At 48.3% G+C, this 70,338-nt stretch overlaps 2 protein-coding genes, 1 long non-coding RNA gene and 3 pseudogenes across 5 annotated transcripts; 5 read left to right on the top strand and 1 right to left on the bottom strand.

Moving 5' to 3' along the window:
• Positions 1–9,619: 9,619 nt before the first annotated feature.
• Positions 9,620–10,917, top strand: LOC136049762 (nematocyst expressed protein 3-like). The gene is given in 4 exon segments (XM_065738258.1): positions 9,620–9,667; positions 9,670–10,008; positions 10,010–10,277; positions 10,280–10,917. Coding segments are annotated over 4 exon segments (1,293 nt in total).
• A 2,855-nt stretch (positions 10,918–13,772) lies between these two features.
• LOC136049753 (uncharacterized) lies at positions 13,773–17,112 on the top strand. Of its 2 annotated transcripts, XR_010622332.1 has the most exons (4): positions 13,773–14,039; positions 16,172–16,234; positions 16,471–16,557; positions 16,863–17,112. It is a non-coding gene; the product is annotated as an uncharacterized LOC136049753 (long non-coding RNA). The 2 variants fall into 2 exon arrangements; XR_010622331.1 differs by lacking the exon at positions 13,773–14,039 and having other exon boundaries at positions 15,864–16,234.
• An 8,026-nt stretch (positions 17,113–25,138) lies between these two features.
• On the top strand, positions 25,139–26,077 carry LOC136049761 (olfactory receptor 14C36-like; annotated as a pseudogene).
• A 15,097-nt stretch (positions 26,078–41,174) lies between these two features.
• LOC136049760 (acrosin-like) lies at positions 41,175–48,475 on the bottom strand (annotated as a pseudogene).
• Positions 48,476–48,917: 442 nt separating this feature from the next.
• On the top strand, positions 48,918–56,978 carry LOC136049527 (ATP-dependent RNA helicase DDX25-like). Of its 2 annotated transcripts, XM_065737830.1 has the most exons (9): positions 48,918–48,936; positions 51,504–51,639; positions 52,358–52,460; positions 52,708–52,822; positions 53,381–53,558; positions 53,869–54,106; positions 54,686–54,848; positions 55,688–55,876; positions 56,917–56,978. In XM_065737830.1, the coding sequence occupies exons 3-9, from the start codon at positions 52,422–52,424 to the stop codon at positions 56,976–56,978; spliced, it is 984 nt and encodes a 327-aa protein (XP_065593902.1). In that variant the 5' UTR covers positions 48,918–48,936; positions 51,504–51,639; positions 52,358–52,421. The 2 variants fall into 2 exon arrangements, with proteins under 2 accessions (XP_065593902.1, XP_065593900.1); XM_065737828.1 differs by lacking the exons at positions 48,918–48,936; positions 51,504–51,639 and adding an exon at positions 51,743–51,804.
• A 5,131-nt stretch (positions 56,979–62,109) lies between these two features.
• Positions 62,110–69,555, top strand: LOC136049759 (acrosin-like; annotated as a pseudogene).
• The last annotated feature ends 783 nt before the right edge of the window (positions 69,556–70,338 follow it).

The raw sequence follows: 70,338 nt of genomic DNA, 5'->3' as shown, positions 1-70,338 counted from the left end.
TGATCTCATCTATATCTCCCCTCTGTTAGTTTAAAACCATTCCTTTTTGTCCTATCACCATCTGCCCACGTTATGCTGGAGAGTTGAGCGGAGAGGAGCCTGATAAGTTTCAACAAGGGCGAGTGGAATCCTACACCTGGGGAGGAAAAACTGCATTCATCAGTACAGGTTAGGGGCTGACCTGTTGGAGAGGAGCTCTGCAGTGAAAAACCTGAGTGTCCTGGTGGCCAACAGGTTGGCCATGAGCCAGCAGAGTGCTCTGGTAGTCAGGGCCAATGGTATCCTGAGGTGCATTGCACAGAGTAGGTCGAGGAAGGTGATCATCCCCCTCTGCTTTGCCCCGCCCCAGTGAGGCCACATCTGGAGCACTGTGTCCAGTTCTGGACTTCCCAGATCAAAAAAGATAGGGATCTCCTAGAATGAGTACAGCAGAGGGCCACCAAGATGATTAAGAGATTGGAGCATCTTTTTTTCGAGGGATGGATGAGAGTCCTGGGGCTGTTCAGCCTGGGGAAGAGAGGGCTGAGAGGGGATCTCAGCACTGTTTGTAGATACCTAATGTGCAGGAGAGGAGATGGTTTAGTGGGCATGGAGGTGATGGATTGATGGTTGAATCTACGTGATCTTAGTGGTCTTCCCCAGCCTTAGTTATTCTATGATTAAATAAAGAATGTTAAACTTTTTTTTTCAAAGCACAGTGTGAAATTTTTAACTTCCAATGTCAAGACCAGCTTCATCTCTTACTAGTAAGAGAAATAAATTCACTTCTCTTACAATAGTGACTTTTATGTAAAAGTCTGAGTATCTACTCTTATCTCAGTATTTTCAGTATGTTCTATTCTCTATTTCAGTGTTACTGGCCAAGTTACTAATGCAGTAACAGCACTATCGTTCATACAAACTTAACATTTTTGCAGCAAAACAGAAGAAGGACGTTGAAGTAAAGGAAGTAAAGCATCACGTAAATTTCTCCTGTCTCAAAGGAAGAAGAAGAACTGGGATGAATGAAAGGATTAAGGTAAATAGAAAGACTTTTAAAATAAATTTTACTTTTTACAAATGGTTTTCTTCACAAGTGATGAATCAAAATCCAGTTTGATTCAAAATATATAAAAATGAAATTATTTGATGTGCTCCATGAAAAATTCTAATATGTTTTCTAAGACTATCGTATTGTTGATTCTTGGTGGATTAATTTCATTGAGTTATTTAAATATTTTTTTTTTTCATGTTTCCAATGTTCTGATGACTTCATTGAAAAATTAGACACTGCTATGGGATTTCTTTGGGGAAAAGTGGAAGTCTGTATGCGATTTAGGCATCTTTTATCTCCCTTCAAAGACAACTGGAGAAAACAGGTTATTTCAGAAAATACTTAAATTGATGCATTCAATTTGGATGTGGAATGCTCACATTCTCAATGTGGAATCTGGTCAGCAAATACATACTTTTTGAGAAATATTTTGAAGTAAATAAATGAAAGTTTGTTTTTTCCTTCTTTTCTTCATGCAATTTTCTTAGAAAAAATCCATACTGTACATTACGTAACAGCATAATGTATAATTGATAACCTTCAAGAAAACTTCTATCAAAAAAAAAAACCCCAAAAAAACGAGTGTTACTAAAACCTGTATGGAATAATTTAGGGAAGAATCAACCTTTGTAAAAAAATCAACTCAGATGCGTTATGAAGTTATGATTAAAAATCTTTAAAATTTAATCGAAATAATCTGGTAGGTATTGAGACTTTATGGAACTATTAATAGACTACGGTTCAGATTCAAGCATGTTAGTTCAAGATTTCAGTTTATAGTCAAACTTTCACTGTCTATGTTGTATTCTTGCTTTACTGTTTCATGATTCCACCACTGAATGAGTTGATTACTTTTCCACAAAGGGAGAATTGGCAAGCTGCTGGAGGATCTAGCTTTGCAATTCATATACCGTAGGTAGGGCATTGCAATCTGAAATCAGAAGACAACTGTTAAGTAAAAATTAAAGACCACGTAGCCATGGCTTTAGAGGATGTCCTGATCATAAACTTTATCTATACAGTCAGAAACATTTGCAGCAGATGCCTATGTCTGAATTAGTCACTAAGGATTCCTGCAAAACTATCAGCCGTTTCTAGGGAGAAATTCAGCTAACCCTTTTTTAATCCCTACTTTGAGAAGTAATATATCATGCCTTAGATGTTTTTATCTTGGCCCTTGTACTTGCCCTTGACCTGCTTTTTAGTTTGATGCTAAAGTGGATCAGCCAAATAATTCCTTGGGAAAATGTGCTTTCAGAAAGCATCGCTTTCTTAATGCAGTGTAACTTCCTTAGGCAGTGTACATGCAGAGTGAACTACACATGTTTCTGTCCACAAAGTCCTCGAATAATATCCCAGAAGACACTGCACCCTTCAGGTCATAGTGTTCTTCGTTCTCTGTGGCATGCTGTAATATCCAAATTAGTTGTCTGGAAGTGGGGTATTTTTGTTGCTGTTGTTCTTCACTTAACTGACTTTCTACACATCATTTGATGAAAGAAAATGTCATAAAGTCAAGAATGCCTTTCTCCTGTAAGAGAAAGGTTGCATCCATCCTTCTCCATCCTGGGAGAATTCATTGCCACTTGATCATGTGTAACCTCTTAGCTATCACTCTGAAATTGCAGCATGAGACTGAGGCCTCTGCTCTGCCTCCTCATGCAGTCCTGTTCTGGTTCTGTGGTGGTGCATGGTCTGCTCACCCTAGCATCTATCTCAGAAATGAAGACGTTAAACAGTACTGGCCTTAATATTGATCCCTGGGGGGCGCCACTAGTAAGTTCTCATCTGTTTAACTCCACACATCTGATAACTACTTCTTGAAAACAGTCCAGACAGTTTTCAGCAATTTTCCATGCACTTAATCACTTCATTATCCAAAAAATAACCAGCTGATTTTTTGGTAAGGCAGCTGTGGAAGTCTATGTGCCAAAGTCAAAGTAAACATGTCACTGCTCTTCCTTCATCAAAAATCCTGGTTACTTCATCACAGAAAGCCTGCAGGTTGGTCCTTAAACAACTTGATAATGGCTCTGTAATCTTCCCAGAGACTGGTGAGGCTCCTTAGCCTCTAGTTCCTAAAGCTCTCTTTCTTGCCATTTCTGATGATGGATGTTACATTTGCCTTTTTTTTTTTTTCCAGTCACCAGGAATATCCCACAGCTGACATTTTGAAAATGATGGAGAACGGCCTTGCAGTTCCTTGAGCCAGCTCCTTCAGGATTGTTGGATGAATCCAATCTGGTCCCATGGATTTGTGTAGGCTCCAGATAAGTATTACCTTTTTGGGACTCTGTTCCTACATATATAGACACTGGTGTCCGTGTAATGTTTTGAAGTAGACCATTCCTACTTTTAACATAACATAGGGCCTTTTTTGTGTTTGAACTAAGTCAGAAGATCCTTGTCCATATACACTGGACTTCTTTTCCACTTGCTCAGCTTATTGCAGATTTGAATGAACCATTTTTGTGTTCTAAAGAGGCTGTCCCTGATGATTCATTAGTTTTCCTTTGTCCCTTTGCCCTCAAAGGGCAGTATTCCATGGCATCCTACCAAGAAGACACTTGAACAAACCAAAACTTACAAGAGGCCAAGGATGTAATGTTAACTGTTTCATTTCCTTACTCTTTTCAGGATCTTAAACTCCATGGTCCATTGTTGCAGCTTCCAAGGATACCCTCCACCTTCACATCTCCAGCTTCCCTTGTTTCCTTCTGAAAATGACTCATCCAGTTAGTAATAACAATTCAACAGTAAATACTGCTGTAGATTTTTTTCCATTAGTTTTGATATATCAAACCATTCCCCTGCAGGTCTTCTTGAACACCCTCTCTCTCCTGTCCCTGGATTGAAAGAGGCATCTGATCATTTTCACGTGTTCCAGCTAGAAACAATTTCAATTTTATCTCCCTAAGATTTGCAGTCACAAAGTCGCAGGCTTTAAAACACAGAGGGAATACAGTGGTTATTCACTCTGAAAAGCCTGCTCAGGGACACAGAGTTACATAGAGAAAGGCTGCGGAGCACCATCACTGTCACTGCATGAAATGAATCTTTGCCCCAAATGTCTTTTACCTGCAATAGCCATGGCCAACCCACAGCCACCCCCTGCCCTGTGCTGTCACAGTGTCAGCTGTGCCCTGATGAGTGGCCACTGCCCCCAGCACCCACAGAGCGGTGTGTGCACTGAGCCCAGGGCACAGGGAGAGCACAGGGCACTGCTGACCCCAGTGATGGCCAGTAATGGTGTGCACTGTGATACACTGGCTAAACACAGTCCTGTAAGCAGCAGAAAGTATGCAATGTGCTTTCTGTTCTAATAAAAGAATTTGAAAACAAGCTTCAAGTTTGCTGAAAAAGTCACCATTTTTTTCCTATATTTATGATTCTATTTTCAGTCAACATAAAAGCATTACCTGCAAATTTTCAAATGGAATGTACAGACTTGCAATCAGATATTCAATTCAAAGATCTGATTATGTCTCTTTCCCAGACTTCTATGAGCCCTCTTTTATCAGAAAGATATTCCTCACTTCAGAATCACATCTTATTCACGTCATCTCTTTTTGGCAGCACATACATTTGCGAACAGCCATTTCAAGGATGAAGCACAGGAAGAGAAACGTTTCATTCAGCATCTCTGACCAACACTGTGAGACCTCACTGAGAACTGCTGCCACTGCCATCGGACCACACTGGTGAGCTTCACGTGTTTTATGGCTTCATTGCTCTTCTTTATGTTTTACTAAGAACATTAAAATAAATGTTGTCACTTATATATGTGAATTATATTCTGTACATTATGAGAGCTGCTCCAAAAGTAATGCCTCATGTTCTATGATGTTGGCCCAGAGGCAGATGGTGATGGTATGGCAGTACAGGTGGAACCTTCCCAACAAAATCCCATTCCACGGTGTTGCTGTGTGACAGATGGCAACAGAAGGGCAGTCTAACTCAGCAGTGTCTGACACAGAAGTGCAGAAGAAGAAAAGGTATGTCACTGAATTCCTCCATGTAGAAAAATGTCACCTACCGACATCCATTGAGACTTGATGAACTTTTCTGGAGACCAAACAGTGGATGTGAGCACAATGAGGGGTGGGTGATATGTTTCAGTAGTGCTGACAGCGACATTGGGTTACCTCTGCTGGTGCAGTTTGTGACGAGTGTGGCATGCAGGCTGTTGCTCATTACTGGTGAAAATACACAGCTAATGGTGGTGACTAAGTTGAAAAATAGTGTTCTGTAGCTGAGAAATTGTGCTGTGAGTTACTGTGCTCATGGTATCTGCTGTAGTTTCCAGGGAAACCAATAGGAGGCATTACTTTTGGAGTAACAGATGGATATGCAGCCCAAGACAGTTCCTCTTCTCTCAGTGAAGCCCAGGCAAGCCAAAAGTTTGGGCAGGAAAAGCCAAAAGTTTTGACTTAGAAAAATTACGCGCAATTTAAGAAGAGCTGAAGCTTACTCGTGGAACTCGATGTGTTCTGTGTCCACGTGCAGCAGTCACACATACAGGAGCTGCTTTCCCTCAACATCCACTTTCATAATTCAGAGTGACCTGAAGTGTGGGTCACATTAGGTTGGGTGACCTGTGCACTGAAAAACAAGTAAGGACAAGTGAGAGAGATGTTACGTTTCCCATCAGCAACGAGAAGTCAAGAGAATGAATCGCCTCCTCAGAGGAGGGTCATGCTGGGTGTTAGGAAGAGGTTTTGCCCCAGAGGGTGGTGGGCATGGCACAGCTTGCCAAGGCAGGTGGCATGGGCCCGAGCTGCCAGAACTCAGGGAGCATTTGGACACCACCGTCAGACATAGGATTTGGATTTGGGTGGCACCGTGCAGAGCCCTGAACTGGAATCGATGATCCTTAGGGGGCCCTTCCAATTGGGCTGTTCTATAACTGCAATGACTCTGTGATTAAGGAAGGCAAAGAATGTCCAAAGCCACAGTATTTTTTTCAAGCTTCTTTTTCAATTAAAGGTCAAGAGTTAAAATTTCTCATTAAGTTTCTTAGTTTCTCAGGTTCAGTGAAGAGTTACATTCTAAACCCTGAGAAACATATTCCTATTTTCTGCTTGCAAACAGCAGATTTTTCTTCAAATATGTAAAGAGAACCTACTTTTACTATGAAATCCTCTTTTGTAACAATCTGCAGCTTGTACTGCCTGACATTTCTTTATTTTCATTTCCTATAAAACCAGAAATTTTTTGAAGAGGTATGGAGATGAGAGAAAACAATATCTACTTTAATTCCCATCCCGATGTTTTTCTTTTGTCTCAGTATTTCTCTAGCAGTCTAAGACTTAGCTGTGGTAAAAAGCTAAGGACAGAAACACTGCAAGACAGCTCTCAGTGGTGCAGCATAGCCTGTCTTCCTTCAGAGCTCTTCCAGTACATGGGTGATATCTCTGAAGCAAGATCTCTGTTAAGCATGTTCTGTTACAGATGCAGTGTAAATAGGAAAGAGAAAATGACCTGCAAATACAAACATTTGCAGGTCATTTTCTCTTTCCTATTTACACTCTCTTTCCTCTGTAAATTCACTGTCACTGGTGTTGCACAGAGTTAGTTCTCTTTTCAGTTTACTTTATGTTATGCAAAAAACCTAAATACCCACAGAAACCCAATGTTTCCATGATCCAGCTTCATAAATGCTCCTAGCTGTCATTGTATCATTGCCAAGCTACAAAATAATCCAGCATAGGAGCAGAAGCTGTAAACCTGCCTCCAATGAAAGACTCCAGCAACATTCCCTGAAAGATTCTTGGTACTCATGTTAAGTCAAGTCCTGGGATTCAAGAAGAAAACAGTGATCTCTTGAGGTCTCTTCCAACTCCTGCAATTCTGTGCTTCTGTGTTATGCATATAAAACACTAAATCTGGCTCTCTCATTGCTGTCTGCTCCTCTTCAGAAGTGCAGAAGTCAACTGTGATAATCAGGAAATTGAATCAAACATTTCCAGTGCTGAGCTAAATGTATTCAGGCTTTACTAGTCAAGGTGCCTTGAAATCCTCAAGTATATCTCAGTAAAGTGTAAGGTCTCAGGTCAGAAGAGATCCATACATATGTAATTCCTTCAGTAAAGCAGAATTTGATAGATCCAGCATGCATCATCAGTAAAAATGTGGAGGAAAAGTGCAAGGCAGATATCTAAATACCCTAAAGAAAATAAAACAAACAAAAGCCAAAAGCATAAACAGAGCCATTCATTGTGCTATTTATTAAACATCCATTGTGCTATATTTATTAAAGGCTAGAAAGGTTCTCTTACAACACAGGTAGGGTGAAACTCATCGTCTGAATGTGGTAGCAGAAGATGCGAGATCACACAGTGTCATACTGTTGGGATTGGCACTGATGAATCAGAGAAATGAGAAAGAGTGTCCCATGTGAAGGCCTCAGTGTCATGCTGACGGTGAGACAGGCAGTGCACACACAGCACAGGGACGGGCAGGAGCAGGAGGGGCCATCTTGTGACTCACAGGCACTGCTGTCCTGTCCTCTGAGCAGACATTGGAAACAGAACAGTGATGTCTACAGGGAGAGGGAGTTCTCTTCTGAGATGGGTACCAGCACTACTGAAAGCCTACAGAGCTGCAGCATTCACTCCGTAGCTCCCCATGAACCACGTGGTGGGATGGTGTGGTATGCAGAAGACAGAAAACCCAAAAGCATGCCACTGTGTCAGCACAGTCCTGAGAAGAGATATGAATAGGGCATGGCAGGGATAAAAGGATTTCCTTCCCAATGAAATGGTGACCAAGGAATTTTTCTGACCGCAGCAATAACTGCAGGTCAGAGGTCCCACTCCATTTGCAATGGCTGCTGATGACAAAAGCTGCTGCTGCTAATTGCTTCCCAAGGCTGCCATGCACAGCTGTGACACAGACCTGGGCTCCTTCATTTGCACCCATCACACGGTGCCTCCCTCTGCCTTGCAGGTCAGCTTATGCAGCTGGTGGCACTGCAGGAGCAGCTGCTGCTGGGAGGATGAATCCAGGCGGATGAGCTGTGCAGCAGCTCCCGGTAGGGTGCCAGAGGAGGCAGGAATGATGTTCCTCTGCAACGTGAGAAGCTCCCCTGCAGAAAGCCACAAACCCTGCAGAAACCTGCAGGAGAGTCAGAGCACGTGTGGGTGCCCAGTAGGAAATCCAGCCCTAGTGCTGGAGCAGCACCTGGCCGTGGAGAGCTGTGGCCCTACAACAGAGCTATTCTGCCTTAGCCAAGCTGGCTTTGCGAAGAAGGACTTGTGTGTCCCCATCAAACCCAGAAGGCTGGTTCATCCGAATGCTTGCTGATTGCTTGGTAGCACAGATTCTTCTGGCCTCCAATCTGGAGGCAGCCCAGTGCCAATGTCTCCTGGGTCCCATTGAGCAGTGCCTGAGCAAGAAGATGACCCGAGCTGGCTGCACAAGACTCATCTGAATTTCTCCGTTGATTGACTTCAGATAACTCCACTGGATGACTCTGGTGTTGGTTTCCTAAACTTTGGAACTGAGAGGTGACCACGCCCTTTGCTTAAGATGAAGGCACAGAAGCAATGGGAGAACTCAGTGAGGTCACAATCGTTGCCGGGGTGGGAGCATTTGTTCCCCAGGAGGTGAGCAGAGCTGGTGCTCTGGTGAGCGTGCTGCACAGCGAGACCGAGCTCTGGGCCTTCTTGGAAGTGATCACCCTGGGACAGCCCATCAGAAGCAGCGCTGCGGCGTGTGCGTGAGCTGGGCACAGCTGAGGCTGAGCAGGCCGAGCAGGTGAGCTGGGCTTGGTGCTGGGAGGTCGCCGCGAGGTGTGTCAGAAGAGAAGCTGGGCTGGGGAGGAGCTCCAGCTCCAGCAGCACCCTTCTGTATGGCTGCTGCTGGCTGCTGGTGTCTGTGAAATCAACACACGATCTGTTGTTGTAGGGATGGAGCCTGCACGTCCGTGGGATTGTGCCGGGCATGGGGGGAAACAGAAAGCTCCTGCAGGTAAGAACCTCTTGTGAGCTGTGGTGTGGGTACCTGCCTCTAAATGGGGCTGCATGAAGGGGTGAGTGCGATGGAGGAGAGCGGAACGTATGCTCCAGATCTGTGCTGACTGCAGAAATAGCACATCTTTGTAACAGTGGAAGGGCATATTGAATGAACTACACTTGAAGACGATAAGTTTGTGGTTGGCTGTGCTAACATCGTCCTCCAAAGAGATGCTCTCCATGTATTTCTTGTCTTCTTTCTGTCAGAAGCTGATGCAAGTGGCCTTCCTTGGAAGCGCAGCCTTGCAGAAAGCCAGGGGAGGAGCACGGAGTGTGACACTGCACCCAGGAGAGGTACAGACACACAACAGACATCTGGGCTCGGTGCACGGTCTCCTAGTTAGGCTTTCTGCCTGTCCTTTCCTGGGACTGTTGTCCTTGTGTGTTGTTGGGGGTCTGAATCCCTGGGATTTACAGTTACCTTTCCAGTTCTGATCTGTAATGTGAACCCAATTTTCACCCAAGACCCTAAGATGCCTTACCTGGAACACAGTAGGGGAGAGCTGCCATTGACCCTTTGGGGATTTTCTTGCTGTTGCAGCAGTGACGACTAGTTTGGATGTGCCGGACAATGTCATGGACATTCACGGTCTGTTCTCTTGGATCAAAAGTGAGTTTGGGGGATGCAGAGCCCGCAGGTGTGTGATTGCCCAGATTGAACGTGGTAAGGCTATCATTGCCATTTTAGGGGATGTGCTTGCCTTTTCAGATGGGGCAAGAGCTGTCGAGGTCCCCCAGGAGAACCCCAGCAGCCCTGCCCCTGAATGCTTCATCTTTGAGCTCCCTCACATCCCCACGGACAACAGAGAGCTCAGTATGGAGGGACTGGAGGCCATCGTGACCCCCACTGACCCCTTCTTGGAGCTTCCACCATCCCCCAGGGTCCTGTCTGAGCTGTACTGTGGGTTGTCGCTGCTGCACCCCGTCGTGCCACCAGTGGGTACGCAGCTCAGCCCACAGACAACCCCCCTCATTATCACCATACCTCCCTCAGTCAAACCAACGCAGCCCATCGAGGAGGTGCAGGAATGGCGGCCTCAGGGGGTTCAGGCCCACTCGCTGCTGTCACCGGGCTCTGTCCCCTGCCAGGCGGCAGAAAAGGAAAACAGGGGCAGCACCAAGTGGGCCAAGTGCCCTGCACCTGCTGGCAGCCCCCAGAAAGGGGAGAGCTCCCAGCACGAGCAGCCCACCAGCAGCACCCCAGCCAAGAAAGGAAAGCTGTCGCCGTGCAAGGAAAGGGAAGAAAGAAAAGGCCACAAACACCCGTGCCAAACGAAGCTGGCTGGGGTCAGCGCAGGAGGCAGCAGCAGTGGGCGAGCGGGCCCTGCCAGCGAGCTGCACAGACACCTGCTGGACTCCATCCAGGCTGTGCACCCGCTGGGGCACAGGGGGACTGCGGTGGGGCCGGTGCGCCAGCCACCCTCCGTGCAGCCCCAACCCACACCCAGCGCTGGGCCTACTTTCCCCCGGCCCCAACGCGGCAGCACAGACGGGGCAGCGCCGGCACCAGCAGGCTGCAAGGCCAGAGAGCAGGACGCTGCCAAGAGGACGGCGCCGAGCTGCCTGCTGAGGAGCGCACCGCTGCCGAGGGACCCACCCTCACAGCTGCACCAGCAGCAGCCTCGGCCACAGCGCTCCGTGGACTCTGTGCCCCGCGTGGGGCCCAGGCTGGGTGGCCGTGGGGCACCCACACCACTGCAGGAGTCGCTGCCCATCACAGCCAAGCAGCGGCCCGAGCGGGAGCGCTTGAAGAAGCTGGCCCGGGACCGACGGGAGCAGGCGGCCCACCAGATGAAGATCGGCCCCGTGCAGTTCCTCGTGCAGCGTGAGATAGACATGGCCATAGCCGACGAGTACGGCTACCCGTAACCCTGCGCTCCTCGCTGCCCGACGAGCCGGAGTTTATTTCCAGTCCTGCCCAGTGAACAGCCTGGGGGAGACCATGCACAATTCTGCTGCCACTGAAGGACTGAGGGGAGGAGCGGCAGAAGGCAGCAGCTGCTATTGCATTCCAATATCTTATTTAGTAAATTAGATTTCCTCTTCAGTTCACTGCCACTGTTTTGTTTCTAGGCCCATCTCCCTGCCCTGACACGCATTCCTAAGCCAGGGCAGCCTGACCTCAAACAGCAGCACGCTGGCTCACCCATTGCTATCAGTGCACTCACTTGTCTTCTTCTCCATTAACAGAAGAATTACAGAAAATATTAGGGCCAGTAACTCCTCACAGCAGCTCTCCGGAAGCTGCTACCTCCGCCACCAGGAGGTTCTGGACAAGAAGGAAAATACGTCACCTGGCAAATACCAAAGGGTGTGTGGTACACTGACAGGGCCAGCAAAGGGAACACACTCCTGTGGTATGCAGCTGCATACAATGTGATCTGAAGAAGGGAACGGACAAGGCAGCCTTCTGCTGCCTCCCAGCTACCCCAAGTGGCTCCCATTAACCACCCCTTTGTCATCCCAGTGCCTCCCAGAATCACCAGCCACATTCCCAGGGGCTCCCAGTCACTCCCAGCTCCCTGCTGCAGTGGTCCCACTGCCTCGCAGCAGCCCCCAGTCTACCCCACATATGCTTCCACTGCCTCCCTATTGCCTCCAGTGGAGCCCCTGTGCCTCCTGGTGCCCCCCACACACGCTCCCAGTGCCTTCCTCAGCCCTAGTTCCCAATGCTTCCCAGTTCAACCCCAATACCATCACAGAATTTCTCAGTGATCCTGAATCAAGGAATTGAATTAGATTGAATCTATAGATTTGTTAAAACTAGGCCTCATAGCTTGAGCAAACAGGTAACTTCAGCAAGAAACACAGGGACCATAGAAATGCACCGAAGAGAGCTGCTGTCTCACTTCTGTACCTGAGAATATCACGGAACAGCTGTCTCACTTCTGTACCTGAGAATATCACGGAACAGATCCTCCTGGATGACATGCTTAATCACACGAGGAATGAGCGTGTGATCCAAGACAGCCAGCACGGCTTCACCAGGGGAAGGTCATCCTTAACCAGTCTGGTGGACTTCACTGATGGAGAGACAGCACTGGTGGACAAAGGACAGGCAACCAGTGTCATTTACCTGGACTTGAACAAGGCCTATGACATAGTCCCCCACCACATCCTCATCTCCAAATTGGAAGGATGTGGATTTGATGGGCGGACCACTTGATGGATAAGAAATTGGCTGAAAGGCCGCAGACAGAGGGTGGTGATTCATGTTTCTGTGTCCAGGTGGAGGCTGGTAACGAGTGGCACCTCCCAGGGGCCTGTCATGGGGCCAGTGCTCTTTCACATCTTTATCAATGACATTGATGACAGAATCGAGTGCACCCTCAGCAAGTTTGCTGATGCCACCAAGCTGAGCGGTGCGGGTGACACGGTGGGAGGAAGGGATGCCATCCAGAGAGATCTCAACAGACTTGAAAGTTGGGCCTGGGTGAACCTAATGAGGTTCAACATGGCAAAGTGCAAGGTTTTGCAATTGGGCTGGAGGAATCCCAGGCATCTACACAGACTGGAAGGAGCAGTCCTTGAGAGCAGCCCTGTAGAGAAGGAGCTGGGAGTCCTTGCTGCAATGAAGGGATGGGAACCCAGCTTGATGAAAGCTAATGTTCGTTTATTAAGCAACAACTCAAAACTTATATACACAGAAAGGCAATGTCTGTTAAGATCTGATTGGGCAAAGGTTACATTCCTTAAGGTTAAACGTCATAACAATACAAAGCACTCCTGGTCGTCTAAATGAGCAGTTCCCTATCGCCTTCTGTTACAGTGTCCTGTTTCTTTTCATTCCTCAAATGCGGTTATCTTGACCTTGTCAGCTTATCTTTACACAGCCTGCATCCAGGGCTTGTGGTCAAATTTTTGCATAGCCAGCAGCTCTGTCTGGCTCACACTCTTGCCATTACCCACAGGTCCTGATGGGTGAAAAACTTAACATGAGCCAGCAATGTGCTCTTGCAGCTCAGAAAGCAAATGGGATCTTGGGCTCCAAAAGGAGAGGAGTGGCCGGCAGGGACAGGGAGGTGATTGTCCCTCTCTACTCTGCTCTTGTGAGGCCCCATGTGGAGTACTGCGTCCAGGTCTGGAGTCTCCAGTACAAGAAAGGCAGGGAGCTGCTGGAGAGGGTCCAGAGGAGGGCCACAAAGATGATCAGAGGGCTGGAGCACCCCCCTACAAAGACAGGCTGAGGGAGCTGGGCTTGTTCAGCCTGGAGAAAAGGCGGCTGCGGGGTGAACTCATTGCAGCCTTTCAGTACCTAAAGGGAGCCTATAATCAGGAGGGGAGCCAACTCTTTGCAAGGGTAGATAACAGCAGGACAAGGAAAAATGTCTTAGAAAACCAGAACATCTTAGAAAAACAAAACCAGCAGTTCTGCAAACATCCTGTTCAAACAATTCACACTGTGACCACTAACTGGGAAAGTTACTGATCATAGGAAATAATTCATCTTACCTCTTTTTTTAAAGACTCATCACTTGAGGTTGTGCTGCTGTTTGTTGCTTTCTCCCAGCAATGCTTCCAGCCTTTTCAGTTCAGCGCCCCTTTGCTGTAGAAATACCAAATTTCAAATGTGATTAACTAGGATATTTTAGGAACAATTACAAGCTAAGTTGCGTCTTAGTGGTAACACCATACCATGATCTCCTTCTCAGTTGGAGTGTAGCGCTCCTCAGACCCCCTGTACGCCCGACTCCAGAATCCGCTCGACTTGTGTTGGTTTCCTAAAATTAAGGACCGGGAGGTGACCACGCCCTTTGCTTAAGATGAAGGCACAGAAGCGATGGGAGAACTCACTGAGGTTACAGTCATTGCTGGGGTGGGAGCATTTGTTCCCCAGGAGGTGAGCAGAGCTGGTGCTCTGGTGAGCGTGCTGCACAGCGAGACCGAGCTCTGGGCCTTCTTGGAAGTGATCACCCTGGGACAGCCCATCAGAAGCAGCGCTGCGGCGTGTGCGTGAGCTGGGCACAGCTGAGGCTGAGCAGGCCGAGCAGGTGAGCTGGGCTTGGTGCTGGGAGGTTGCCACGAGGTGTGTCAGAAGAGAAGCTGGGCTGGGGAGGAGCTCCAGCTCCAGCAGCACCCTTCTGTATGGCTGTTTCCAGGGGAAACGGGTTCTTGTTGAGATCCCATCCCACATTTTCACTAAGGATGATGAAACTTATCGTTACTCCCCTGGGGAAAATTGCTGCCAGTGCCCCGCCTTCATGTCAGGTGTTAAAAAGGAAGGAGAGCGCTGACTTCCTAAAGTGCAACTTGTGCCTTAGTGATGCATGGGTGTGCATATCCAAGAGATATTGAACAAAAGCTCTCTGAGGTTATGGCAGGAAGCCAGGTGCCCAGCTGGGACACGGACTGTCCAAGGACACGTCAAGCACTGTGTGCTTTGGGCCATGGCTGCCACCAGGGAGTGTCACGGCTGTGAGCTGTGCACGAGGGTGGGCACTCTACATCAGCCCTCATCCCGGCTAGTGGTGAGAGCAGGGGGAGGCTGATGAGTGCTGACCGTGCGGCACAGCCACTGTGCTGTGTGTCAGCCAGGAGGGAGGAGTGCTGCTGAGCCTTGGTAAGCCAGAGCTGGAGGTCTCTCAGATTCCCAAAGTGCTGCAGCGAGAGGACAGAGCGAGATTTCTTCACGACAGCAACACCAGCTGTGTGCAGAGCTGCCGAGGAGATGGGGAGGGATACTTGCTGATGGAAGCCATGGCAGTCAGACATAAACTGGATCTAGTGTCGGGCAGCTCTCGCAGCCAGCTGATTTGCAGACATTGCCCTCCTCCAGAGGCTAAATTACATGACAGAAGAAAGCTGGGAAAATGCTCGTTCCTCATGATTTTTCACTTGTGGATACTTTCTTCAGGGTTCCCCGTTTGAAAGGAGATCTCAGGGAGCAAGGTAGTCAAGGAGTGAAGCCAGCTTTACCCGAGAGCGAGGGAAGTTCTTGTGAAGAGAGCCCTCAGAGCCTGAGCTTCTTCGGAGACTTCAGTGGTCATGGCTCGGCAAGGAGTCTGCTTCTGCTCTGCAAGTGGAAAGGTATGGCCGGGTTTCTTTTGCTTGGGTTTTCTTCCTTATTTCTAAGGGGAAGGGGTGGAGCAGAAACCCTAGAACCCTAAGGGTGGAGCAGGCACATGGGTATCTCTATGGCACATGGGTGTCCCTACGGCACATGGGTGTCCCAATGCCATGTGGGTGTCCATCCCAAAGTCACGTTGGTTTCCCAGTTGCACACTGGTGTTCCAATGGCACATGGATGTCCCTATGGCACATGGGCCTCCATCCCAATGACATGTGGGTGTTCCTATGGCACATGAGTGTCTCAATGGCACATGGGTATCCCAATGGCACAATAACCAGTTGGACTGTGTACTCGCTGCACACAGCCTGGGCTAATAGCACAGACGTGTCTCAGCCTGTATTTTCCCTAGTGATAAGTAGTGTCTCAGCAATCTCATATCCTATCTCTGGCACCATCTGCAACCTCTCTGCAAACCTTGGCTGCCCGTTCACCAACATTTGCTTTCTCTCTCCAGAAGCATCGTGGTGCAGTTCCGCGTGTTTGGGAACAGCAGAGACACAACTGCACCTTTCGACGCACAGTGAGACGCGATGGAGGTGGACTGTACTTACCACCACACAGGAGTGAGTTTCTTCTTGCACACTGCACATGAAGAGTGCAAGAATGAATTCTGAGTATTACTTCTGAGCAGGTGCAGTGCTGTAGGGGATGTCAAGTAACCATTGTAGAAACAGTGAGATGCTGACAGCAGCAGTTGGTGGCATCAGTGAGACAGAAATCTGTGTATAAACTGTGGTGCTTAGAGTTGAGTGAATCCTTTGTAGAGTAAAAAAATACGTTCCTCAACTTGTGCACCCGAGAGCATTTTGTTTACTGATGCACCTTTGCTCTGCAGAGTGTAGAGCTGTCAGGTAAACCGGGTTTCCTTTGCTGCCACCTGAGCAGGAATGAGACTCGTAGTGGTTTTTGTAAGCGTGTTATGGTTTAAACATCAGTTTGTGTTTTGGCCGTAAAAGCAGTGTCTGTTTCTTTGGGGGTGGCCTTGGGCTAATGGGACAATACTGCTACTGCCTCCTGGTTTCTGTTACATCAGCAAATGATATTTTGTTTTAGGGATGGAGCCTGCGCATCCATGTCACGGTGCTGGGCAAGCAGGGAAACGGAAAGCTTTTGCAGGTGAGCCATGGTGTGGGTACCTGCCTCTAAACAGGGCTGCATGAAGGGGTGTGTGACAGAGGAGAGGGGAAAGGTCCCTGCAGATCTGTGCTGACTGCAGAAATGGAGCAGCGCTGGAGCAGCAGAAAGGCACATGGAAGACGCTAGGCTTGAAGATGAGAATTTTGTTGTTGGCTGTGCTAATATCATCCTCCCAAGAGATGCTCTTCAAATAACTCTTGTCTTCTTTCTGTCAGAGGCTGATGTCAGTGGTCTTCCTCTGAAGCGCAGCTGTGCGGAAAGGCAGGGGAGGACTATGGAGTGTGGCACAGCCCCCAAGAGAGGTACAGATACACAGCAGGCATCTGGGTTTTGTGCACTGTCTTTCTCGTTGTTTTTTCTGTCTGTTCCTTCCTGGAACTGTTGTCATTGCGTGTTGCTTGGGGTCTGAATCCCTGGGATTTACAGTTACCTTTCCTGTTCTGATTTGAAAAGCGAACTCACAGTTCAGCCAAGATCCTTAGATCCACAACCGTGAATGCTCAAGATGGGATTTCCGAGTACTGTGGCCCACTGTGCAGACCTTTTGCTTTTTGCAGTGCTGGACTCTCTTTCAACCTTGTTGCTTCTCCTTTCTTGATGATGACAGGGAGAGGCACTGAGACAAATAGAAAGAGCCATGTGAATGCAGTCTGTTCTGAGAAAGCTCATCAAAGAGCAGAATCCAAAGCCCACATCCAGACCAGAGGGCTTCCTTGCAGAGGAGGTCCCAGCCCAGGGGGAAGACCTTCCCCTGCAGTGAACCCCCACTCTCTCTCCAAGAACCTGTCTGGAAGAAAGCGCAAGGACTTGGAGGAAGCGAAAGAAACAGCAGAGCGACTCCCTGTCCAGAAGAGAGCGAGGGGTGAGCACAGCAGGGAGAACATCACGAGGATGTGTCAAAGCAGTGACAGCATGCCGGCTCCAGCAGCACGCCCTGGGCCTGCCCCAGCACAGATCTCCAAAGAGGTGAGAAGGTGCTGAGGAACCTGCCCTAGAGGCTTCCTAGTCCAATTTCCTTTGTCTTTTTTCTGCCATCTGTTTTTACGGTACCCACGTTCCTGCAGTTTTGACGTTGATAAAGTGAATGTATCTTGTTTTCTCACTCTGTAGCACGGAGAAGACAACAGCGACAAAGAAGACGAGAGAGGAGAGCAGAAATGATGAAGGCTTCTCTGAGAGCTGCTGCTGCACGAGTGGAGGTGAGTCCTTGGTGAACACAGGCACACACTTGCTTGTTCTCAGTGCACAAAATAAATGGTAAAACCCCAGGGAAGTGATGTAATACAAGAGCACCCAGCTGTGAAGTCAGCACGGGTTCACCAGAGGGAAGTCATGCTCGACTAACCTTGTGCCTTTCATGAGGTCATTACTGTCTGGGTGGATGGGGAAGAGAGCAGTGGCTGTAGTCTCCCTTGATTTCAGCAAGGCATTGGACACTGTCTCCCACAGCATCCTAACGAAGTCGAGGAAGTGTGGAATAGATGAGTGGATGGTGAGGTGGGTTGAGAACTGGCTGTCTGACAGAGCTCAGAGGGCTGTGATTGGCAGCACAGAGTCCAGTTGGAGGCCTGTACTTAGTGGTGTTCCTCAGGGGTCAGTGCTGGGTCCAGTCCTTTTCCACATCTTCATCAGTGACCTTGATGAGAGGATAGAGTCCACCCTCAGCAGGTTTGCTGATGATACAAAGCTGGGAGGAACTGCTGACACACTGGGAAGGCTGTGCTGCCATTCAGCGAGGCCTGGACTGGCTGCAGATTTGGGCAGAGAGGAACCGGCTAAGGTTTAAGCAGAGCAAGAGTAGAGTCTTGCACGTGGAGAGGAGTGAGCATGTGCACCAGTACAGGCTGGGGGATGAGCTGCTGGAGAGGAGATCTGAGGAGAGGGACCTGGGTGTCCTGGTGGCCAAGAAAGCCAATGGGATCCTGGGGTGCAGTAAGAGTGTGGCCAGTAGGTCGCGGGAGGTGATCCTCCCCCTCTAATCAGCCCTGGATTATGGATTCACCAAGAGCCCATGGCCCAATTTGTCCAGCAGTGTTCCATAAGCTGCTGCTCAGCTTTTGGTCCGGAGTAGTGTCCATGCAGCTTAGGACCACCAAGCTCCCATCCCAGCACTGTGGGTTTGGGGGGTGATTTATTGCTGTCACTTGCTTGAGCAAGAGGACATCCTTTCATAGCTGAAATGATGAAAGGACCTTTCATAGCTGAAATGATGGATGGTTGGATGATGCATGTACTGTGACACAGACAGCGGTGCCAGTGCCTTGTGAGTAATGCCCAGCGTCCACCGCTGTTCCACCCCTCTGCGTGTTTGATTTCCCTCATCCTCCAGGTGTCACCAGCTCTCCTAAATAAAAGACCATGATTCAGGGCATGTTTTCAGCAGGACATCTGGACATGTGCTCTTCCCGCTGCTCTCCAGATTGTCCCCATGCCTTGCTACTTCTTCACTCAGATACATCCCAACTCTGTGGATGCTTCATGACTTTCAGGGAGATTGGAAATTGCTCCATCTCTCTCTCCAATCTGTAATGAACTCTTTTGTCAACTCCTTAACTGTGTTTAGATCTATCCTTTCCTATCTCTGTCTAACTCATTTCTTGAACAAGTGTTCCCTGTGAAAGACAAACCTCATGAAATGCAGCTTGGATATAGCATGCAGTTCATAACTGTGTTTTACTGTTCGTTCAATTGCATCTTTCCTTCTGTTTGTTGGAAAAAAAAAAGAGAAATCTTTCTTTTTCCATGTTCAGCAAGGTGGAGTCGATGCAAAGGAGGTTTAACACTGAGTTCTCATTACGTTTTATCATATTTTATTTTGCAAGATTGTCCTTCAGGCGCGTGGCCATGGGCCAGCACCAGTGCAGCACCAGTCTCCCCAAGCGGGGTGAAGTTCTAGACATGGATCACGCCTCCTCAGCAGGTACTCAGCACCATGGGGTGGCCAGGGATGAAGGCCAGGGCACAGACCCAGACTCCGTGCACATTCGGGATCTGCTGTAGGCATGGGGTAGAGCAGAGATCACCATCAGCCTCATGCATGCACGCAGGGATTCAGATCATCACTGCTGCCCCAGGGTCGATGCAAAGTACTGAGCCGGACTAGAGACTTAGTCTTATCTCTGCAAGGAGAGATCAGAGGGGTCCCTTCTGAGCATGGGAACAAGGACACAGACACATAGAGCTTGGCTTTGCTGAGGGTTTTATTGATCATAGAGGGTGTCATTGATCATCAGGGTCTTCACTGGTCATTGGAGGGCAACACTGGTCATCAGAGGGCTGCACTGGTCATCAGAGGATGTCAAAGGGCATCACAGGTGAGAAGAAGCCTTGTCCCTGCAGGGTTTGTCCCCAAGGACTTAGCACAGGAGAAAGACTGGCAGCAGCCAACAGGCCCAGGGCAGGAGGTGGGTCCCCTGGGGACAGCAGCCACAGCCCCTGTCCCATCTGCACGGTGACTCTGGGCCATCCATAAGGCACCCTGTGCCTGCCCCTTCCAGATGCCCTCCTCAGCACATCCCCATAGAGCACAAGACAAGGTCTCGAGGTGACAGTGCCCAGGTTCACCTGGAACAGGTCAGGGACTGCCCTCCATCGCATCCATCCGCAGCCCCTGATGCCTGGTCCTCAGGGCTCTGGAGACACCCAGGTTTCCCCCAGGTGCCCTGTGGAGTCTCAGATATCCCCGTGCTCCTGGGGAACAAATGCTCCCACCCCAGCAATGACTGTGACCTGAGTGGGTTCTCCCATCGCTTCTGTGCCTTCATCTTAAGCAAAGGGCATGGTCACCTCTCAGTTCCAAAGTTTAGGAAACCAACACCAGCGTCACCCAATGGGGTTATTTAAACTAAAATAATGGAGAAATTTCAGATGAGTCTTGTGCAGCCAGCTCAGGTCATCCTCTCGCTCAGGCACTGCACAATGGGACCCAGGAGACATTGGCACTGGGCTGCCTCCAGCTTGGAGGCCAGAAGGATCTGTGCTACCAAGCAATCAGCAAGCATTCGGATGAACCAGCCTTCTGGGTTTGATGGGGACACACAAGTCCTTCTTCGCAAAGCCAGCTTGGCTAAGGCAGAATAGCTCTGTTGTAGGGCCACAGCTCTCCACGGCCAGGTGCTGCTCCAGCACTAGGGCTGGATTTCCTACTGGGCACCCACACGTGCTCTGACTCTCCTGCAGGTTTCTGCAGGGTTTGTGGCTTTCTGCAGGGGAGCTTCTCACGTTGCAGAGGAACATCATTCCTGCCTCCTCTGGCACCCTACCGGGAGCTGCTGCACAGCTCATCCGCCTGGATTCATCCTCCCAGCAGCAGCTGCTCCTGCAGTGCCACCAGCTGCATAAGCTGACCTGCAAGGCAGAGGGAGGCACCGTGTGATGGGTGCAAATGAAGGAGCCCAGGTCTGTGTCACAGCTGTGCATTGCAGCCTTGGGAAGCAATTAGCAGCAGCAGCTTTTGTCATCCGCAGCCATTGTAAATGGAGTGGGACCTCTGACCTGCAGTTATTGCAGAAACACCGCTGTCTGTGTCACAGTACCTGTAGGCACTTGTGTCCTCAAAACACTGTTCTGGGAAACATTGTTATTTAAGCCACCAAATCCCCCCAAAGTCCCTCAAAGTATTTTCAGCTTAAGTGGAAACAGGCCATATCCGGAGTTGGGAAGTCTGTTAACACATCTTCACTGATTTCCATCTTTGTCTTCAATTCTTTTTTTCCCAATGTTACTGAGGTGATCATCTTTCAGACTTGCAGCTTCTAAAAGGAAAGAAGACCCATTTGTGTCTCGCACAGAGCCTAGTGCCCACCAAAACTTCCCTGCCCAGAGCTGCCCATGACAACCCTCAGGGTTTGCACTGACTGAGTCACACTGTGGTACTGATCTCTTTTCATTTCCTCTGATCTTGTTTTAGATGGACCCATGCAGCGCATACATGACACTTCATGTCCTGTAAAAACATCTGCTCTCTTCCCATCAGCCATCGGCCATGAGGACGTAGGATCATGAGATAAGCCAGGCTGGAAGGGAACGAGGGGAATGTCTGCGGTCCAACCTGTCAGAAAGAGGGACACACCAAGTTGTTCAGCATTTGCTCCTGATGGATTTTGCAAACCTCTGTGGGCAGAGACTGCAGAGCCTCATGGGGTGACCTGCACCAATTCTTGTATCATCTGGTGATGAAAAAGATGCTTTTCTGATGCACAGGCCGAACCTCTCTACACATTCACTTTTATCTCCCAACACGCACCATGGGGAAGGGCCTGTGCTCTCCATCACCTCCTCTACATTCTGGCAGGCTGCAGTGAGATCCCCTTCAGCCTTCCCTTCTCCACGCTGGACAAGCCGAGGTCCCTCAGCCTCTCCTTGCACGCGAAGTGTTCCAGCTTTGAGCCTTGCCAAACCCAGTCCAACTTGCTGACATCTTTCTTGTGTTGAGGATCTGAAATGTGGAGGCACTACTCTGGATAATGCTTTCCCTCCATCTTCTAGCCATGGTCTTGTTCATATAAAATAGGTGGAGACTGACTGCTTACATCATTTCTGAATAAGTGGACAATGGTGAATGTTAATAAACTGAAAGAGAACATTAGCTGTTTGAAAGGAATTCCTAGCATTCCTAATATCATGATGTGAGACATGGAACAGGTGTGGAACAGGCAGCCCAAGGAAGTTGTGAATGCCCCTTCCTTGGAAATGTTCAAGATGTCAAGGGCCCCGAGCATTCATCTCTACTGTGTGACAGCCCCGCACACAGCAAGGGAGTTGGAACTGGATGATGTCCAAGGTCCTTCCAACCCAAGCCATTCAAGGATTCTGTGATTTCTATCAGGCTCTTCCAACTCAGGATCCTGTTTGCTTGGGTATTTGGAGTTCACCACTTCTTGCATCATCATTTCCCTTCTGTTTCTGGCACCTAAAGTATAAGGAAGCCCAGTCCAACTCATAAACAGTGAGATCAGGAAGGAAATGAGTATCAGAGACTTCTTCCATGTCCTGCCTCACCAGGTTCCCTGCTCCATTCTACTGTGGGCCCACAGTCTCCCTAATCTTCCTTTTCTTGCCTACATATTTCCACAAGCTCTTCCTCGCTTTGATATGCCTGGGCACATTCAATTGCAGTGCAACTCTGGCTTTGCTAAACTCACCTCAGCAGGTACACTAGCACAAATCTCTGCATTGCTGCCAGGTGACCTCTTGTTTCCACCTCCTTTATGCTTCTTTTCTGTGTTTGGGTTTGGCCAGGGCAATCTTTCTCATTCCTGCAGCACTTCTGACATTGCTACTTGGTTTCCTCTTCCTTGGAATACTGGAGTACTTGGAATACTGTGCATGGAAGTTGTCGTCCTCAAGTAGCTAACACATTTTTTGTTCCTATTCCTCTTAGAGCCTTACCCTGCTGCCTTATACACCGCAGACACTTGAAGAAGTCAAGGTGTGCAGACTGTGTGTCTGCACCGCAGACACTTGAAGAAGATCAAGGGGTCTTTTGGACGGCTTATGCCCTGCTGTGCTGTCCCTCCAGAAAATGCTAGAGTGAGTAAGGTCCCAGACTGTGACAGGGCCTCAAAATGTGAAGCTCCTGTTTGCCCTTTTAGGTCCCCTTCCTCTTGTTCTTCCTAATCAGGAAGCCAGTAGCAGACACCAATGGTCTCCTCTTTAAGCCATTTCCATCAGTTCTCAGCTGGATCCTCCACCATCCCCAGGCAGAGCTTGGTGTGCTCTCATACAGAGAGCAGTAGCCTATCCTTGTTTTATTTGACCACCCTCTGTGAAGAGTCCATATCCCTGTTTTTTTACAATTCAGAGGTGGGAACTCTCCTGCTATGTCTCTGTGACCCAAGAAGACCCCTAGACCTCCAAATGCAAAAAGATTTCTAGCTCATTGAGTCATATTTTTGGTGTTCTCATTAGTGTAAAGACACTTGAGAAATCTTTCCATTCCCAAAGCATCACAGGACGTAGTCTGGCTGGATCCTGTGCCTACCCCATGGTAATGGTGCTCAGAAGGTGGCACGCAGGCATTAAATGAACCATAGTGGGGCTTGGAGCTGTCCAGCCAGCACCAACACTCCTAGGGCATGGCTTTCCTGAAGGTCCTGTGCTGCATTTGCTAGCTGTCTGTGGATGTGCTGGAAACCCCAGGGAACTGCCATTCAAATGAGAGCCCAGAGCAAACTCAGGTGTCATCAGTGAAAGGGTGTAGGTGTGTCCTAGCTTTGTAATGCCTTGAACTCTAGAATATGCCACAGATGGAGCAGAGAGGAAGATCTGGTTCTTCAGGTGAGCTCATCCTTTTGGAATGAGATACAAGAATACTCCCATTCCCTGTCTGCCCCCCAGCTGATGCTCAGAAAGGAAGTGGCTATCTCTGAGGTTATCTACCACAGTTTGCAGGCAATGTTGCCTACATCTAGGAGCACCTCAGGCATCTTGGTCATCAGCGAGTGTCTGTACTCGAGCAAGTGACTCCAATGGAAATTTTTACATGAAAGGTGGTGAGGAGCTGGAACAGATTGCTCAAGAGTGATTGTGGATGCCCCATCCACTAAGACAATCAAGAGCAGGTTGGATGGGTTGTTAAGCAACATGATCTAGTCACTGGCAACTCTGCCCATGGCAGGAGGGTTGGGAGTAGGTGACTTCTGAAGTCCCTTCCAACCTAAGCCGTGCTACAATTCAATTATCTAGGATTCTATGATGATTCTGCAGCCTTTCAGGAGCTGTTGGCCAGGGCGACTACGAACATCTCCAGGGAGAAGGGGAGAAGAAAATCACATCCTCTCCTGCTGAGTTGGACTGGTCCCCTGGGACACATAGAGCTCATACAAGCAGGCAGCGCTGCAGAGAGACAGTTATTCCCAGGAGCAGCTCCTGTGCACCACGTATTAAGGCTGGGGGTATGATCTGCAGGTGATAGGGGAAGAAGAGAGAAAGGAGAGAGAGCTTAGAGGATGTGTGGGATGTGAGCAGGCTGTGAGCTTAATGGAGGAGAATTATCGTGGCCTTTAACACGGTAAATCTCCTGCTGCAAGCAATTGAAGCTGCTTTTCCTGGAGGGATCACTAAATCCCATGGCAGCCCAGGCTGCATGTGCTCTGTGTTCCTTTATCATGGCAAAAGACCTGCTTCATCTTCGGGCATCACTGCTGCAGTGCAGCCCCTGAGTGCTCCGTGTCCCAGGACGGCTGCAGGCTGTGCAGCCGGGGGTGCAGCAGGTGCCCGGGGCTGTCGTGCAGAGCAGCGGCCCTGCTGTGCCCCAGGGGCTGTGTGCAGGGGCAGGGACTCTGCCGCCTGCCAGGCTCAGCACTCAGCCTGCCCGGGGAGCTGCCCAGGGCACTGCGAGCAGACATGTGGGGGGAAGGAGCACCCCGGCAGGGCAGGGGCCTTCTGCTGCCACAGCTGCTGCCTGGGGCAGAGCATCACAGCACCTCTGCACCCCAGAATGTTTCCAATGGTGCTTTGCAAGAGGAGAGGCAAGGCAGGGATTTTCCATTTCCTGTTCTTAGGGAAAGGGAAAAGGGTTGGAGTCAGGAATCTGAAAGGAGCTGGGAGATATGAACACATCTCTGACAATCCTGCGTTGTTCCTTTCTCAGTCTGCCCTTACGTGAACAATCTCCTAAGGTGCTTTCAGCCTTTCCTCTCCCAAAGGACAGCACCGGCTGAAACTGTTGTCATTTTTAGCAGACATGAACACACACTTACCCTGCCAACAGGCAGCTTTCTCTATGACAAACCTAAGTGCACAGAGTCTGGGAGGAGGGCTTTGAGTGCAGAGAGGGTGAAGGTATGGGACTTGGAAACTGAATGTCTCTGAGGACGGTCTTGATTTGTCATTAACTTCTGCACTCCTAACAGCACTCCATGCCCAGGAACAGCAGAGCAGATGCCCAACAGCAGCTCCATCAGCGAGTTCCTCCTGCTGGCATTGGCAGACACACAGCAGCTGCAGCTCCTGCACTTCTGGCTCTTCCTGAGCATCTCCCTGGCTGCCCTCCTGGGCAACGGCCTCATCAGCACAGCCGTAGCCTGCGACCAGCGCCTGCACACCCGCATGGACTTCTTCTTCCTCAACCTCGCCCTCCTCGACCTGGGCTGCATCTCCACCACTCTCCTCAAAGCCACGGCCAATGCCCTCTGGGACACCAGGGCCATCTCCTGCACAGGGTGTGTTGCACAGGTCTTCTTTTCATTATTCTTATTTTCTGCAGAGATTTTTCTTCTCACAGTCATGTCCTATGAGCGCTTTGTTGCCATCTGCAAGCCTCCTCACTACGGGACCCTCCTGGGCAGCAGAGCTTGTGCCACCATGGCAGCAGCTGTCTGAGGCACTGGCATCCTCTATTCCCTGCTGCACACTGCCAATACATTTTCAATACCACTGTGCCATGGCAATGCTGTGCACCAGTTCTTCTGTGAAATCCCCCAGATACTAAAGCTCTCCTGCTCACAGTCCTGCCTCAAGGAAGTTTGGCTTCTTGTGGTTAGTGTCCCTTTGGAGCTTGGGTGCTTTGTTTTGATTGTGCTGTCTTATGTGCAGATCTTCAGGGCAGTGCTGAGGATGCCCTCTGAGCAGGGACGGCACAAAGCTTTCTCCACGTGCCTCCCTCACCTGGCTGTGTTCTCCCTGTTTGTCAGCACTTTCCTGTGTGACTACCTGAGGCCGCCCTCCCTTTCCTGCCCATCCCTGGACCTGGTGGTGCCAGTTCTGCACTCGGTGGTCCCTCCAGCAGTGAACGCCCTCATCTACAGCATGAGGAACCAGGAGCTCAAGGATGCCCTGAGAAAAATTAGGGAAATCCCCAGCTATGTCAGAAAACATTAGGACAATATTTTGTTAAAACTCCTGTTTTGTATTTCCTGAAACTTTGATTTTTAGTTTTTTTTTTTAGTTTTAAATATAGATATTTTTAGCCTCTTGTTAATTATGTACTTTGACTCAGATATCTCATGTGCCTAGAGTACCGGGCTTCCTATGTACATGAAGATGCCAGCAGGAAATCATTTATCTCAGCCTTTCTTCCCTTCTTCTCTGGAGATGGAGGAGAAACCTCCTTATGAAGCAGGGTTTCAGGGGCCAAGAACTCAGCTGCCAAGTGGAGCAGCAGCCCCGGGGGGGCTTGGGGGCTGCCCCTCACTACTCAGTGGGCTTCTGCTCTCTGCTGCCTTGGAATCAGGGCTGCTTCTTTCCTGGGGCCATGGTGATGTGCACGGTCAGGATTTGGGCTTTTGAGTGCTGCTCTCTTTCCACTTCTGTACATTCCTATTGTCCCTCTCTGCTCCTGGGAACTTTTGGGTCTTGTGATTTCACAGCAGTCCTGTTGTCTCTACAGTGGCATCCCTGACGTAGCAGGCAGGAGGAGGCAGTATGCAGCAATGTGCCAGAGCTGACCTCACTAGCTAGCACTGCCAGAACACAAGGGGCTGCTCAGAGCAGAGACCTGGGGTCTCTTCCAAAGCTGATGTCAGCAATGCAGCCAAGGAGACGCTCTCTGCTCTTTTATTTTCTGGAGATCTCCAGAAATAATCACAGAAGTGGATGGAGTGCTGGCCCAAGAACTCCCTACTTGGTGGCACTTATTATAGTATTATAAAATCTTAGAATGCCTTTGGGTTGAAAATTCCAGCCTGTCCTCTTGAGTCCTTGGAATGTGGGGATTTGGGGTGGAGGTAGAGACCCAAAGAAGGTAACGAGGTATCTAAATACATAGTATGTAAAGGGAGGTGGGAGGAAGGAGGTGGGGGAAGCCAGGCAAGGAGAGATCAGAGGGGTCCCTTCTGAGCATGGGAACAAGGACACAGACACATAGAGCTTGGCTTTGCTGAGGGTTTTATTGATCATCAGAGGGTGTCATTGATCATCAGGGTCTTCACTGGTCATTGGAGGGCAACACTGGTCATCAGAGGGCTGCACTGGTCATCAGAGGATGTCAAAGGGCATCACAGGTGAGAAGAAGCCTTGTCCCTGCAGGGTTTGTCCCCAAGGACTTAGCACAGGAGAAAGACTGGCAGCAGCCAACAGGCCCAGGGCAGGAGGTGGGTCCCCTGGGGACAGCAGCCACAGCCCCTGTCCCATCTGCACGGTGACCCTGGGCCATCCATAAGGCACCCTGTGCCTGCCCCTTCCAGATGCCCTCCTCAGCACATCCCCATAGAGCGCAAGACAAGGTCTCGAGGTGACAGTGCCCAGGTTCACCTGGAACAGGTCGGGTACTGCCCTCCATAGCATCCATCCGCAGCCCCTGATGCCTGGTCCTCAGGGCTCTGGAGACACCCAGGTTCCCCCCAGGTGCCCTGTGGAGTCTCAGATATCCCCGTGCTGCTCACCTAGACATGGAGATCCAGGACCGCACGTCCCACACGCAGGGGATTCTCCTCTGTTCTGCTGAGCACGACCTGGGAGAAAGGGGATGCTAGGGATACACCGAGGGCACTGGGACAATGGGACACGCTGGGGGCAGTGGGATGCACTGGGACACACTGGGAGCACTGGGGAAAACGGGACATACTGGGACACCCTGAAGGCACGGACCCATTGTGTGCACGGGAACACCGTGGCCAAGGCACAGTCCTGCAGCCTACTCAGCCCCATCTGCCCCCCATTGCCTCCTTCCCCTGCTCATTGCCTGCCCACAGCAGGAGGGAGCGCAGCAGAGGCCTTAGGGCCTCAGGGGTGTCCCCATGTCCCAGGGAAACAGAGAGGACAGCAACACATCCCAACCCCGTCCTCAACCCAGGGGCACCCCACAACTCACAGGAGGCGGATGGACATCAATGGGAGGTGGCTGCACCTGGGGAAGAAGAGCCATGGGGCAGCCATGAGGGAACTGTGGGGCTGGGGGATCACCAGGTGTCCCCATCCAAGCCCCCCAGTTGGCCCCGGGGCTGCCCCCAGCCTCATGGCTGCCAAGGTCTGTGTGCACCTCTGCCCATGGAGGAGCCGAGGGTTGGGGACGGACATGGGAAGGGGAGAGGAGATTGGGGGGCTCAAAGGGAGGGGCAAGGGGGTGCCAAAGAAGTGAGATTTGGGGGTCCAAAATGGATAAGTACAGAGATCACAAAGAGGAGAATGGGGGGAAATGAAACAGGTCCCCATATCAACTGTGGACCTAAAGAGATGAGAATCAGAGTGTCAAAGAAAGGAGATTTGTTGGTGCCAAAGGGATGGGCTATGGGGACCAAAAAGAGAGGGCATTTGGAACCCCAAAGACAGGAGATTTGGGGACCAAAAGAAATGGGGAGTAGGGTGCAAATGGAAGAAATTTGGAAGCTCCAAATTGAGGGGTGGCTTCTGCCAGGCAGGACCAGACCCCACCTGTCCCTGTGAAACTCCCTGCTGGGCCACCCTTGGGTGCTCTCAGCATGGCTGCCCAGACACTCACCACAACATCATCTTCCTTGGGCTGCAGACGCAGCAGTGGCTGTGGGGAGAGGAGTAGGAGAGGGAGTGAGAGAGACCCTGGCTTCAGGGACCCCCCTGACTGAACATCTCCAGCCCCAGCCCTCATCCCCCATGGATGGTTCACCTGAGCTTCCACTGTGTGGCACAGGGCAGCAAGGAGCAGCACGAGGCTGAGCACAGCCGCCTTCATCTTCCTCCGTGCTCTGGGAGTTGGGTGAGGCAGCAGGAGGACAGGGCTGCATTTATCTTCCCAGAGCTTCTCCCACAACCCCAAGTGCCCCTGCGCTTGGCAGACTCCCCTGGCATGGACCGAGCCTGACATGCAGCCATACCCTGCCCTAGCCCAAGGGCACATGAAGAAGCCAAGGATCAGAGGAAGAACACTGAGTGCTGGGACATTGATAACATTGACCCCAAAGTCACCGCCAGCACCCAGCACACCCCATGTGTGTCCCAGGTTCACCCAGAGATAATACTGCCCCCACATCAAGGCTTTCTACAAGGAGTCATCCCTGAGTTCTCTCCAGTCCTGTGAGGCACCAAGATGTGGGGCTGATTTCTTGAGGAAATGGGGACTTGGCATCTGGGGACACGGGGAAGTGTTCTCAGAAGCTCCTACACCATCCCTAATGACCCTGGCCTTGACAGAGTCCCCTGGCACGGGCTAAGCCCAGCATGCAGCCAGCCACTGCCCTGGCCCCTGGGAACAGGAAGGAGCCAGGGATTACGGGCAGGCACTCTCTGCTGGGATCCCAATGGCATGTAGCCTAAAGCCACCAAGTTCAAGAACCCAGCAAACCCCGTCCTTTCTGTCACCCAGGATCACCCAGAGATGAAGACATCCCCATATCAAGGCTTTGTCCCAAGAGTCATCCATGAGTTCTCTCCAGTCCTGTGGGGCACCAAAGTGCTGGGCTGATCCCTTGGGGAAATGGGGACATGGCATCTGGAGACACTGGGAAGAGGGAAGACAAAGGGGGACATGGGCAGTGGGGACACTGTGTGGATATGGGGACAACAAGGGGACACTGGGATACAGGGACATCATGGGGACATGAGAATATCATGGCAATATGGAGTCAGCATGGAGATATGGGGACATGGGAAAATGGAGGTATGGGGGCATGGGGGTGTGTGCACAAATGGGAACTGGTTGGTGACAGGGACCTGGAATTCCATAGATGGGCAGTGGGGACAGGCGGGTGACGGGGACGCATAGACACAGGGAGGCTGGCAGTGTGTCCACTCAGTGCCCTTGTCGTCATGCAGGAGGTCGGGAGAGAATAACAGACCTTGGCTGTGGAAGATGGCTTTCCTCCTTATTTCTTTCTGCAAAACCCAGAGACCACAACTTCTAAAATCATGGACTCTAAGAATCATGGAATACCTGAACCATGGGGTCACAGACTCACAGAACCAATGAGTCAGGGAATCATAAAACCACAGCACCACTGTAACTATAGAATCGTAGAATCATTTAGGTGGGACAAGGCCCCTAAGGTCACATCAGGAGATGTGTCATGCATTCTCTGTTCTCTTTAGATCGCTCGCATTAGAAGACACCATGTTACATCCAGAAATCTGTATAGTGTGCCTGACATGGCAGTAGTACTGCCTCTGTCCATAGGTGCAGTTTGTCAATAGGACATGCAGGCAGGGAATCCAAGGCTAGGGGTGAAAATTGGCTTTGAAGCCTCTGGGCTGTGTGCCTGAGCTTCAGCAGAGCAAAGGTGTCCTACCGGTTTTGTTCCCTTGATGATGCAGCCTCCTGTCATGGCTTCAAAGAAAGTGAGTCTTGTTTTGCCCAGATGAAAAGGAAGACAGAACAGAACACTGATAAATGGCTCCGAACTGCAAACGACTCAAGGATACATCTGTCAGAACAGCCAGCTGGTAACAGCTTCACGGGGCATTTCCCATAAATAAGAGAGCTGTTGTGGGTCATCTCTGACAAGAACACTTGAATGTTTGCTTTGGGAATCGCCCAGAGAGCAGTCAGCTGGAAGAGTTTCCCTCGGGCTGATTCTGCTCTGGGCAGTGTTTGTCAGAGCTTATCAGTGCTGCATTATTCACTGTATTTCAAAGCAGTGTGGCCTGTCTTTCAATACTGTATTTCAACGCAGTATTCCTACTCTGGAGTTACTGTTACAAGAACTAATGAATTGTCCGTGCTGCCTCACGGAGAAATATTGACAGAGGTGCAGTACAGACTGTCTTTGTGATAAATGCGAAGCAGGTGGATGACACTTGATAGCAAGTGTCTCATTAAAGATTCTCTCCAGGAAAACCCCTTTGCTGGTTTGATGACACCTAAAAAGAAATACTCAGGCTTTGTAACAGCAGAACACTGAAAAAGTAAAACGTGATGAGGCCTAAGTTCTCCGGCTGCTCAGTCAGCAGCCTCCTCTGCAGCGATCTCCCCATCGTGGCATCACGGAACCATTTAGGTTAGAAATGACCTCTCGGGTCACCCAACTGCTAACTCAGTGCTGTCAAGTCCACCACTAAGCCCATATCTGTGACATGTCACCGTGTCTGTGGTGTGTCACCCTGCTGGGGAGCAGGTGCAGGGACTTCCACAGCACGGCACGGCCTTGGCTGGGCTTGTTGACCTCAGAGGTCTTCTCCAACCTGGATGATCCTGGGATTCCAGGACATTAGGATTCTAGCGTGATGCTAGCATTCTAGGTTTCTACTTTTCTAGGGTTCCATCTTCCTAGGATTCAAGAGTTAGGAGTTAGGAATACAAGCGTGTAGCATTCTTGTTTTGTAGGATTCAAGGTTACTACTTTTCTTAGATTTGGAGGATGGTAGGATTATATGTTTCTTAGTTTCCTAGTTTTCTATACTAATAGGATTCCAGGTTTCTAGGATTACAGGATTATAGGATTTGATGGTTCCAGGATTGAGGTTTCTAGAATTGTAGGTCTCTTAGGTTTCTAGGATTCTGTGATACTGGTATTCTAGGTATCTTCAGTTTATAGGATTCTACGTTTCTAGGATTTATAGAATTCCTGGATTCTAGGCTCAAGGCTTTTAGGTTTCTAGAAGTACAGTTTTCTTAGGTTTCTAGGATTCCAGGATTCTGGGTTTCTAGGATGCGGGGATGGGCTCTCACGACCACACGTCAGGAGTTCGACCACACCCAATGAGAACTCACGGCTAGATTAGGGAGTAGTGCAGTTTATTAAGGCAACAGATTGCAGATTCTTTGAGATAAACACAGTCTGCAAAGCATGTGAACTGCACAACGGTTTTTCTCAGTCAGCTTACCAAGTTTCTCTGGTTTTGACTAACAGATATGGCTGCAGGTCACGTTGCTTAGGGAAGTATCATGGAAGGGATTACCCAGTACATTCCTCCCTGGAGGTTTGTCTTCTCTCCAGAGGTGGACATTTTAAGAAGTCACCTCCAGTAAATATTCCACAAAATCTCATAACCTTTGCAGGCACCACCTGGTACAGCTCCAACACCCAAGAGGTCACAAGAGACTGTCCCGTGGCCCCAGACAGTTTTTATCTTTCCCTCTGAGTGGAAATACATAAAAATGCAAAGTGGAAATACACAAAAATACATAAAAATCGCACAGTCCTCTGTGGAATGTAGTTCTTCTCTTCTGAGACAGGCATACCCATAACTGTCGATGATCCACGGAGCTGGAGCATTAACTCTTTAACTCTTAATGCACTACATGACGCTATGATGTGGAATGCCAATACCAAAAATCCCAAAACCATGACATTCCACCCCTTAGTGCACATCACTACATCATGCTTGATAAATACACAGAAGAACAATGATTAACATGCATTAAATACACGCACACACACCACATATATACACGTATATACATGGAATTACTGACTGCATTCCCCCAACATCAAATTCCCTTGTGGTACGCATTGAACATCCCCATTCTTCTGCATCACCCACCAAGTGGACCCAGGTCCCTGAGCAAAGACAGTTCCATGGAGAGGTCAGACCCTGCAGTAGGCCATTCTGCACCACTGCAGCACAGCCTAGAAGCCTGCTCATTCCGACTGCTCCCTGAGCCACTGTTTAGAGCCTGTTGGATTCCAGAAGCCCCACAGTTGAATCGATGAGCTCTCGTCCAGGTACTTGGCTTAACCCAGTGTGGCTGTGTGGACTTTGTACCTGAGGTGGGTCGCTTGGCAGCTGCTCACAGCACAGGCTGTTAATTTAGTCACTACCAAAGATTTAAAGTATCCTGGAAGTGTCTCTGGAGTTACTTTTTTCCTTTTATTTTGAGTGTAAACAAAAAGTACAATCAAAAATCTCCAGTCTTTCAGTCTTTTTCTGAATTTGAGGTTCCTGAAAGACTCTTGCTGATGGAAGTTTGATACTGAAAATCAGTGGGAGTTTTGCATGCAGATGTCCTACAGGGTAGGGACATAAGATGTTAGGATTACTCTTCTCCTACCCATTCAGTTCAGACGGAGATGAACCACAGTTAATAACTGGCTTGAGAAACATCTCTGCAAATTCTGTCTTTACATTTCACAATACAACATGCCTACATTAAATGTAGTTGGTTGGGATCTGACAAGCTGCCAGCACAGTCACCAGTAAAACAAAACCTGGGCCCCTATGCAGAAGCTTCTTGTTGGGAAGGAGAATAAATTAAATCCATGGCTAAACCAGACTGCTCCCTAAAGTGATGATTTTTACTTTTTTAAATATAAACACTGAAAAGCCTCTTAGGTAGAAGATGTCTTTGGCAGAGAGGACTCAAAAAGCCTAGAAGAGACTTCTGTTATAGCTGAGTATAGACTGAAGTTTTGACCCCATGCTGGCTTGTTAGATTCTGTGACCTGACCTAATATCTGACAGTATGTCAGCAATGATGAAAGATAGCTGCTATTTGGAGACTATTTGGAGAGAATAGCAGTATTGTTACTATATTTGGCTATTTGGAGAGAACAGCAGTATTGTTGTGAGTGACTGTACTACAGCAGAGTTCAATCACTGACTCAGTACTGGAAAGCAAATCTTTCATTTTTTTATATCTGGGATAGAAGTGACACCATATAATGGTCTTATTTACACTTTGATTAGAACATAAAAATGAAAAATTTCAACAGATTTTAAATGCATGTTTTCTTTACCTCTGTAAAGAGCTGCAGGCTTTGTTGTACCCTGACTGTTTGTGCCAGTCCAGTCCTTAGCCAGATGCCTGCAGGCGCAGTCAGTAGTGACGCCTCTTCCTTGAGATCCGTCTCCAGGCTTGGCATTAAGAAGCTTATTGCTCCCCACTGCTCACCTAAGCTACCAATTTGGCTCCAGTGTTTTTCCTTCTGTTAACTCCAGTATCAAAACTGTATGGCTCAAAAGGTAATGCGGTATTTCTCCTTCTGCTGGAGGGGTGACTGGAGCAGAAGGAAAGAAAAGAGAAGCAAAAGAAAGCAGAATTGCTTACTACACTCCTAGGAGCCCTGCTCAGCATTTTGCAAAGATTCCCTCTCCTTCACTGCTGCCCACTTCCATAGATTTGGACCATGAACTTTTCTTCCCTCGCAACAGCGTGATGTTTAATACAAAAAGAAAAAGTTAAAAACAATCCTTTTAAATTCTCTGCTGTTCAAGCAACTGCCTCCCTTTGATCAAAAAATGCAAAGCCTTTTGCCCCACCTTCTGAAGAGAAGAATGAACTACAGCCTCCATGGGCCAGGAAAAGAATGGCGCTCCCAGAAGACTTCATTTATTTTCTGTCTTCCGGCAGGAGGGAAAAGATAAAAGAGCAGAGAGGTCATATGATCTCTGTCTCTTTCCGGCTCCCCTGTCATCGATGCAGCATCAGATACTCAGTATCAAAGACTGTCTTTCATTTATTTGATTTATTAGCTTCAATCCCACTTAATTTGTATTTCACTACTGTAACTAAGGTTTATTTTTCCCCTCAGATCGTTGCCACTGTTTTTTGTTGTTGTTGTTGTTCCTCTTCTACCTAAGCCCACCCCCCACCGCCACCCTTCTGGCCATGGAGCACGTAGGCCCCCTGTCAAGAAGACAGTCCTAGGTCTAGACCATGACACCTCTGAAAGCCAGAACACATGGTATAAGAACCCTACTACTGTAACTTTGACTAAAGCTGTCACTATTTCATCTAGGGCAGATCCATACCTTCAGTCCTTTGAAAAGCGGTTCGGTGATGGCTACGGCATCCTTGGGACCAAACAGGTCACTGCCCTGGACCCATTTCCCTCCATATTCCACAATAACAGATACTAACTGTACAGAGAGAGGTAAAACCAGAGTCCTATTAATCTGGGAAACAAAATGCCAGGCAGTTGTTCAGTCAGGTTCAGTAGAGGCACTGTAACCATGACCAAGAAGTCAGAGAGATTGACGCAGTCCAAAGAGAGGAACAAGGGAAGAGAATTATTCTCTGAATACAAGAAGCAAGTGTGTGCCATGGCTCTGCCTGCATAAGGAGAGGCTTTCATTTCCACAGTCCTCTGCAATGATAGCAGATCTTTTATACAGCGACAGACATCATTCTACCTCTCCACCTCCTCTCCAGCTGCTCACTACATTTGTCAAGCTCTGCCACCCTCTCCCTCCCAGCCAAGCCCCCCTTACTGTTCTGGTTAAGTTCCTTGCTACAGCTATTGCGCACTCAGCAGGAGGTGGAGGAGGGAGAAAGGAAGCGTGCACCAGGCCGTTTGCATACCATACACCAGGTCTAGACTCGTGGCAAGCACACCATCTCTGCTTCGTTGAATCCTTCATAATATCACTGATTTTGGAAATGGAAATTAAGCAATTATTTATGACTTTAACACCTACAGGCCCCAGTCAAGCTCCGTGCTCCTTTTGAGAGGTGTAGTGCAATTCAACAGAAAAAGGTACTGTGCTACGTCCAGGCAAACAACAGGCACTCCCCACCAACTAAGAATGATCTGACAACTCTGTGCCCCTCTGCCCCAGTCACTCGTCCAGCAGAAGGAGAAATACTGCATTACCTTTCGATATCTCTCTGAAACACCCCTGTTCTTGAGATCTGCCATCAGTCCTGGTAGGCTGCTGCTGCTGCTGTGCCACTCATAGTGCAAGGCACAGAGCATCACCAGCCAGGCAGCATCGAGCTCTGTCACCCTGGGGTTCTGCAGGAGGCACGGCACACTCTGCAGCAAGATGCAAAGTGGGATTAACGGAGAGGCCTTCAAAGCACCTTCGAAATTTATATTATAAATTCCACTGACCAGGAACAAAACTGCATGCAGTTTTGTCATTTTGTAGTATCATAAGTTTGCTGTGTGATACTACATCATAACAGACAAAATGAGGAAAACAGCTTAAAAAGTAGAAGCAAATAAAGCGTTTGTCTGTAGGAAGTCATACCCAATGAAAAATAGGCAAAATGCAGTAAGTGATCTGAGCCCGTAGATGGTAAAAGTGAAGCTTTTGCAAGCTTGTTGGTTGGTTGATTAGTTGGTAGGGGTTTTTTGTTTGTTTGTTTGTTTTGTTTTGTTTTCATTTCATTTTGCTAGACAGGACCTTTCCCTACCAAAATATGAACTGGAAGGAAGAAAAAGGAAAAAAAAATCCCAATGAAAGTAAACAAAAATAGAGGAATACCTGTTACTTGAATGTAACTTTTGGGATGGCCGTATTGAGATTTTGGAACTTTACAAGTTCGCTAACAGAGCCTAAGTTGTAACATGAAAATGCTTAATTTCATCTTTCTTCTCTTTCTCTGAGGTCTACTGACTTCATTGTAGGTTGCTCCAAACGTAATGCCTCCTTTTTAGCTCCAGGAAAACGGAAGCAGAGCACAATAACACTTTTTGGTAGAGCAAATTCTCAGCTATGAAACATTCTCTTTGAAACAGAACTAGCTTTGCTTTTTTGTTGTTGTTGTTGTTCCAGTGGTGAACAAGAGCCTGAATGCCAGCACTTGCAAAATTCTGCTTGTCCATACAGAATGTGATTCATCTTGCATGTTGCTGTTGCCATTCCAGAAATGCATCACCCGCTACTTCCCTGTACTCTTGTCCACTGTTTGGTCTCCATAAACATTCAGCAAATGTCAATAAGTGTCAGTGGGAGCCTTTTTATTTTTTATTTTTGCATGGAGAAATTCAGTGAGAAACCTTTGCTTCATGTGCACTTCCATATCAGACACCGTTCTTTCAGACGGCTCCTCTGCTTCCCTCAGCTGAGCAGCAACAAAATGTAACCAAATATTGGTGAGAAGGTTCAGCTTCTACCTCCATACCCCCAACATCCACCTCTGATGTCATGGACCAACATAATAACATAGGAGGCATTACTTCTGAAGTATTCCTCATATGTTATCATAAATAACAGTAAAATTTATCTTTCCACCATGCATTTTGATCTTGCTTTATCCGAAGTTATGGAAATTACATCTGGTATCGGTTTTTTAAAATGGTTGTGTTCTGATCAGAGTGTAAAATAGCACTGCCACAGTACAAAATAAGGTTAAATGCTTCTGCAAGATCTTTCAGAGAACAATGAAGAGGAAAAACGGCAATGTAGCTGACTCGACTCAACAGGATTTCTCAAACATCCTGTGCATCAATTAAACCTTCTGTAGAGAATAAGTTTATTAATTATGAGATTAATACCACACATACAGGCTAGTAAAACTTACTCTGACAGATAACTATGAAGTACTGACCTTCAAATGAAAATTGCTTGTACATTAATATTCGTCATCTGCATAAATGTAATCCATGCACACAAACGAGCGCCAGGGAAGATTCAGATTAGACCTGAGGAAACATTTTTTCTCTGAAAGAGTGGTCAGGCACTGGAATGGCCTGCCTAGGGAGGTGGGTGAGGCACCATCCCTAGCGCTGTTCAAGAAGCGTTTAGATGAGGTGCTAAGGGATTGGATTTAGTAGTTCAGTGGGTAGGGATGGTGATAGGAGGATGGTTGGACTAGATGATCTTGTAGGTCCTTTCCAACCTAATGTACCTACAAGCCTATGAACCTGTAAACATAGATAAAACATGAATGTGCTTGCATGGAACTTTAAAAGAATCAATTTGTTATAGTTTTAAATAACATCAGCATAACTAACTGTGAATGTAAATCTGACTTTCAAAAAGTAACAAAATAATAAAATAATGAGGTCATCATCCTGAAAAGCAGGATTACTAGCGCAACAACACATCATCAGTAGGGTAAAACTAACCTGTCTCACGACGGCCAAAGCTTCACAAGGTGTGTAAAAAGCCAAGCCGTTTAACAGATGTGAAATATGATTAAAAGAAGATGTGGAATATATCTAAAACACTTCTCATGGCCAAACATAAACTGTAGTGAAGAGAGAATGCAGAGGAGACAGGAGGTCATTGACTCACTATTTTGTTGTTAAACTGTAAAAGCCTTACCTTCATCTTTGTAAGTCTCTCTCCTCATATAAAACCTTCTGAAGTTTCCAGGCTAAGTAATAGTCTCTTCTATTTTTCTCTGCTCATAAAGACTTAAGTTCCTTCAAGGGAAAGGGACCTATTGTGCCTCTTATATTCACATGTTGACCGCGAACTAGGAAATTTGACAGTTATTCTATGAAGAGCACACAGCTGACATCAAGTGACTCAAATGTAACCTGTTGATAGCTGCTACAAAGCATCCGTTTTCTCACGTGGAATAACACAATCAAATGTGATGTTTCTGTGGTCACTCCTGATGTCTGTTTAAAGGCTGCTGACATTCCACACAAGAACTTGTTAAGAAATGGAAGACGTTCGGCAGCTGGAAGAAGCTTAGTGACCTGATCAGTGAATTTTAGAGCATGTGGAATAGGCTGCTCCTAAAGCTATCAAAGAAGAGGGACTCACCCATTTTGACTACTGACTCAAACCCAGACAAAAGTCAAGAGAGTAAACTTAATCTCACCAGAACAATACACAGACTGTAAGGTGCTGTTAACTAATGGGTTAATAGTAAGCAGAGGAAGGAGCAGTCAGGGAATATGTAATAACTATGGGATGTATCTAGGGGGTTCGAGGAGTATATTTTGGGACACACACGGGAAGAGACAGAGGAAAGGAAAGGTCAATCTGGAAAAGCAGAGTGCCTAACACCAAATTCACAGGTCTTCATATTGCATACATGTGAATCTTAATGAACGTGGTCTACCTAGTGAGTAGAATCCGAAGTCTGAGTGCTAGGTGTAGTGGTCCTGTCCAGAAAACTATCACAATTACTCCTCATTCATTACAGTAATCCAGAGAATGACGTTTTTATAAATCAGAATCTGAAGTCACTCTGCAATACCTTCTAATCATAGAATCATAGAATAGCTTAGATTGGAAGGAACCTCAAAGACCATCTAGTTTCAACCCACTGCCATGGGCTTGTTGTGCCCCACTGTGTCAGGCTGCCCAGGGCCCCATCCAGCCTGGCCTTGCACGCCTCCAGGAATGGGGCATCCACAGATTTTCTGGGTAGCCTGTTCTGTGTAAGAAAGCTCAGCAGATCCAGCATCTTCTACCTTTTTTCCTTTCTAGTCTACTGTTCTAATTAATAACACTTTTCAGTAGATGTCATGATGATATTTTTTTTGTTTGTCTGAAACAGACCTTTGTGCCTGACGGATATCACAGCTGAAGTGCTGGAATCAACTAGGAAGACCTTGGTAGATTAACTGCATAGGAAGAAATGAAAAGCTCGAGAGGATAACAAGTCGGAGACAACCACTTCAGCTGGAGAAGAAATTGATTTAATCCGCCAGAAACTCAGAACAGTCTATGAGCATAGATGCACATACATTACATTTGTGTTGATAATAGATTCAAGAAATCACCCTCAGTAATTTGCAAGTCTTTTGAATAAATTTTGTGGTTATCATTTTGGGAAGTTTTTCAAATCTACTTTGGCTCTAAGTTTCTTGTATATGCATGAGAATTTAACTGGTTTATTTTATATCATCTGAATAACCTTTTCGTCTACTGCTTTTGTATGGTAACATCAAAGATGCTAGGGCTCAAGCCGGATTTAGTCTTGTAACCATTTCGTTTTTTTTATCCAGGTAAAACCTGAGCCAGTTTGCTGTCTTCTCTGCAGAAGATTCCATTCTAACTCTCTTGTTCTTTCCAAGGAAGCTCTGCAGCAAGTTGCTCACAGGTTGCAGGCACCGAGGCTGAAGTTTTCCCTCTCCACCCCACAATAGCAGTCTGCCTGCACCTCCTGAAGTATCCTAAAGATCTTCTTTTGGCCGTTCAGGGCATGTTATGCTGACCTAAGGTAAGCTTCCAGAAAACACCCATGCCTTGGAAGATTACTGGTAACAATGGTCACTTTGAGGAGGGATTTTCCTTACCTTTCTGCATCCTTTCCAGGGGCAGGGAAGTGATAGTGTGCACCTGATGGCTAATGTACTTGCTCTGAGCCAGCATCTTATTCTTGATGGCAGTCTTGCTCTTTGTCGAGTTCTCTTATCAGTGATAGCTCTCCTGAGGTGAGTGCTGCTGCTCCTCTGGACATTAGCAGGTGTCAAGGGCTTTCCGGGGTGGCTTTTTAGCAAGGAGTAACCAAAGACAGTGTCGAGGTACATGCCAAGGTCATCCCTGTCTCATGCTCCATTTGCTTGGTCACTGATACAGAGCTTGCACAGACAGAGCAGGTGAACGACTGCTGCTTTCACCAGTGCAGTGAACAGCTTGGTTCTAATAGAAGTACCTGCTTGGAAAGCAGAGACTAGTTTTGAGGCTGCAACGGAAAGTTAATTGTGTTGGGACTTCCTTGTTCTCCAGAGCAGGGGATGGTATGCAGCTGGTGGGATGCAATCCAGACCTTCCACAATAGATTCTACAGAAATCACTCTTCCAGCTTCTAGGTGGTGGCAAAAGCTGATTTATGGGTGGCAAGCACATTGTGCTATCCCTGAGAGTGGAAAACCTAAGGAATTGGAGAGAGCAGTGCAGGGAAGGTCCAGCTTTCCCTTGAAAGCAGAATGTGCCTGGTTTTGCATTTTGCTAGATGCAGACACTTCCCTTCTCCCTTTCTCCTCTTCCATCTGTAAAATCCTGTATTTCAGGGCTCCTTAGGGAATGTAACCTCAGAGGTAAACGCAAGCATAAATCCCCTGTTCTGTAATCATTCAGCAAAACTGCAGCTGGTCTGTGCCCTTGCAACCGAGCCCAGGAGCTCTGAAGCCCCACTGATGTCCTTGCTTGACTCCAAATCTGTCTGGATTGAACAGCTGCAGCAGCAGCTGGTGATTTTCAGGGTTGGCCGACACCCTGAAGGAGGGGGAGCAGCATGCAGAGCAGAGCAAGCCAGCTCCCACCAGGTACCTGAGAAAAGGAGGAAAGTTTCCTGAGATGGAACTGAGCAGAGACATGGATAGCAGTGAAAATAAGAAGCTTTATTCATCCAACTGAGTAAACTTCAACATTTGTGTGCAATGAGAACGCAGCAGACAGGACAGAGCAAGGCTTCGGTGCTGGGGCTGCCATTAGGTATTACCCCTGAAGAAAAGGGTCGTGGTGCACTGCAGCCTGCTGTGGGTCATGCGGCTATTTAAGCCTTGCTTCTCCTTGGAGTCCGCAGGAGCTCCTGCACCCTAGTGAAGAATTCCTTAAGTTTCTGGACCGGGTATGGACAGGAGCCTGACATGCTCTGTTGTGTTGGTGTTGGCACTGGCTTTGTCTCGTGATAGTGGGATGAGGTGGTCATGAAATGACTCCACATCCATGATGTTGGGTGGGGCGCTGCTTTCATCTGTCGCAGGATCCAGTCTTAATAGTCCTGGGTGGAGGTATAGATGCCAGGATGAAACGCCCTGGCGCAGCCTTTCCCCCAGCTGGTCACACCGACGAGCCAGAAGTAGTCGGCGTTGCTGTCTCTGCACACGAGAGGGCCACTGCTATCGCCCTGCAGTGGGGGAGAGAAACGCAGAGCGTTACTGGAGGGCGGCTCGCGGGCACAGCACGGCTGCGTGTCGGCGTGCAGCTCCTACCTGGCAGGTGTCGATGCCGCCCTGCGGATAACCAGCGCACACGTTGTGGGTATGGATGGCCTCTCTGTACCACCGGCTGCTGTTGCAGAGGTTGAAGTCAATGAGTTGGACCTTGGCCTCCTGCAGGACCCTCAGCAGTTTGGGCAGTTTCTGCAGCTGTGAGCACAGAACAGAAGAGGCACCTTCCCTAGGTCTTGGCTTTGTGTCTTGAGATGTACCGCCGTTTCCCTGCTTTGGGAAATGACTCAGACCCATTCCGTCTCCATGGACACACTGCCATGGCGTCACTCCTGGTTTCGCTTTAAGTCGGGACACCCGTGTGTTTTGGACACTCACATCTCACGTGTGTGATACCCCAGCCGCTGACACAGCACTCTGTGAGCTCAGCCACGTGCAGCGAGGTGTCGGGCACACAGGCAAGCTGGATGTAGTAGCTGCAGTGGACAGGCCAGTCCAATTCAAGCAGTGCGATGTTGTTGTTACAATATTTGTGAAGTATCACAAAGTGCACGCTTCGACCTCCTGGCCCAGATGAGTTAAATCGTTGGCACCGATCACCACACACGACTCCAGAACGTAGCTGGGAGGTAGATGGAGAGGGAGGTGAGAAGGAGCGGAGCTATAGAGGAGAGGGTTGTGACATCGCTGCTCTGCCTTGGGCACGTGCCTGGCCTTGGAACCTGCGGTCCCGTGCTGGCTGTTCTGCAGGGAAGGGGACGGCCCTTACCTGGGGTGGCCAAAGCAGTACGCTTTGCAGAGCACCCACCGTGGGCTGATGAGGGACCCTCTGCAACACGTGTCCCGTGCCTGAAAACCAGTGTGAGAATAGAATGTTGTTTCTGTAGGAGAACAAGATAAGAATTTAGTTCATGGTCTCTGTGGCCATTTAGCATCACAGAAATTAGAACTAAAGACTGCAAATTGATTAGCGATATACAGGAATAGCTAGTAACTCGTATTTATGTTTATCCAGTATGAATATAGATGTAATATTTTGTCACATGACGTGTCCAAGGAGGTGAGTGCAAGTTGGAACTTGCCTGTCTGAAGAGGCATCGGGAAGACCTGACACCCCCCAGCGCTCTTTGTTTAACAAAAGAAATGTCCCCTGGACAGAAGGGAAGAAGCCTTGGAGAAAACCACCGTGTAAATACGATGAGCTCTGAGACATCTTGGAAACAAGAGGACGGCGACTGGCTGGCGGCAAGATAAAGTAAGAATCAGAATGTAATTTCAGATGCAAACCTTTGCTTGTACAAGGTAGAATACGAATTAACAAATGTCAAAATGTGTAAGATTGCGAACCTGGAATACCCAGCCAATGGGAAAATGGGACGGGGTAAGTTTGTGGGAAAACATATAAAAGCTGTAACGGTGTTCCCATAGAGGCACTCCTGTTGGCAGGGTGACTGCCATTGCAAACGCAAATTAAACATTCCTTCACCAGAGATCCTGTCTCCTAAAAATTATCTCAGACATTTCTTGGCAATTTGAGGACCTCATCTGGGATCCACTGCCTTTCAGGGGTCTCTGCCACGCACAGGAGAGGCGCACCCTGATAAGTTCAGCAGTCCTGTTTGGAGAAGCGGGATATCTCCCCAAAATGGCTGACAAGAGACTGAGACTGTTTAAAAGAGACAGACTCTGTAAAAGACTGAAGAAGGGGGAGAAGGTATAGGCACAGGAATTGATACATAGACCTGGTAACTTCATGCAGTGAGCAAGGTAAGAGAATTTAATTCTTGACTTGGGGGTTAGGTGAGACTCTTGAGTGTGCATGACTGAGATGCACTTCAGTGCAAAACGAGTGCTGAATCCACAGTTCAGTCGTCCCACAAGGGGCCCGGCCAGACATGGACAAAGTGGCTGTAGTGGTGTCAGAAGAGTCTCAGGAAGGTGGCTGTTGGTGTGTGGTACCCTGTGCACTTGATGAAGTGCCAGCAGCACACCTCTATTTAATCTGAGGGTCAGAGTGTGGTAGCTTGTAAGCAGGGAAGTTCACAGCAGCGTTCTGGAGGGATGGAGAATAGGAGCTGCCAAGAACAGGGAAAAAAGGTCCCTGGGATTGTGCCTAAGGATACTCCCCCTGGGTAGGATGATCAGAAATTGGGGAAACAACCCTAAAACAAGTGATAAGAAAACCACGGTCAGGTATGATGTATTGGTGTGATGTGAAAAGCCAATACTCAAGGCGTCAGTATTTTGGCCAAACTACGGGACTGACAAAGATTGGGTCAGTCAGACTTTGAATTCACATGACCCAACTTCCCCAACAGGGGACTTCAACTTCCCTGATATATGCTGGAAATACAATACTGCGCAGAGGAAGCAGTCCTTGAGATTTCTAGAATGTGTGGATGATTGCTTCCTGACTCAGCTGGTGCAAGAGCCTACCAGGGGAGATGCCTTGCTTGACCTACTTTTCACTAACAGGGAAGGACTAGTAGGGGATGTGAAGGTTGGAGATTGTCTTGGCCAGAGTGACCATGAAATGGTTGAGTTTGCTATTCTGGGTGCCGTCAAGAGGGTGACTAGCAAAACTATTACCTTGGACTTCCAGAGGGCAGACTTTGACCTGTTCAGGACACTTGTTGCAAGGGTCCCTTGGGACTTGCTCCTGAAGGGTAAAGGGGTCCAGGAAGCCTGGATGCTCTTCAAGATGGAAATCTTAAAGGCACAGGAGCAGGCAGTCCCGGAGTCCTGTAAGTCAAGCCGGAGGAGCAAAAGACCAGTGTGGATGAACCGGGATCTTTTGTTGAGACTCCGAGAGAAAAGGAGAGTCTATGTCCTCTGGAAGATGGGTCAGGCTACTTGGGGTGACTACAGAGAACTGGCCAAGATCTGCAGGCAGAAAATTAGAAATGCTAAAGCCCAGCTTGAAATTAGGCTGGCTACTGCTGTAAAGGAGAACAGGAAACCCTTTTACAAATATATTAACAGCAGGAGAAAAACTAAGGAAAATTTCCCTCCTTTACTCAACGAGGCAGGCAATATAACCACAGATGATAAGGAAAAGGCTGAGGTTCTCAATGCCTTCTTCACATCTGTCTTTAATAAACAGGACAGTTATCCAAATGGTACTTGCCCTGACCTGGAAGTCTGGGACGGGGTGCATAATGCACCCCCTGTGATTCAAGCAGAGACTGTCAGAGATCTTCTCCTCCATCTGAACTGCCACAAGTCCATGGGGCCAGATGGGATCCACCCAAGGGTGCTGAGGGAGCTAGCAGAGGTGATTGCCGAGCCACTTTCTGCCATCTATCAGCATTCCTGGTTATCTGGAGAGGTCCCACAAGATTGGAGACTTGCCGATGTGACTCCCATCTTCAAGAAAGGCCGTAAGGAAGACCCGGGGAACTACAGGCCTGTCAGCCTGACCTCGGTATCAGGGAAAGTTATGGAACAGATGTTATTGAGGGAGATCACACGACACGTGCATGGCAATAAAGGGATCAGACCCAGCCAGCACGGGTTCACCAGGGGCAGGTCGTGCTTGTCCAACCTCATCTCCTTCTATGACTGGGTGACCAGACAGGTAGATGAGGGAAAGGCTGTTGATGTAGTCTACCTGGACTTCAGCAAGGCCTTTGACACGGTCTCCCACAGTATTCTCCTAAGGAAACTGGCAGCCCGTGGTGTGGACAGGTTCACTCTTCTCTGGGTGGAGAACTGGCTGGAGGGCCGTGCCCAGAGGGTAGTGGTTAATGGAGTTAAGTCCAGCTGGCGTCCTGTTACGAGTGGTGTCCCCCAAGGGTCAGTTTTGGGGCCCATCTTGTTTAATATCTTTATTGATGACCTAGACGAGGGAATTGAGTGTACCCTCAGTAAGTTTGCAGATGACACAAAGCTGGGAGGATGTGTCAAACTGCCTGAGGGTAGGGAGGCCCTTCAGAGGGATTTGGATAGGCTGAACAGCTGGGCTGAGCAAAATGGGATGAGGTTCAATAAGACCAAGTGCCGGGTCCTGCACTTTGGCCACAATAACCCCATGCAATGCTATAGGCTTGGGGCAGAATGGCTTGAAGAATGTAGAGAGGAAAAGGACCTGGGGGTGTTGGTTGATGCTCGGCTCAACATGAGCCGGCAGTGTGCCCAGGTGGCTAACAAGGCCAACAGCATCCTGGCCTGTATTAGAAATAGTGTAGCCAGCAGGAGCAGGGAGGTGATCATCCCCCTGTACTCAGCTCTGGTACGGCCGCACCTCGAGTACTGTGTTCAGTTTTGGGCCCCTCACTACAAGAAGGACATTGAGGCCCTGGAGCGTGTTCAGAGAAGGGCAACAAAACTGGTGAGGGGCCTGGAGCACAAGTCTTATGAGGAGCGGCTGAGGGAGCTGGGATTGTTTAGTCTGGAGAAGAGGAGGCTCAGAGGAGACCTTATTGCACTCTACCACTTCCTGAAGGGGGGTTGTGGTGAGGAGGGGGTAGGCCTCTTCTCCCTGATAAGTAATGACAGGACGAGAGGGAATGGCCACAAGTTGCGCCAGGGAAGATTTAGATTAGACCTCAGGAAGCATTTCTTTTCTGAAAGAGTGGTCAGGCACTGGAATGGCCTGCCTAGGGAGGTGGTTGAGGCACCATCCCTAGCGCTGTTCAAGAAGCGTTTAGATGAGGTGCTAAAGGACTTAATTTAGTAGTTGGGTAGAGATAGTGATAGGAGGATGGTTGGACTAGATGATCTTATAGGTCCTTTCCAACCTTATGAACTTATGAACTTATGAACTTATGACCCCTTTCTCTGAAACAGAGTTGGCTCATGCCACTTTAATGGGTGCAAGAAGTAAAACAGTTCCTCACGAGAAGGAATCAAAGTTTAAAAGAAAAAGGAGAGAAGCAGTCAAAAACGGGATCCTTTAGATAACCTGCCCCCCCCACCCTCCTTCTCTCCTCCCCATCCCTCCGCCCCCCCCCTTAAAATTCTAAAGCAATCCAAGCAGCAGCCACCTCGGCAGGGGGAGGGAGTGGCCCTGTGCTGATCCCATGCAGGGTCCTAGACAGTCGGAGAAGTAAGGATGTCCTTGATTGAGGATCCTACAGGGCTTGGAGAGCAGTTTGACCAATTTCTGGCACCAAATTTTACTCCTGGGAAGAAATGATGTCTATTCTGTGGCAAGTCTTCTATGCTTCAGGGCTAGCGGACACTTTTATGCGAGTGTAGTGAGTCCAACATTTCTCGGGTGTCCTTACAGCTGTTTCAGCTGTTAGAAGTACTTGGAATGGCCCTTCCTAGTCAGGCTGCAGCTTTGTCTCCTTTCATGTCTGTATCAGGATCAAATCTCCAGCTTGGAATGGATGCAGCAGGCCTACTGCACAGCCTGCGTGGCAGGATGTGGCGCTGGGGCCGCAAGCTTTCTTGGAGGACCAACTCCACTCAGCCCGCAGCAGCACCGGCTGCTTGGGCTTGGAGCTGCTGGCACTCACGCAGTGCTAGAGTGGAGGAAGAGACTGGCAGGGGGGCGAGACCTCCCTCCTGCTCCCAGCAGCAGGCTGGGCAGGCTGCCCTTCTCTGCTGCTTCCATCTCCTCCAGCCCAGCTCCTCGCGCACACTCTCTCTGCTGCTGCTCCTCTTGCAGGTCCAATTGGACATTTACCATAGGAGCTGCTGAGGGCAGTCAGGCAGAAGAGTTTCCTTTGGGCTGCCTCTGATCTGTGTGTTATTTGGCAGACATCTTATCAGTGCTGCGTTATTTGCTGTATTTAAATACAACATGACACTATTCATATTCTAGAGTTATGAATTGTTTGTGCTGGCACAACTGAGGAATATTGGCTTAGGTGAGGCAAAGAGTGTCTTTGAAAGAACTCAGTGCAGGTGGATGACACTTGACAGCCATGTCACGTTAGAGGGGCTTCTCAAGAAAACCCAACCCCTCCTTTGCTGGTTTAACAGTGTCTAAAAAGTAATACTCATGTTTTTCTAACAGTGAGATGTTGAAAAAGTAAAACAACATGAGGTCCAAAGTTCTCAGGCCACTCAGCCAGCAGCTCCCCTACAGAGATCTTCCCTTTATGGACTCATGGAGGTTGGAAAAGACCTAAGGCCACCACGTCCAACCATTAACCCAGCACTGCCAGCTCCACTACTAAACCCTATCTATGGCATATCACCTGTATCTGCGTGCGGCAAACACCCATTGTTTGTGGCATGTCACCCTGCTGGGCCCTGAGCCTGTGGCGCTGCGGAGCAGTTGCAGGGACTTCTGTGGCATGGCATCTCCTCTGTTGGGCTTGATAACCTTTGAGTTCTTCTTCATCCATCCTAAATGATTTTGGGATTCTAGGACATTGGGATTCTAAGGTGCTAGGATTCCCTGATACTAGGTTTCTAGGATTCTAAGTTTCGACATTTTTAGGAATGTACGGCTCTAGGTTTTTTTCTAGGTTTCTAGGGTTGTGCCTATGGCAGTGCCTGAGCACTGGAGGGACGCTGCATGGGGACATTTCTCCTACGTGACATTTTACTAAACTCTGACACTTTTTTTTTTTTTTTACAGTCCATAACTTAAACTTGAGCCTGGAAAGCAACGTGAAAATGAGAAAGGTGTTTTGATGTGTTAACGTCTAATTAACAGTAATGAGCACAAATAGGAGATCCCTACTGGATTGATTTGGAAACACAGATTTGGACGATGGGAACATTTCCAAAGGCATTTTTCCAGCACCTGGAGAGACTTCTGGCCTCAGAGAGCGTGCACTGTGGTGCTCAGAGGCTATCCTACAACACTGACAGCAGCGGCTCCATCCCCAACTACCTGGGTGCTGACAGAAAAGGGAACAGAGGCCCTATCCCTGCCCAAATCCCTTCACACCCGACGGTGGAGTCCCTGTTCCTACCCTCGTCCCCACGATTCCTCGCAGCCCATGGTGCGGTTCCTGTCCCTATCCTCGTCTCCATGTTCCCTGCCATTCCTATCTCTGACTCCACGAACCCTCAGCGCCCCGTCCCGCTGCCGTGCCCCCCCCCCCCCCCCCGCCCTCCCGGGACATCCGCACTGCCGCCATTTTCCCTGTCGAACGGCGGCTCCATGGCGGCGGCAGCCTCAGGCGGCCGACAGCCGCATCGGCCGTCCCCGGGCGGCTACCTTAGCTCCAAGCCGCTCGGCCGGGACACCTTCACCTCTCTGCGCTGGGAGGGGTCCGTCTTCCCGGGCCCTCGGCGAGAGCTCCCCGGGCATCGTCAGGGTGAGGAATCCCACCTCGGCGCGGGGCTCCGGGGCCGGGGCCGGGGCCGGGGCCGGGGCCGTGCTGAGCCCTTCCCGTCGGTTCCCGTCCGCAGACCCCTCCGGCGCTAGTGAGGATGAGGAGAGCGAGGAAGAGGAGAGAGGTGAGTGCGGGCCTCGCATCGGCTCTGGGGAATGAAGACGGTGCGGACCGACAGGGCCGTGGCCCAATGCCGCCGCGCGTCCGTATCGCATCATCGCGTGGGGCTGTGTCCCCGCCCTGGTCGCAGTCGCCTCCTGCTGCTTTTTCAAATATTGGTCGCTTTCCCACAGGTTTTTCACAAATTCGTTGCTTTTTTCACAATTGTGACACCCCCCCACCCTTTTTTTTTTTTTTTTTTCCCAAGAATTCATTAATTTTTCCCGGAGTTTTTTCAGATTCGTTATTTTTCTCACAGGTCTCACAAATTCATCACCCGTTTTGAATAACTAATTTGACAATTCTTTCATGAATTCATTGGTTTTCTTCCACGTATTTTTCACAAATATTTCTAATTTCATTCATTCATCATTTCTTTTTTACCACTTTTCACCATGATTCTTCATAATTTTTTTTCTTCTGTGAATTCATTACTTTTTTCCCCTCACAATTCCTTTCATGAATTCAAGTTTTATCCCACTATTTTTTCACAAATCAGGTGATTCTTTTTAAAATTTTTTAACAAATTTATTGCTTTTTTCACACATTTTCACAGGTTTATCCCTTATGTTCCTGATTTTTTCGTTTTTTTTTCAAAAATTTCACAATTTGTCACGTTTTTTCATGATTTTTCACGATTTTGTCACATTTGACATATTCACAAATTCATTTATTAAAACAAAATTTGCAGACATTTTCACTTTTTTCACAAATTTACTACATTTTTCATGATGTGTCACGATTTCTTCACAAAATCATTGTGCTTTTTTTCGACAGTTTTTTCATAAATTCATCCCTATTTTTTTGTTGTTGTTGTTGTCGTTTTTACTGTTTTCTCCATGGATTCCTTGCTTTTTTTGATGCCTTTTTTTTTCTTTTGTAAAATTGTGGGTTTTTTAATGAATTTTTCACAAGCTTTTTTAATGAATTCATTGCTGCTTTCCCCACACTGCTTTTTTTTTTTTTTTCAGAAATCCACTCCTCTTTCTTTTTTTAGAATTCCATTGCTTTTTATGAATTCACAAATTTTTGAATTTGTAAATTCATCACTTTTTTTTTCATCACGAATTCATAGGGTTGTTTTTTTTTTAATTTTCCTATCAATTTTTCTCTGTTTTATTACTTCTTTTTTTTTTTTTTTCCTCCAGTGGTTCATGGAGGACTTTATTATTCTCATCGAGTTTTTTTTCCTTTTTTCCAGAAAATTTTCAGAATTTTTATCTCAAAGATAAGAATTTAATCTCAAAGATTTTTACAGTTTCCCCTTATTTCACAACCTTTTGTCACGACTTTTTCATTTTTTTTGCACAAATTAATTGCTTTTATTTCACAAATTTTATGACTATTTCACAAATTTTATCTCGTTTTCCCAACCAGTTTATCATTTTTTGACCAATTGATCTTTCCCCCTATTTTTTTCACGAATCCTTTTTTATATTATTATTTTTTAAATTTCCTCGAATTCAACACGTTTTATTTCCTCACAGCATGATAAGAAAGCAGAACAGATATCCTATTGTCCTGATAAGACAACCAAACAGATATCTCTGCTCAACACAATACCCATGGGAACGGGTTATGGCTCTCCTCCTTCAAAGCTGGAAATTTAGAGCAAAAATGACCCTTAGCTTTAGCCCCATGACCACTGGAGTTTGGAGTGTAATGAATCTGTATGTGCTGTGCCTTTAAATATGGAGTTGTTTCTCTCTTCAGTGTGCATGTTTGCTGGAGTGATCCCCCATGCACCCAGCACTGTAAATAAAGGGAATACCTGCTTGACATAACTCACTGGTGTGTCATGTTACTCTGTCAGTTTTCACGGTTTCCCTTTCATGAATTGATCAGATTTTTCATTAGTTTTTCACTTTCTTCACATTTTTTTTCCACTTCTTCACAAATCCATTGCTGCTTTTACACGAATTCATGCTTTGCTCTCCCTGTTCAGAAGACCTGGGTGAGAGCTGGCTGCTCACCACTTTTTCATCACTTTTTACACAATGTTTTCATTAGTTTTTTCACCTGTTTCTTCAAACATTGCACACATTTTTCAAAATTTCGGTTTTTTCATCATTTTTTTCATCATTTTCAGCACCGTGAATTTTTATGAATTTGTTGCATTCTTTTCACAAATTTTGCAGGAAATCATCATTTTTTCATGTTATTCTTTTCTTTTACGAATTCACGGTGCTTTCTCCTATGAACTTTTCATGGATACATTGTGGGGTTTTTGTTGTTATTGTTTTTTTCCCCTTTTTTGTTTGATTGATTTTTGCTGAATCCAGTGCGTTTTTTTCTCGCACAATTTCTTCACGAGTTTTTTTGTTCCTTTTTTCCCACAATTTTATCATGAATTCACCAGTTTTTTAATTTACAAATTCATAATCAATTTTTCTCACACTGCTTTTTTCTTTTTTTTTCCTCATTCATCCCTTTTTTGATGTATTCATTGCTTTTTAATCTTCTCGTTAATTTGTCCTTTTTTTTCACAGATTCATTGCTTTTCACACATTCATGTTTGTCCCCTCTTTGCAGAAGACCTGGCTGAGACCTCGCTGCTCAACAAGCTGCTCCACACCTCGCTGGTAGAGAACAGCCAGCGCGTGGAGGTGCTGCAGCAAGACCCCTCCTCCCCGCTCTACTCCATCAGAAGCTTTGAGGAGTTGCGCCTGTGAGTTCCCCAGCACCTGGCCTCGCACACCCCGGTTCCTACAGAACGCCCCAGATTGTGTTTTTTTCACAGGAAAAAGGAGCTTTTACAGGGCGTGTACGCCATGGGCTTCAACAGGCCATCAAAGATCCAGGCGAATGCTCTGCCCATCATGATGGCACATCCGTGAGTCCGGACCCCACAGGAAGGGATGAGCCAGCCCAACATTTTCAAAGGCATTTTTTCAACATTTGGGGTGACTTCTGCCCCCAGAGTGTGTGCATTGTGGTGCTCAGAGGCTGTCCTCCTACAACACTGATAGCAGTGGCTCCATCTTCAACTACCTGGGTGGTGACAGGGAAGGGAATGGGAAACACTGAATAAGAAATCAGGAGCGTAACTGAAGTAACAGGACCAGTTTTTATAATTGATTATTCTAATCACGAGACTAAGTACTGGGTGTTTGTGAAAACTGAAAGCAGCTGTATTGTTTGACTCGTGGGTGGTGAAAGGAGTGGGACAGACAGTTTTGATGGTGTATGGAAGTACAATTGTTGATTGTATATGGAAGTGTAAATGTTGATGGTAAGTGGAAGTGTTAATGGTATGTGGAAGTGGAATTGTGGAAAAAAATACAGAAGGGTTAAGGAAAAGAGTGAGTTTGAGATCTTGGAGCTTGTGATTTTGTGCCGGGCGAGGCAGATGCCCCAGACTTTCGCTGCTAACATTTCCCTTGCAGACCCCAAAATCTGATTGCACAGAGCCAGTCTGGGACGGGGAAAACAGCAGCATTTGTCCTGGCAATGCTGAGCAGACTGAAAGGTGCTGAGAGTTTTCCACAGGTAATGCAGCAGGGGCAGAGCCACTGGGATGCTGGGTCAGGGCAGAGATCTGGGTTCACTCTCATTGAGTATGGCTTTGCGGTGTCTGCAGGCAGAGCTCTGGGTTTGTGTCTGTTTTGTCTGGGAGACAATAATCTCAAGCATCTTAATTGCTATTCTTTATAGTTTCAAGCATCGTCACTGCTGCTCATCATAACCTCAAGCGTCATTATTGCTGCCGTTGCCTAACACCTCTCCCTCTCCCCAGTGCCTATGTCTCGCTCCCACCTATGAGCTGGCCCTGCAGATTGGCCACGTGGTGGAGAAGATGGGGCAGTTCTGCAGTGACATCAAGGTCACCTATGCTGTGCAGGGCAACAGAGGTTAGTCCAGCCCTGATGAGTGATTACAGCATGAGTATGAGGATGCTCCATAAGCCCTTGAGTGACAGGGGTTGTGCGGAGCTTGCTGAAGGAACCTGCATTCATATGTGCTGCTGCTAAGGAGCTACCCTTGCGGCCACTGGCTTCTTTTTTGATGTGGGACACCCATTTTGCTGGTGTCCAACCCCAAAAATCTGCAGGGAAGCACTAACCTCAGAAATTGCTACCGGTGATGGAGCTCCTCTTTGGAACTGAGAAAATGGGGGAAAAATCATGATCAAACTGACAGAAACGCATGATTTGTTGAGTCTGTATCCTGCCGGAAATCCCTTTGTGTATTGCTTTGCCCATTCCTTGTCCATTCCTTCCTTGCTCCTTGTCCATTTCTTTACTGTTCCTTGTCTTTGCCTTTTCTTGTTTCCTTTCCCATCTATTCCCTGTATTTTTGCCCACCCCTCAGCTGTCTCCCATTTTTTGCCCACCATTTGCCTGTCTCTTTCTCCTTTTTTAAGCTGCCCTTTGCCCCTCCCTTTCCCTTTTGCCCCCCCCCTCTGGCAGTGTCCCCAGGCACTGTGCTGGAGGAGCAGGTTGTAATTGGCACGCCGGGCACCATGCTGGACTGGTGCTTCAAGCGGAGGCTGCTCAACATGAAGAGGATCTGCATGTTTGTGCTGGATGAGGCTGACATCATGATTGACACGCAGGGATTCTCCTCCCAGAGCGTCCGCATCCAGAGGTGAGTTACGGAAACCTGCTTTTGGCATGGGAAAGTGCAAAAGGAGGGAGGAAGAAGGTAAGATTTTTCACAAACTGCTTGCTTTGTCCAGAATGTTGTTTTTTTTTTTTCCTGAAAGACTCACGTTCACTGTTAAATAGGAAGATTTTCACCAAAAAATGCTATTGCACAAGTCCCCAGTGCTAATGAGTTCCAAGAGCTAACAAACTGTCAGTGCTCTTGAGTCCACAGTGCCTTGTAGTTCCTCTTTTTAATGAATTCTTAGTGCTTAATGAGCTGCTAGATCTAATGAGCTCTTCTCCTGCCCTAGGGCTCTTCCCAGGGGCTGCCAGATGCTGCTTTTCTCTGCCACCTTCAAGGAAACTGTCTGGAAATTCGCCCTGCAGATTGTCCCAAGCCCCATCATCATCAAGCTGCGACAGGAGGAGCTCACTCTGACCAACATTAGGCAGTATTACTTTGTCTGCAGAGACTGGGAGCAGAAGTACGAGGCCCTCTGCAACCTTTACGGCAGCATCACCATTGGCCAGGCCATGATCTTCTGCCAGGTACAGCTTATCTGCAACCAGCAAGCTGCTAGTGATCTGTCTGGCATGATAAACCCAAGTGTGAACTCAGTGCTGCTCCACAGATGGCCACAATGAGGGAGCAGATGTCAGAGAGGGATGGGAAACACACAGAGCATTTAAAACTCGATGTGGTAACAGCCTAATAGTTGAGACCATGTTTACTTGACTACAGTGGTGGGCGTTGCATGGAAACCAGGCTGTTTCCTCAAACCTTTATACTTTGTGTCTAGCAAAGGCACTTTGTGACCAAACTTCTTCCATACCTGGGTCATTTTGCTCCTTTGTGTCCTAACAAAGGCACTTTGCATCCCAACTTCATGCTCATCTTGCCTTATTTTGAGGCTCTGCCAACTCAGAGCACCAGGGACTCAGTGGAAAGGAGAATGGGCATTGGGAATGTGAAGGACTGGCACTGACTGAGTAAGGATTTGGTAAAGTGATGTATTGGCATTAAGTTAGAGGAGCAGTAGTAAGGATTTGGGGAAGTTGAAAGATCATTGATTGAGAGCAGCAGTTGCAGAGCTGCTAGGGAAACTCGGCCTTTTCCCACTCATGCAGACCCGCCGGAGCGCAGACTGGCTCTCGGTGAAAATGATTCAGGATGGGCACCAGGTGGCCATGCTGACAGGAGAGCTGTCCATCGTGCAGAGAGCCGACGTCATCCAGAGGTTCCGTGATGGCAAGGAGAAGGTTCTCATCACCACCAACGTCTGTGCGAGAGGTCCGTCCCAAAAACAGACACTCTGAAGTGTGTCTGTCGTGCCGTGTCCAGTATCCGGGAGCAGAGGAGCTCCTTCAGCAAGAGTGAAATGAGTGAGCAAAAGGTCATGGGGATGAGCTTCGTGGCAGGATTTCAGAAACGGAGAGTAAGAGTGCAGTGCTAACGTAGGTGCTCAAAGGGAGCAGTGTGGCTCCCTCTGAAAGTGTGGCTTAGCAGGCTGGATGGTGTAGATGTGCCATGCTGTAGGGCGATTTGTGAGAATCTCAGGTCGTCTCATATAAGTCTTTGGTAAGACAGTGCTTCCGTATCTGTTTAAATTCTTCTTCTGAGAGCAGGGGTTTACTTACATGCGACCTTCCACATGTGAGAGGTCAGTCCCAAAAACAGACACTCTGAAGGGTGGAAATCCACTTGCTTTGCCCCTTGCCCTATGAAAATTACTTTGCTCTGAGCCCTTCGCTTTGAACAAGTTTAACACTTAGGTTCCGTGCTTCAAATTTCCAGTCATGCAGAATTTTATCATGAAGGGTGAGACTTTTGTTGATATGATTCTGTGAATTGGGAAAACATTATCACAGTGGGGACTCGAAGGCAAAAGAGATGATAAATACAAGCGTTGACAAGAAGAAAATAATGGTCTGAAGTGCAAGGAAAAATGGGTCAGAAAGGCAAGAAAAGAGGGATCAGAATGGGAATTTGAGAGAAAAAGTGATCAGAAGTGCAAGTGAAGCAATGATCTTGTCTAGCATGTGTATTAATTAAGAAGCAACCTTTGGAAGGGGGTGGGAGGTGGCTTTTAGGGCTCTAGAAAGCTCTTTTGAGAATCCTCTGTCACTCAGGTATTGATGTGGCCCAAGTCACGATTGTGGTGAACTTCAGCCTTCCCATCGACCATCAGAAGCAGCCAGATTTTGAGACCTACTTGCACCGCATTGGACGGACAGGGCGCTTCGGGAAGAAGGGCCTTGCCTTTAGCATGGTGGACAGCCACAGCATGCACCTCGTGCACTGCATAGAGGAGCATTTCCGTGAGTGCTGTCTGTTCCCTTGTTAACCCCTGTTACTGCAGTGCAGCCAGGGACTCAAAGCTCACCACCTCCTGCCTCCAATTTTCCATGGTAGCTGGAACTTAGTTTTTGCTAAAAACAGATGAAAGAAGAAAATACAGGGAGTGAGACTTTGCAGAGACAGAGTTGAGAAACAATAAGGTATAATAGTAATGATATAAAACAAGAAAACAGACTACAAGAGTCAGGAGGAGGGCTGAGTACAGTGACCTGCTCCGTATTGTAACTGGCCCATTTTCTGCTTTCTTTGGCCTCTTTTTCTCTGTGTTTCTCCCTGCTGACTCCTCTTCCATGTTCTGTTACGGGTTTCTGACAATTCTGTGATTCAGTTCCCTCACCCTTCCCACATCAGGTGCATTTTTCTCACACTTTTCCCAGTTACAAAATGCAGGATGATGCCCCTCGGGTGGTCCCTGTGATAACTTGCCAATTAATGAGCTTTGTTTGATGTAATTGTTTACATGTTTGTTCCTCTCAGTTTTCTCTCTCTTTTTCTCCTACTTTCTTTGTTTCCCAAAGATGAGACATGGTGAAAAGAGACCAGTGTGTGATTTCCAAGGTGAAAAACCAAGTGGATTAATGCCTTTTGTCTGATTTTATTCTTCATTCTCTACAGTCAATCATAATGTTGCGATTGAAGGGATAAAAAATGCCTTACAAGGATAAAACATCTTCCAGGTGTTCCTTGTTTTTAAGATAGAATATCTTCCAAATCTTCTGGGTTTTTTTTAGATGAAAATATTGTAATGAGTGTTTGTTGTTTTGGGGATGAAACATCTTTCAAAAATTTTACATTAATTCCTAGTGAGTGATGGAAATTGGTGTGGGAACCCAGATCACGTTTCACCCTAACCCAAATTGATGCTTTTCACTTAAACCCTCTGTACAGATCCTGTTGTTTTTTTGTTTGTTTTTTTTTAGTAGCCCTGAAGCACTGTCACCTTGCCATTGCCAGGGACATCTTTCCTTCTTGCACTAATAACATTTTTTCCTTTCTACAGAGACAAAGATCAAGAGGCTGGACCCAGGTTGCATGGACAAGATCGAGGAGCTGGAAAACTGAGCAAAAAACGTGGCTTAGCTCTAAAGAACTCACTCTTTTGTTTAAAATGTATGGGAGATCTCGTAGTTTTCTATGTTCCTGGAGGTACTTGGTTTTGTTGTGACATTTTAGGAGAGTAGGGGAAAAATCCTCACCCTAAAATAATTATTCTGATTAGTTTCCTTGGTGTTATGGGGGAATGTACACTGGTGTTTTATGGAAATGCTTCTTGGTTTGGGGGCAGTGTTTGCCTGTTTGGGATACTTTTGCCCTGTTGCGGGTTCTGTTCCTTGTTTTGAGGTGGTGTTCTATGGTTCTGGGGCACCACTTGTTGTCTGAGGGTACTGTTCCTTGTTTTGTTTTGTTGTTGTTGTTGTTTTGTCTGTGAAAGAAATGAGTTTAAAGCAGACAAGTCCCAGTTCCGCTATCTTGGTGTCTGAGGTTTGTGTGGAAACCTGTTTTGAAGGGAGGAAGTACTCTTCTGTAATGTGTTAACTTAATTGCAGGGAGTGTGAAGAGGAGTTGGAAGCTTTGGGGAGCCAAAAAAAACAGTTAATTAAAGATAATAAACACAAGGGAAAATTGCTATTTTTTTTCATGATTTCTTCCTTCTTTTAAATACCCTACTATAAAACCAGTTCAATGCTAAATGATCCTGTCGTTTTAGAGGGTGCGACATCAAAAACACGCAGTTAACTCCAGTGATTTCCAGTGACTCCAGGGAGAATGTGGGCCCCCTACTAGGTCAGGGGGCTGTTCTGGTAACGGGGGATGCTGAGAGGGCAGAGCTACTGAGCACCTTCTCGCTTCTGTCTTCAGCAAAAAAGCTCTCCCTCAGGAATCCCAGACCCTGGAGGTTAGTGAGAGGGTCTGGGAAATGGGAGACTTTCCTTCAGTCAGGGAAGGGCTGGTCAGTGAGCACCTAGGCAATGCTAATGTTCATAAATCCACGGGACCTGATGGGGTGCATCCACGGGTGCTGAGGGAGCTGGCGGAGGTGGTCGCTGAACTGCTCTCTATCATCTTTGAGAGGTCTTGGAGAATGGGGGATGTGCTTGATGACTGGAGGATAGCCAGTGTCGCTCCGGTCTTCAGAAAGGGCAAGGAGGAGGATCCTGGTAATTATAGGCCAGTCAGCCTCACCTCTGTCCCTGCAAAGGTGATGGAACAGCTTGTTCTGGATGCCATCTGCAGACAATTGGAAGAAAAGGAGGTTATCAGGAGTAGCCAGCATGGGTTCACCAAGGGGAGGTCATGCTTGACCAACCTGGTGGCCTTCTATGACGTTGTCACTGGCTGGGTGGATGGGGGGAGGGCGGTGGGTGTAGTCTACCTTGACTTCAGCAAGGCATTTGATCCTGTCTCCCATGACATCCCTATAGCAAAGCTAAGGATGTGTGGGATAGACGAGTGGACAGTGCAGTGGGTTGAGAACTGACTGACTGGCAGAGCGCAGAGGGTTGTTGTTGGCAGTGCAGAGTCCGGTTGGAGGCCTGTGACCAGCAGTGTCCCCCAGGGGTCCGTGCTGGGTCCAGTCTTGTTCAACATCTTCATCAATGACCTTGATGAGGGCATAGTGGCCATCCTCAGCAAGTTTGCTGATGATACGAAGCTGGGAGGATTGGCTGACATGCCTGAAGGCCGTGCTGCCATTCAGCAAGACCTGGACAGGATGCAGAGCTGGGCAGTCAGAAACCAGATGAAATTTAACAAAAGCAAGTGTAGAATCTTGCACCTAGGGAGGAATAATTGCATGCACCAGTACAGGCTGGGGGATGAGCTGCTGGAGAGGAGCTCTGTAGAGAGGGACCTGAGTGTCCTGGTGGACGACAGGTTGACCATGAGCAGTGTGCTCTCGTGGGCAGGAGGGCCAATGGCATTCTGGAGTGCATTAAAAAGAGCGTGGCTAGCAGGTCAACGGAGGTGATCCTCCCCCTCAACTCTGCCCTGGGGAGGCCTCATCTGGACTACTGTGTCCAGTTCTGGGCTCCCCAGTACAAAACAGACAGGGATCTCTTGGAAGGACTCCAGCGCAGGGCCACAAAGATGGGGAAGGGCCTGGAGGATCTCCCCTATGAGGAAGGGCTAAGTGAACTGGGTCTCTTCAGCCTTGAGAAAAGAAGACTGAGAGGGGACCTGATCCAGGTTTATAAATATCTGAGGTGTGGGGGACAAAGTGGCGAGGCCAGACTCTTTTCAGCAGTGCGTGGAGACAGGACGAGGGGGAACGGACAGAAACTGCAGCACAGGAGGTTCTGCACGAATGTGCGCAAGAACTTCTTTACGGTGAGGGTGACGGAGCACTGGCACAGGCTGCACAGGGGTTGTGGAGTCTCCTTCTCTGGAGATATTCAAGACCCACCTGGACACCTACCTGTGCGACCTGGTGTAGGGAACTGCTTTGGCAGGGGGGCTGGACTCGATGATCCCCTGAGGTCCCTTCCAACCACTATGATTCTGTGATTTTCTCAGGTCCGCTGGCTAACCGGAGACATCCTGGAGGACTGGAGGCTGGCAAATGTGACCCCTATTTTCAGAAAGGGACAGAAAGATGATCCTGGTAGCTACAGAGCTATGTCTTACCTCGGTGCCAGGGAAGGTTATGGAACAGTTAATATCAGGAGCCATCATGGATCAATTAGAACTTAATGATGGGATCAGGCCCAGTCAGCATGGGTTTCATGAATCCTGTCTGACAAACTTGATTTCATTTTATGACAAAGTGACTCCCTTAGTGGATGAAAGTAAAACTGTTGATGTGGTCTACCTGGACTTAAGAAGTAAAGCTTTTGACACTGTTCCCCACAGCATCCTCACGGAGAAGCTGGCTGCCCGTGGTTTGGATGGGCACACACTCTGCTTGGTGAAATGCTGTCTGGGCCCAAAGAGTTGTGGTCAATGGAGCTGTCATGGTTTTATGAGTTTTGGTACTGGTACTCCACATCATAACATCATGTAGTGCATTAAGAGTTAAGGAGAATCTTGCCACTTTATACCTAGGAACTGAATTTCCTGTGCAGGCCCTTTCACTTTGCTTCGCTTGATAGCAAAGCCAGCTCACAGAAGGATCTGGATTATTCTCTCCTTTCTCAAAAACTTCCCCTGCTGTATTGCCCCACACAATGATATCATCAATGTATTGTAAGTGCTCGGGAGCACCGCCCTGTTCCAATGCAGTTTGGACCAACCCATGGCAAATGGTTGGGCTGTGCTTCCACCCCTGGGGCAAACGGTTCCAGGTGTACTGAACGCCCCTTCACGTGAAGGCAAACTGTGGCCTGCATTCTGTGGCCAAAGGAACTGAAAAGAAGGCATTGGCAATCTCAGTGGTGGCATACCACTTGGCTGCCTTTGACTCCAGTTCGTACTGAAGTTGAAGCATGTCCAGCACAGCTGCACTCAGTGGGGGTGTGACTTCATTCAGGCCACGGTAATCTACTGTCAGCCTCCATTCTCCACTGGCTTTACACACCGGCCATATGGGGCTGTTAAACGGTGAGTGAGTTTTGCTGATCACTCCCTGGCTCTGTAGCTGACGGATCAGGGTATGAATGGGGAGCAAGGAATCCCTGTTGGTGCGGTACTGCTGTCTGTGGACTGTTTCTGTAGCAATAGGTACCTGCTGCTCTTTTACTTTCAGTACCCCCACAACAGACAGATCTTCTGACAGGCCAGGTAAAACAGACAGCTGCTGAATGTTGTCTGTGTCCACAGCAGCTATTCCAAAAGCCCATCGGTATCCCTTGGGATCCTTGAGATATCCCCTTCTGAGGTAATCAATACCAAGTATGCATGGAGCCCCTGGGCCAGTCACAATAGGATGTTTTTGCCAGTCTTTACCAGTGAGGCTTATTTCAGCCTCCAACACGGTTAACTCTTGGGAACCCCCAGTCACCCCAGAAATATAGATTAAGTCTGTCCCTTGGTGACTCGAGGGCATTAGAGTGCACTGTGCACCAGTGTCCACCAGGGCCTTATATTTTTGTGGTTCTGATGTGCCAGGCCATCGAATCCACACAGTCCAATACACTCTATTATCCCTTTCCCCTACCTGGCTGGGGGGCAGGGGCTATTGTGGCTGGTAGGTACCTCGCTCAGTTCTGAAGGAGTACTGTTCAGACAGGAGGATGTCTCTTTCAGGTTGGAGGGCACCTTGCTGAGATTGGAGACCATCTTGTTGAGACTGAGGGTTGTTGAGTTCAGACTGGAGGGCATCTTGCTCAGTTTGGAGGGCATCTCTTACAGGCTGGAGGGCGTCTTTCTCGAACTGAAAAGCAACTTGCTTGGTCTGGAGAGCGTCTCGATCAGACTGGAGGCTGTCTAAATTGGACAGGAGAGTCTGATTGTCAGCTAAAAGGCTCTTTCTGGATCTGGACACTATCCCTTTCGGCTCAGAGACTCTCTCGCTCTATTTCAGAAACCCTATGCCTCTCTGGGATAGTACTGAATGAGATCTGATTGGCATAAGCCAAACCCCAAATAATTTGGGTCTCCTCAGATCTGTTTGAGCCGCAACATCCCTGTCTCAAATATCTGCTTAAGTTCTCAGGATCTTGCAGGTGCTCGGGGAAAAAGTCCCAGTACATTCTGAGCATTAAAAGGGGAAAAATGGTGAAATGCAGTCCTTTTAAGAGCAGTTTAAAAAGAGAAAGCATTTTTTTTCTTTTCTAAAACTAGCTGGCAGCACCCAAAAAGTTTGCAAATATCCCAGGACAACTGGCAGTACGCCCAGACTTCAAGGTCGTGTTTTGCCGTACAGCACCCGCAGAGAGATTCACTCTAAAAGTATGTTTCTGCCCAGCTAAGGCAGCTGGTTTTGCCCCACGTTGGGCGCCAAAAATGTCAACAGTTTACGGGCAGGTTTGGCCCGGTTCTGTGACGATTGGTGCAGTGGACCCACGGACCCATGCCCCAGGAAAGGGGAAGGGAAAGGGAAAAGGGAGATGGGCCTAGGAACAAAACAGCAGCAATGATCTGAGGAGGAAAGCTAATTTACTAAATAGATATCAGAAAGCAAAATAACACAGTCTAATAAAATATAACTGGAATTAAAGCTAATAAATAAAATGTGCAAGAGAGAGTGTCCAATAATGTGTCTGTTGTGGGGGTACTGAGGCAGCCGCCGCCATGGAGCCGCCGTTCGACAGGGAAAATGGCGGCAGTGCGGATGTCCCGGGAGGGCGGGGGGGGGGGGGGGGCACGGCAGCGGGACGGGGCGCTGAGGGTTCGTGGAGTCAGAGATAGGAATGGCAGGGAACATGGAGACGAGGATAGGGACAGGAACCGCACCATGGGCTGCGAGGAATCGTGGGGACGAGGGTAGGAACAGGGACTCCACCGTCGGGTGTGAAGGGATTTGGGCAGGGATAGGGCCTCTGTTCCCTTTTCTGTCAGCACCCAGGTAGTTGGGGATGGAGCCGCTGCTGTCAGTGTTGTAGGATAGCCTCTGAGCACCACAGTGCACGCTCTCTGAGGCCAGAAGTCTCTCCAGGTGCTGGAAAAATGCCTTTGGAAATGTTCCCATCGTCCAAATCTGTGTTTCCAAATCAATCCAGTAGGGATCTCCTATTTGTGCTCATTACTGTTAATTAGACGTTAACACATCAAAACACCTTTCTCATTTTCACGTTGCTTTCCAGGCTCAAGTTTAAGTTATGGACTGTAAAAAAAAAAAAAAAAAAAAAAGTGTCAGAGTTTAGTAAAATGTCACGTAGGAGAAATGTCCCCATGCAGCGTCCCTCCAGTGCTCAGGCACTGCCATAGGCACAACCCTAGAAACCTAGAAAAAAACCTAGAGCCGTACATTCCTAAAAATGTCGAAACTTAGAATCCTAGAAACCTAGTATCAGGGAATCCTAGCACCTTAGAATCCCAATGTCCTAGAATCCCAAAATCATTTAGGATGGATGAAGAAGAACTCAAAGGTTATCAAGCCCAACAGAGGAGATGCCATGCCACAGAAGTCCCTGCAACTGCTCCGCAGCGCCACAGGCTCAGGGCCCAGCAGGGTGACATGCCACAAACAATGGGTGTTTGCCGCACGCAGATACAGGTGATATGCCATAGATAGGGTTTAGTAGTGGAGCTGGCAGTGCTGGGTTAATGGTTGGACGTGGTGGCCTTAGGTCTTTTCCAACCTCCATGAGTCCATAAAGGGAAGATCTCTGTAGGGGAGCTGCTGGCTGAGTGGCCTGAGAACTTTGGACCTCATGTTGTTTTACTTTTTCAACATCTCACTGTTAGAAAAACATGAGTATTACTTTTTAGACACTGTTAAACCAGCAAAGGAGGGGTTGGGTTTTCTTGAGAAGCCCCTCTAACGTGACATGGCTGTCAAGTGTCATCCACCTGCACTGAGTTCTTTCAAAGACACTCTTTGCCTCACCTAAGCCAATATTCCTCAGTTGTGCCAGCACAAACAATTCATAACTCTAGAATATGAATAGTGTCATGTTGTATTTAAATACAGCAAATAACGCAGCACTGATAAGATGTCTGCCAAATAACACACAGATCAGAGGCAGCCCAAAGGAAACTCTTCTGCCTGACTGCCCTCAGCAGCTCCTATGGTAAATGTCCAATTGGACCTGCAAGAGGAGCAGCAGCAGAGAGAGTGTGCGCGAGGAGCTGGGCTGGAGGAGATGGAAGCAGCAGAGAAGGGCAGCCTGCCCAGCCTGCTGCTGGGAGCAGGAGGGAGGTCTCGCCCCCCTGCCAGTCTCTTCCTCCACTCTAGCACTGCGTGAGTGCCAGCAGCTCCAAGCCCAAGCAGCCGGTGCTGCTGCGGGCTGAGTGGAGTTGGTCCTCCAAGAAAGCTTGCGGCCCCAGCGCCACATCCTGCCACGCAGGCTGTGCAGTAGGCCTGCTGCATCCATTCCAAGCTGGAGATTTGATCCTGATACAGACATGAAAGGAGACAAAGCTGCAGCCTGACTAGGAAGGGCCATTCCAAGTACTTCTAACAGCTGAAACAGCTGTAAGGACACCCGAGAAATGTTGGACTCACTACACTCGCATAAAAGTGTCCGCTAGCCCTGAAGCATAGAAGACTTGCCACAGAATAGACATCATTTCTTCCCAGGAGTAAAATTTGGTGCCAGAAATTGGTCAAACTGCTCTCCAAGCCCTGTAGGATCCTCAATCAAGGACATCCTTACTTCTCCGACTGTCTAGGACCCTGCATGGGATCAGCACAGGGCCACTCCCTCCCCCTGCCGAGGTGGCTGCTGCTTGGATTGCTTTAGAATTTTAAGGGGGGGGGCGGAGGGATGGGGAGGAGAGAAGGAGGGTGGGGGGGGCAGGTTATCTAAAGGATCCCGTTTTTGACTGCTTCTCTCCTTTTTCTTTTAAACTTTGATTCCTTCTCGTGAGGAACTGTTTTACTTCTTGCACCCATTAAAGTGGCATGAGCCAACTCTGTTTCAGAGAAAGGGGTCATAAGTTCATAAGTTCATAAGTTCATAAGGTTGGAAAGGACCTATAAGATCATCTAGTCCAACCATCCTCCTATCACTATCTCTACCCAACTACTAAATTAAGTCCTTTAGCACCTCATCTAAACGCTTCTTGAACAGCGCTAGGGATGGTGCCTCAACCACCTCCCTAGGCAGGCCATTCCAGTGCCTGACCACTCTTTCAGAAAAGAAATGCTTCCTGAGGTCTAATCTAAATCTTCCCTGGCGCAACTTGTGGCCATTCCCTCTCGTCCTGTCATTACTTATCAGGGAGAAGAGGCCTACCCCCTCCTCACCACAACCCCCCTTCAGGAAGTGGTAGAGTGCAATAAGGTCTCCTCTGAGCCTCCTCTTCTCCAGACTAAACAATCCCAGCTCCCTCAGCCGCTCCTCATAAGACTTGTGCTCCAGGCCCCTCACCAGTTTTGTTGCCCTTCTCTGAACACGCTCCAGGGCCTCAATGTCCTTCTTGTAGTGAGGGGCCCAAAACTGAACACAGTACTCGAGGTGCGGCCGTACCAGAGCTGAGTACAGGGGGATGATCACCTCCCTGCTCCTGCTGGCTACACTATTTCTAATACAGGCCAGGATGCTGTTGGCCTTGTTAGCCACCTGGGCACACTGCCGGCTCATGTTGAGCCGAGCATCAACCAACACCCCCAGGTCCTTTTCCTCTCTACATTCTTCAAGCCATTCTGCCCCAAGCCTATAGCATTGCATGGGGTTATTGTGGCCAAAGTGCAGGACCCGGCACTTGGTCTTATTGAACCTCATCCCATTTTGCTCAGCCCAGCTGTTCAGCCTATCCAAATCCCTCTGAAGGGCCTCCCTACCCTCAGGCAGTTTGACACATCCTCCCAGCTTTGTGTCATCTGCAAACTTACTGAGGGTACACTCAATTCCCTCGTCTAGGTCATCAATAAAGATATTAAACAAGATGGGCCCCAAAACTGACCCTTGGGGGACACCACTCGTAACAGGACGCCAGCTGGACTTAACTCCATTAACCACTACCCTCTGGGCACGGCCCTCCAGCCAGTTCTCCACCCAGAGAAGAGTGAACCTGTCCACACCACGGGCTGCCAGTTTCCTTAGGAGAATACTGTGGGAGACCGTGTCAAAGGCCTTGCTGAAGTCCAGGTAGACTACATCAACAGCCTTTCCCTCATCTACCTGTCTGGTCACCCAGTCATAGAAGGAGATGAGGTTGGACAAGCACGACCTGCCCCTGGTGAACCCGTGCTGGCTGGGTCTGATCCCTTTATTGCCATGCACGTGTCGTGTGATCTCCCTCAATAACATCTGTTCCATAACTTTCCCTGATACCGAGGTCAGGCTGACAGGCCTGTAGTTCCCCGGGTCTTCCTTACGGCCTTTCTTGAAGATGGGAGTCACATCGGCAAGTCTCCAATCTTGTGGGACCTCTCCAGATAACCAGGAATGCTGATAGATGGCAGAAAGTGGCTCGGCAATCACCTCTGCTAGCTCCCTCAGCACCCTTGGGTGGATCCCATCTGGCCCCATGGACTTGTGGCAGTTCAGATGGAGGAGAAGATCTCTGACAGTCTCTGCTTGAATCACAGGGGGTGCATTATGCACCCCGTCCCAGACTTCCAGGTCAGGGCAAGTACCATTTGGATAACTGTCCTGTTTATTAAAGACAGATGTGAAGAAGGCATTGAGAACCTCAGCCTTTTCCTTATCATCTGTGGTTATATTGCCTGCCTCGTTGAGTAAAGGAGGGAAATTTTCCTTAGTTTTTCTCCTGCTGTTAATATATTTGTAAAAGGGTTTCCTGTTCTCCTTTACAGCAGTAGCCAGCCTAATTTCAAGCTGGGCTTTAGCATTTCTAATTTTCTGCCTGCAGATCTTGGCCAGTTCTCTGTAGTCACCCCAAGTAGCCTGACCCATCTTCCAGAGGACATAGACTCTCCTTTTCTCTCGGAGTCTCAACAAAAGATCCCGGTTCATCCACACTGGTCTTTTGCTCCTCCGGCTTGACTTACAGGACTCCGGGACTGCCTGCTCCTGTGCCTTTAAGATTTCCATCTTGAAGAGCATCCAGGCTTCCTGGACCCCTTTACCCTTCAGGAGCAAGTCCCAAGGGACCCTTGCAACAAGTGTCCTGAACAGGTCAAAGTCTGCCCTCTGGAAGTCCAAGGTAATAGTTTTGCTAGTCACCCTCTTGACGGCACCCAGAATAGCAAACTCAACCATTTCATGGTCACTCTGGCCAAGACAATCTCCAACCTTCACATCCCCTACTAGTCCTTCCCTGTTAGTGAAAAGTAGGTCAAGCAAGGCATCTCCCCTGGTAGGCTCTTGCACCAGCTGAGTCAGGAAGCAATCATCCACACATTCTAGAAATCTCAAGGACTGCTTCCTCTGCGCAGTATTGTATTTCCAGCATATATCAGGGAAGTTGAAGTCCCCTGTTGGGGAAGTTGGGTCATGTGAATTCAAAGTCTGACTGACCCAATCTTTGTCAGTCCCGTAGTTTGGCCAAAATACTGACGCCTTGAGTATTGGCTTTTCACATCACACCAATACATCATACCTGACCGTGGTTTTCTTATCACTTGTTTTAGGGTTGTTTCCCCAATTTCTGATCATCCTACCCAGGGGGAGTATCCTTAGGCACAATCCCAGGGACCTTTTTTCCCTGTTCTTGGCAGCTCCTATTCTCCATCCCTCCAGAACGCTGCTGTGAACTTCCCTGCTTACAAGCTACCACACTCTGACCCTCAGATTAAATAGAGGTGTGCTGCTGGCACTTCATCAAGTGCACAGGGTACCACACACCAACAGCCACCTTCCTGAGACTCTTCTGACACCACTACAGCCACTTTGTCCATGTCTGGCCGGGCCCCTTGTGGGACGACTGAACTGTGGATTCAGCACTCGTTTTGCACTGAAGTGCATCTCAGTCATGCACACTCAAGAGTCTCACCTAACCCCCAAGTCAAGAATTAAATTCTCTTACCTTGCTCACTGCATGAAGTTACCAGGTCTATGTATCAATTCCTGTGCCTATACCTTCTCCCCCTTCTTCAGTCTTTTACAGAGTCTGTCTCTTTTAAACAGTCTCAGTCTCTTGTCAGCCATTTTGGGGAGATATCCCGCTTCTCCAAACAGGACTGCTGAACTTATCAGGGTGCGCCTCTCCTGTGCGTGGCAGAGACCCCTGAAAGGCAGTGGATCCCAGATGAGGTCCTCAAATTGCCAAGAAATGTCTGAGATAATTTTTAGGAGACAGGATCTCTGGTGAAGGAATGTTTAATTTGCGTTTGCAATGGCAGTCACCCTGCCAACAGGAGTGCCTCTATGGGAACACCGTTACAGCTTTTATATGTTTTCCCACAAACTTACCCCGTCCCATTTTCCCATTGGCTGGGTATTCCAGGTTCGCAATCTTACACATTTTGACATTTGTTAATTCGTATTCTACCTTGTACAAGCAAAGGTTTGCATCTGAAATTACATTCTGATTCTTACTTTATCTTGCCGCCAGCCAGTCGCCGTCCTCTTGTTTCCAAGATGTCTCAGAGCTCATCGTATTTACACGGTGGTTTTCTCCAAGGCTTCTTCCCTTCTGTCCAGGGGACATTTCTTTTGTTAAACAAAGAGCGCTGGGGGGTGTCAGGTCTTCCCGATGCCTCTTCAGACAGGCAAGTTCCAACTTGCACTCACCTCCTTGGACACGTCATGTGACAAAATATTACATCTATATTCATACTGGATAAACATAAATACGAGTTACTAGCTATTCCTGTATATCGCTAATCAATTTGCAGTCTTTAGTTCTAATTTCTGTGATGCTAAATGGCCACAGAGACCATGAACTAAATTCTTATCTTGTTCTCCTACAGAAACAACATTCTATTCTCACACTGGTTTTCAGGCACGGGACACGTGTTGCAGAGGGTCCCTCATCAGCCCACGGTGGGTGCTCTGCAAAGCGTACTGCTTTGGCCACCCCAGGTAAGGGCCGTCCCCTTCCCTGCAGAACAGCCAGCACGGGACCGCAGGTTCCAAGGCCAGGCACGTGCCCAAGGCAGAGCAGCGATGTCACAACCCTCTCCTCTATAGCTCCGCTCCTTCTCACCTCCCTCTCCATCTACCTCCCAGCTACGTTCTGGAGTCGTGTGTGGTGATCGGTGCCAACGATTTAACTCATCTGGGCCAGGAGGTCGAAGCGTGCACTTTGTGATACTTCACAAATATTGTAACAACAACATCGCACTGCTTGAATTGGACTGGCCTGTCCACTGCAGCTACTACATCCAGCTTGCCTGTGTGCCCGACACCTCGCTGCACGTGGCTGAGCTCACAGAGTGCTGTGTCAGCGGCTGGGGTATCACACACGTGAGATGTGAGTGTCCAAAACACACGGGTGTCCCGACTTAAAGCGAAACCAGGAGTGACGCCATGGCAGTGTGTCCATGGAGACGGAATGGGTCTGAGTCATTTCCCAAAGCAGGGAAACGGCGGTACATCTCAAGACACAAAGCCAAGACCTAGGGAAGGTGCCTCTTCTGTTCTGTGCTCACAGCTGCAGAAACTGCCCAAACTGCTGAGGGTCCTGCAGGAGGCCAAGGTCCAACTCATTGACTTCAACCTCTGCAACAGCAGCCGGTGGTACAGAGAGGCCATCCATACCCACAACGTGTGCGCTGGTTATCCGCAGGGCGGCATCGACACCTGCCAGGTAGGAGCTGCACGCCGACACGCAGCCGTGCTGTGCCCGCGAGCCGCCCTCCAGTAACGCTCTGCGTTTCTCTCCCCCACTGCAGGGCGATAGCAGTGGCCCTCTCGTGTGCAGAGACAGCAACGCCGACTACTTCTGGCTCGTCGGTGTGACCAGCTGGGGGAAAGGCTGCGCCAGGGCGTTTCATCCTGGCATCTATACCTCCACCCAGGACTATTAAGACTGGATCCTGCGACAGATGAAAGCAGCGCCCCACCCAACATCATGGATGTGGAGTCATTTCATGACCACCTCATCCCACTATCACGAGACAAAGCCAGTGCCAACACCAACACAACAGAGCATGTCAGGCTCCTGTCCATACCCGGTCCAGAAACTTAAGGAATTCTTCACTAGGGTGCAGGAGCTCCTGCGGACTCCAAGGAGAAGCAAGGCTTAAATAGCCGCATGACCCACAGCAGGCTGCAGTGCACCACGACCCTTTTCTTCAGGGGTAATACCTAATGGCAGCCCCAGCACCGAAGCCTTGCTCTGTCCTGTCTGCTGCGTTCTCATTGCACACAAATGTTGAAGTTTACTCAGTTGGATGAATAAAGCTTCTTATTTTCACTGCTATCCATGTCTCTGCTCAGTTCCATCTCAGGAAACTTTCCTCCTTTTCTCAGGTACCTGGTGGGAGCTGGCTTGCTCTGCTCTGCATGCTGCTCCCCCTCCTTCAGGGTGTCGGCCAACCCTGAAAATCACCAGCTGCTGCTGCAGCTGTTCAATCCAGACAGATTTGGAGTCAAGCAAGGACATCAGTGGGGCTTCAGAGCTCCTGGGCTCGGTTGCAAGGGCACAGACCAGCTGCAGTTTTGCTGAATGATTACAGAACAGGGGATTTATGCTTGCGTTTACCTCTGAGGTTACATTCCCTAAGGAGCCCTGAAATACAGGATTTTACAGATGGAAGAGGAGAAAGGGAGAAGGGAAGTGTCTGCATCTAGCAAAATGCAAAACCAGGCACATTCTGCTTTCAAGGGAAAGCTGGACCTTCCCTGCACTGCTCTCTCCAATTCCTTAGGTTTTCCACTCTCAGGGATAGCACAATGTGCTTGCCACCCATAAATCAGCTTTTGCCACCACCTAGAAGCTGGAAGAGTGATTTCTGTAGAATCTATTGTGGAAGGTCTGGATTGCATCCCACCAGCTGCATACCATCCCCTGCTCTGGAGAACAAGGA

This window comes from Cyrtonyx montezumae, unplaced genomic scaffold, assembly GCF_038088225.1.
Source record: "Cyrtonyx montezumae isolate F1298 unplaced genomic scaffold, pur_monq_1.0 scaffold_21, whole genome shotgun sequence".
NCBI lineage: Eukaryota > Metazoa > Chordata > Aves > Galliformes > Odontophoridae > Cyrtonyx > Cyrtonyx montezumae.
This window is presented reverse-complemented; position numbering and strand designations above follow the sequence as displayed.

Excerpts from the sequence above, each read along its gene's own strand:
- LOC136049527 (XM_065737828.1), top strand. The coding sequence starts at position 51,743 with ATGGGCTTCAACAGGCCATCAAAGATCCAGGCGAATGCTCTGCCCATC. Across the intron at positions 52,823-53,380 it reads TGCTGTGCAGGGCAACAGAG|TGTCCCCAGGCACTGTGCTG; the intron begins GTTAGTCCAGCC and ends CCCCTCTGGCAG. Across the intron at positions 54,107-54,685 it reads AGGCCATGATCTTCTGCCAG|ACCCGCCGGAGCGCAGACTG; the intron begins GTACAGCTTATC and ends CCACTCATGCAG.